The 60,948-nt window shown below is 38.0% G+C and overlaps 2 protein-coding genes and 4 pseudogenes across 2 annotated transcripts; all 6 read right to left on the minus strand.

Moving 5' to 3' along the window:
• Positions 1-6,741: 6,741 nt before the first annotated feature.
• LOC122434098 (olfactory receptor-like protein OLF2) lies at positions 6,742-7,680 on the minus strand. The gene has a single exon (XM_043457262.1). It carries the CDS (start codon positions 7,678-7,680, stop codon positions 6,742-6,744), a length of 939 nt encoding a protein of 312 aa, XP_043313197.1.
• A 14,655-nt stretch (positions 7,681-22,335) lies between these two features.
• LOC122434221 lies at positions 22,336-24,973 on the minus strand (annotated as a pseudogene).
• Positions 24,974-28,353: 3,380 nt separating this feature from the next.
• LOC122434154 (olfactory receptor-like protein OLF2) lies at positions 28,354-29,287 on the minus strand. Its single transcript, XM_043457358.1, is given in 2 exon segments — positions 28,354-28,891; positions 28,893-29,287. Coding segments are annotated over 2 exon segments (933 nt in total).
• Positions 29,288-36,196: 6,909 nt separating this feature from the next.
• LOC122433816 lies at positions 36,197-37,099 on the minus strand (annotated as a pseudogene).
• A 13,747-nt stretch (positions 37,100-50,846) lies between these two features.
• On the minus strand, positions 50,847-51,833 carry LOC122433817 (annotated as a pseudogene).
• A 7,760-nt stretch (positions 51,834-59,593) lies between these two features.
• On the minus strand, positions 59,594-60,560 carry LOC122433818 (annotated as a pseudogene).
• Positions 60,561-60,948: the final 388 nt, after the last annotated feature.

Consider the following 60,948-nt stretch of genomic DNA (forward strand, 5'->3'; position numbering starts at 1 on the left):
TTCAGCATCAGTCCTTCAATGAATATTCAGGGTTGATTTCCTTTAGGATTGACTGGTTTGGTCTCTTTGCTGTCCAAGGGACCCTCAAGAGTTTTCTTTAGCACCACAATTTGAAAGCATCAGTTCTTTAACACTCAGCCTTCTTTATGGTCCAGCTCTCACATCTGTACATGAGTACTGGAAAAACCATAACTTTGACTATGGATTTTTGTCAGCAAAGTAATCATTTTACTTTTTAATATGCTGTCTAGGTTTGTCATAGCTTTCCTTGCAAGGAGCAAGCATCTTTTAATTTTAATAATCTTTCTAGACATCAGGATATCTAGGTAAGAGCCTGAAAATCTTTTTTTTTTTTTTCACAAGTAATCTAGATGATTTTGATGCAGGTGGCCCAGGACACCCTTTGAGATCTTTCAGAGACTATAAGAAGAGCCTAGTATGAAGCCAGAGAAATGCTTAGAACTCTAAGCAGTAGGAAGGACTGTGGATCAAATCCCCAAAATTGTTAGGAAATGCAAAAATAAGATTATAGCATAATCAGAGCTAGGGACTCCGGTCCAAGAGCAAGGGGCTGGCATGGATCAGATCATTATTTTTTAAACATTATTTTTTCTTCTCCCTTAAAGTCAGCTCTCTTATCTGCCTGAGTCTTTTCACTTGTGTATTGATAGTTGTTGATATCAATGCATTACCATAAGATAGGACAAACACTATAATATAAAAATCAGTTCAGCTTTAATTGATTTAATTTAATTCATCCATTCTTTAAAAATAAATGATATATAATTGTGCAATATTTTTTTTCAATTATTTTTATTAGTTGGAGGCTAATTACTTCACAACATTGCAGTGGGTTTTGTCATACATTGACATGAATCAGCCATGGAGTTACATGTATTCCCCATCCCGATCCCCCCTCCCACCTCCCTTCCCCCCACCCGATTCCCCTGGGTCCTCCCAGTGCACCTGGCCCGAGCACCTGTCTCATGCATCCCACCTGGGCCGGTGGTCTGTTTCACCATAGATAATATACCTGCTGTTCTCTCGAAAAATCCCACCCTCGCCTTCTCCCACAGAGTCCAAAAGTCTGTTCTGTACCTCTGTGTCTCTTTTTCTGTTTTGCATATAGGGTTATCATTACCATCTTTCTAAATTCCATATATATGTGTTAGTATGCAAGTAAGCCAGAAAGATAAAGATAATTGTGCAATATTTAATTCTGATTCCTAAGCATAGTCCAGTAATGGTGAGCTTTGTTTTAAGGATTGCTGTTGTTGTTTAGTTGCAAAGTTTTGTCCTACTCTTTTGTGACCCCGTGGATTGTAGCCCACCAGGCTTCTCTGTCTTCGCAGTTTCCCAAGCAAGAATACTACATTGGGTTGCCATTTCCTTCTCCAGGGGATCTTCCTGACCCAGAGATCAAACCTAGGTCTTCTGCATTGTCAGGCAGATTCTTTAACACTATCATGTGTCAAACATTAAGTTTTTGTTTCTGCTATTGTTTCTGTTAGATATATTTTCAGAATTTAAAACCTGTACTACCCTAAGTATGTTTATCCTCAAAACATCAGTTTCTATGTGTAAAATAAGTGAGCTTCCCTAGTGGCTCAGAGAAGAAAAGTCTGCCTGAAATACAGGAGACCTAGGTTCGATCTCTAGGTTGGGAAGATCCCCTGGAGAAGGAAATAGCAGTATTCTTGCCTGGCCAAACCCATGGACCAAGGAGTCTGGCAGATTATAGTCCATGGGGTCTCAAAGAGTCAGACATAACTGAGCTGTGAGTTTAAAAAAAAAAAAAAAAGTAAGATAAGCACTTAAACTCCCATCAAGTTCTAATAGCCTAGGATTAATGTAAGAACACTTACCAGATTATTATCTATTTCATTCACCTTCTTTCTACACTTTTGTCAGTATCAGTTCACTTTTCACTGGAAAAATCAATTTTAGCACTTAAGTATTTAAAAGGAAAAATTGATCCATTGTCTAATTTTTACAACACATTTGGGCAGGTCTTCTGTGTTCATAGAAGAAATCTGTGCCTTCCTTGGAAAGACTGAAGTTCCTTAGGGTAATGCAAAACCTTTTATATGTTTCTTTGAAGCTTTTGAGATTAGCTTTGTAATCTCAGATCTCAGGATCACACACTCTGATATCCAAATCCCAATGAGAAAACTTACCTGAGCAATTAGAGTTCTACTGAAGAGTTGAGTAAACACAAAGGAAATGATATAGCGTGTTTTTCTATATCTTAAGAATATCTCACACAAAAATATATTATGACTTTCAAAATTATTATACATAAAACTGGAGGAAGATACTATCTCATTTAACCTGTTCAAAGCAATTTATCAGTTAATAGAAGTTCTATGTGACAGACAGTGGGACGAACTGAAATGAAGCCAAATGTACCTATACAGGCATTGAGAATTAGAAGGTTTTTAAGTAAACATTGTCAACTAGAAAATAACATAGTCACAACCTGAAGGTAGACTTTTTGATATTAGCTTTCTAATCTCAGATCTCAGGATCACACACTCTGATATCCAAATCCCAATGGGAACACTTACCTGAGCAATTAGAGTTTTACTGAGGAGTCAGGTAAACACAAAAGAAATGATGTAATGTGTTTTTCTATTTCTTAAGAACATCTCAAGCAAAAATATATTATGACTTTCAAAATGGTAGATTAATATACATAAAATTGATGGGAATGTTAAGGACTTGATGGGAATGTTAAGGACTCTAAGACTAGGAGGCACCATCTCAGTAGTCATGAGAAAACCGCTTCAAGGTGGCAGGAGGGAGAGTCAGGCTTTATACAAGTTTGCAACAAAGGGGACAGGGAATCTGAACATCAGAGATTATTGTGAGGTAGAGAAAATCAGATATCAAGTTAAGGAGTTTATCGTTCTTCTGCATACAGAAAGATGCAAGCCTCTGGGCTCACTGAATTCATTCCTTCCATATACACTTCAGCTCAGTCCAGTTCAGTAGCTCAGTCCATGGACTGCAGCACGCCAGGCTTCCCTGCCCATCACCAACTCCCAGAGCTTGCTATCTGGGGCCAAATTCTGTCTCCTGATTGTTTGCATCCTTAATTCCTCATTCACCTTAAGGAGTGGCCGATGTGGCAGATGGCTGCTGCTTGCATTCCCTGAGCTCCTTAGTGAACACCTGTGGGGGTGGCAGCGTCAGCTGGCTCTCGGTTTTGGGAGCCCTCAGTCACATTTGGAGGCCAGAAATCACAGATGGCTGTGACATTTCTTGTTTATCAATACAACAGCAGGCATTTCATTTCACCACATGTAGGTAGAAAGTCAATGATGAATGACATTGACTCCAATATGTGTTATCTGTGCATCACGTTCAAGTGGAATTTTGGCTGTCCAAGGCCAGGATTGACCGAGAATTTTAACTCAATAAAAACACTTCCTCTAGGTAGGCATGCTAGCTGGTACTCTGGGTACAAAACAGAGAAAGGGAGGATTAATTGAATCCATATGAAGAATTTGGCAAGCAGAGAAGAGTGAATGAGAGACAATACAGGAAAAAAATAAATAAATAAGAAATTGCGTGGAGATTGAAAAATTCATGGATTGATATAGAAGGATTTAAATGTGATTTAGAGCAACGATGCCTGTGTGTGTGTGGGGTGGGGGTGGCTCCTTGATGGTTTAATGGTAAAGAATCCGATTGCCAATATAGGAGCCACAGGAGACAAGGGTTCGATTCTTGGGTTGGGAAGATCCTCTGGAGGAGGAAATGGCAACCCACTCCGGTATCCAATGGACAGAGAAGCCTGGTGGGCTGTAGTCCATAGGATCACAAAGAATCAGACACAACTGAGTGAGCACACACATAGAGCAAAATGAAGCACAATAAAATTACAAGGGAATGAGAAATTCACATAAATTCCTACAATTTGCAGGTAAGAGAGTGGCCAGATTATTTATGTAAAGCCACTTAAAGAAATACAGAAGAACCTTTTTGTGTTTGCTTTTCAGACGAGTTGGAGGAGCAGTCAGTGTGCCCCCATTACTCCAGATGGGGTAGAGGGGAGCCTTGTACAGTGGACGGTGCCCTGTCTATAAAACCAAACCTCAGCTCACCCATGGCAGTGGAAACTACACTACAGAGTGGGTTCTGTCCACACAGATCAGTGGTGACATAGGCTTGGCAAATGCGGGCTTCCAGTGGGGAAGAAGGAAACGACAGCCTGAGGGTGATGAGAACCAAATGCTTTGTCTTAAACAGCAGAAAATGGTGTTAGGAATGCAAGTGTGTGCTTAATTAATTGTTTTTCTCCTGCACTGGCAGGTAGAGATTCTTTACCTCCTTAGTCACACCAGTATACATATATATACGTATATATATGGGCTTAGCAGGAAACACTGGTTTAATCCCTGTGTCAGAAAGATCTCCTGAAGAAGGAAATGGCAGCCCATTCCAGTATCCTTGCCTGGGAAATCCCATGGACAAAAACACATGGCTATAGTCCATAGGGCCACGAAAGAGTCACACACGATTTAGTGATTACATAACAGCAAACATATACAAAAAAAGTGATATGAATCACTTTGCTGTATACCTGAAACTAATAGAGCATTATAGCTATATTTCAATAAAAATAAAAAGATTTCCAAGAACCTAAAATTGTGTTTTATTTTTACAGCTGGATTAATTGCTAACTGGATACCAGGAAAACAGAACATTACAATTGTGTTCAGAATATTATTCCAATTTATTTATTTCATGGTGATATAGAGAGACTGTATAAATCATGACACATGAATGTTAATATACCTACGACTTCATTCTCCCCTGCCTGCATCTACCCCCCACCACAAGGGACATACATTTTAACAACTCTTCCTTTACAATTTAAATTACATCAACAGAACATTCAGTTTCTTTCTTTCTTTCTTTCTTTTATTATTTTTTATTTATATATATATTCATATATATATTTACATTTATTTATTTATTATTTATTATTTTTATTTTATTTAACTAGCGTAATGCTATGAACCCACTGGGGAGATAAAGTTGTCCACTGAAAAAAGGCACAAACTAAAAGTTGAGAGTTAAATTTTATTTGGCAGATATTCTGAGGGCTTCAAGCCTGGGACACAGCATCACAGTGCTAAGAAACCGTTCTGCAGAGGCAAATTCTGAAGAAGCAAGGGGGAGCCAGGAGAGATAGAAGATTTTGCAACAAAAGATCAGATAAGCAGAACACCAAAATATTATTGTTAATAAAAGAAAACCAGATAAACTAAAGAATTTAGCACTTTTTCTGTTTATGGGAAGGTGCAACAGTTTGGACTCACTGACATTATTCCTTTGACATGCACCTTAGATATCTTGAGAGTCCCTTGGACTGCAAGGAGATCCAACCAGTCCATTCTAAAGGAAATCAGTCCTGAATATTCATTGGAAGGACTGATGTTGAAGCTGAAACTCCCATACTTTGGCCACCTGATGCGAAGGACTCACTCATTGGAAAAGACTATGATGCTGGGAAAGATTGAAGGCAGGAGGAGACGGGGACAACAGAGGATGACATGGTTAGATGGCATCATCGACTCAATGGACATGAGTTTCAGTAAGCTCCAGGAGTTGGTGATGGACAGGGAGGCCTGGCATGCTGCAGTCGGTCAAAAAGAGTTGGACACGACTGAGCGACTGAACTGAACTGAACTGAACTGAACTGATCTTAGCTATCTGGGATCAGCCTATCTTGAGAAAGCCTATTCTGTGCTTTCTCATCCTGAGTGTCCTCAGGGCTCACTGACCAGGCAGCTGTGTTATGACAGCTTCATGATTGCAACCTCCTTTGTTTACTGATGTGGCAGGAAGTAGTTTTCATTAACAAAGTCCTCTCCAGTGACTTCTAGAAAATCAGGGTATGTTTGATGATAATAACTGAAGCAGAATGAAGAGAAACTGAGCAGATTTCTACATCAAATAATTCCTATCCCAGATTCTCATTTTTGATTAAGGCAAAAGAAAACAAATGCAGATGGATTTCACCTAAAGTGAACACACTAGAATGAAATTAAGGAAATGATGATTTTTTTAAAAAATTTACAAAGTTTCAATTTTCTATTAGTTTTTCAGGCTAATTCATTCATCTATTCAATAAATATTTGTGAATTGCATCCCAAGGCTAAGCATTGTAAATGAGTAGGCAACAGTGAATTAGACAGGAAGGACCAAATTTTTATGGAATATTTAGTCAAGGAAGAGAGATTTCTCATTCCATCTTACTTACAAATTATTTGCTTCTAAGTGTTATGATGGAGCTTTGTTAGGGTGATACAAACACATTAAAGGATAAAAATAAACCTAATTTGACCCATTAACACTCCTCTCCAGCTCAGCAAGATGATTAAGCCTATTGTTAAAAATAAATAAATAAATAGGAACCTTTAGGAAGGTAAGTCAAATTAACATGGGTGAGGGGTTGCTCTGTGCATGACACCTCAATGAGACTTCTCCAAGAAAAGAAAAAAGAGGTGTAAAAAAATCCTCTCTGCAAAACAGAAAAGTGATCCTATTACTACTCTTCCTTAGTTTGGAGAGTTTAGTGTAATGACTGTTCCCTAAACTGATTTAGGTGACAATGTAAGTAGTGGAAAATATTCAGAAGCTGTACTAGAAAGACTATGAGAATCTATGTCAAAGTTCCTATGCTTCTTCTCTTAGAATCTTTAAATATTTTCAGATGAAAGTACTGTATCACCCAGAACATAATTTAGTGTTGATTGCTTTTTTTAGGGCACCTTTTACATCCTTATTCCTTAAGCTGTAGATGAGTGGGTTTAACATAGGGATGACAACTGTGTAAAAGACAGAGGCCGTTTTGTCTGTGTCCATGGAGTAACTGGAGCTGGGTCTGAAATACATGAACAGGAGTGTGCCATGAAATATAGCCACAGCGGTTAAGTGGGAGGCACATGTAGAGAAGGCTTTGTGTCTCCCCTCTGTTGAGTTCATCCTAAGGATGGTTGTTATGATGTAACTGTAGGAGAGGAGGACAGTGATAATGCTGGTCCCCACAACACAGCCAATAAAAGTGAACATCACAATCTCATTGATGGATGTATCTGAGGAGGAGAGGGCTAGTAATGGTGGGATGTCACAGAAAAAGTGATTGATGATATTGGATTTGCAGAATGACAACCGAAATGTACAAAAGGTGTGGACTGCCGAATCAACCAAGCCTACGATGTAGGCAATAACCACAAGCTGGGTACAGATTCCCCTGGACATGGCAATTGTATAAAGAAGTGGATTGCAAATGGCTATGTAACGGTCATAAGCCATGACAGCCAACATGAGACATTCCACATCTGCAAAGGCTCCAAAAAAGTACATCTGGATGGCACATACATCATATGGAATCCTTTTTTGCTCAGATAAGAAATCAGCCAGCATCTTGGGAGAGATAGTAGAAGAATAGCAGATGTCACAGAAGGACAGATTGCTCAGGAAATAATACATGGGTGTGTGCAGTCTGGGGTCCACCTTGATCAGCAGGATCATCCCAACATTGGCAACCACAGTCACACCATAAACCAGCAGGAAGAGCAGGAAGAGCCCCTGCTGCACATCTTGCCTACTGGAAAGTCCTAAGAATATGAAGTCAGTAAACACAGTGCAGTTCTCAGCAGTCATCCCTCACACATGAAAATTCCTGGTTATGAAAAAGGAAATGGAAGTGGAGGGTTAATATCATCTTACTGTCTTAATTGCTAAATTGCTATTTGTTTATATATTTCAGTAATTAGAAGAAGAGATAAATAATGCTAAGATGCCTTGAAGTTAAATTGACCCTTTGGGAAATATTTCCAATTTGATATAACTGATAAAATGATAATAATAATGATACAGTTGTAGTGTTTGCAGCACAAATTCATCTAAGCTAAATCAGGCTATTTCCACATCAATCTGTATAGCATTTACGACTATTTTTGCTACTTCAATCTAATATTAAGAACTTTATGTCCTCAGATTGAAGGCAAGATTCTCACAATTAGTTGGTCCAGGTAACCCAAGTCTTTTGACAAGATCTCTGCTTTGCTTTGTTTCAATGGTGTATGGATGTTGTCATATCCTGTAATAGAGAAATATAGTTAATGAGTGATGTAGATAATGAATATATTGCTTTGCAATTTCTTCATCTGCCATGAGCGTGGAGCAGGAAGAGCTGTGGCAAGTTTCTGAGCATAACAAGAACTAATTTCCCCATTAAACTCTCAGGTCTGTTCAACTTTAGTATATGAGAGATAGATAGTTTGTGAAGACCCACTGGAGCGGAAAGGTGATAGCTTTTGGATAAGAGGGTGGAAGGGTGCCTATGTATGAAATGTTAGAGTGGAGAGGCAGGACTGATATTCTCACCTCTGAGAGCTGCTGTTACATAGGGGGGATGATGAAGAACGTCTGGGACCCACTTGTAGAGATGCTGATAGCACAGATGACAGAAAGGCAGTGTGGTTTACTGTGTGGATCCTTCTGCCCTAGCCTATTCTACTTAACATGATGTATTCAACACAAGATCAGTTACATAAGACACATGATACATATACTCATATGTTCACAGTCCCAGAATCCCAGAGACAACCATGCATGAACTGTGTCCCCATCCCAGTCTCTAAAAATTTTGATAGTTTCATTCTTTTAATTGATCCATATTTCTCTTGAATATCTCTGAGGCTAGTCATCCTTGATTTAGGAGTCACTTGTCTTGCGGGGGATTGAATTTTATATCCTCTTGTAATACTTTACCTAAACCAACTGTGTGATACACCATGTCATACCCAACCTCTTACATTCTGTGAGAATGTAAGAAAAGTGGAGTTGAACGTAGGGCTTCTTAGGTGGCTCAGTGACATAGAATCTGCCTGCCAGTGCAGGAGATGCAGAAGACATGAGTGTGACTCCTGGGTCAGGCAGATCCCCTGGAGGAGGAAATGGCAACTCACTCCAGTATTCTTGCCTGGGAAATCCAATGGACAGAGGAACCTGGCAGGCTAGAGTCCATGGGATTGCAAAAGGGTTGGACTATGTGTATGTATCTGTATATCCGAAAAATTGATACTTTCAAATTGTGGTGCTGGAGAAGACTCTTGAGAGTCCCTTGGACTGCAATGAGATCAAACCAGTTAATCCTAAAGGAAATCAACCCTCAATATTTTCTGGAAGGGCTGAAGCTGAAGCTACAATACTTTGGCCACTTGGTGCACAGAACCAACTCGTTGGGAAAAAACCCAACACATTGGAAAAGACCCCGATGCTGGGAAAAATAAGTTAGGAAAGAGGAGAAAGGTCCAGCAGAGGATGAAGTGGTTAGCATCACCAACACAAGTTGGTGCAAATAAATTTGAGCGAACTCAAGAAGAGAATGAAGGGCTGGGAAGCCTGGTGTGGTACAATCCATGGGTTTGCAGAGTCAGATATGACTTATCAAACTAAACAGCAATAATAAATACATTGATTTGAAATAAACAGACTGGGAAAAGTAAGTAAAATAAAATTTTGTGAATATTTCATATTTCCCTTTGTTTATATAACATGCTTTCTTTCAAAAAAAGGCTTAAAAACCTAAAGAAATCTCAAACACATATCAGAGAAATAAGAAAGATATCAGTACCTCTCCCAGAACTCCTGACTTGCTTGTTGCATGCAGTTCTATCTGCTGGAGGATTCAGGATTGTCTCCTGCCTGACCTAGATCATATAACCATCTCTATGTCTGGTCCCTGGGTGGTGAACCCTTGGTCTCTCAGGAATAATTAACAGACATCAAGATGTAGTTTATCATCTGGCAGTTCATACAAGTAAGTTGATTGTAAATGGAATACCAATTAAAGTTAAATGATAACAATCAACAAGCATTCCTTATTTCCAGTCCACAAATCCTGATTCAAGCACTTTATTTCCATTTGATAAATTACAAAACAAATGCACAACCATTCACTCTTACATAATTACACAAACACACAGGCATCCCATTAAATACATCCACAAAGTAAAGATTTTGTAAAAACAGCAAAAATCAGAACATATTTACACTACCTACAGATAACTAGATTTTGTTTTCTACACTACTTGGCTTTTAATTTTTAAGTAAAAATGATGTTACAATGAATTATATAATGAATTATACATATACATATATATAACACCACTTAGTGTATATTCAATCATTAATACCATAAAACCTGTGATGTGAGGCAATTAAATATATATAGTTTATCATCTTTCTGCATTTTCATATTGTGTGGAAAATCCTTAAAGAGACGGGAATACCAGACCGCATTACCTGCCTCAAAGGAAACTGTATGCATGTCAAGAAGCAACAGCTAGAACCAAACGTGGAGCAACAGACTAGTTCAAAATTGGGAAAGGAGTTATGTCAAGGCTATATTTTATCACTCTGCTTATTAAACTTATATACAGAGTACCTCATGTGAAATGCTGGGCTGGATGAAGCATAAGCTGGAATCAAGATTTCTAGTAGAAATATAAACAACCTTAGATATGCAGATGACCCCATCCTTATGGCAGAAAGTGAAGAGGAACTAAAGGGCCTTTTGATGAAGGTGAAAGATCAAAGGGAAAAAGCTGATTTTCAACTTAATATTCAAAACAGTAAGATCATGGCATACAGTCCCATAATTTCATGGCAAATAGATGAGGAAACAATGGAAAAAGTGACAGACTTTATTTTCTTGGGCTCCGAAATCACTGCAGGTGGTGACTGCAGCCATGAAATGAAAAGATGCTTTCTCCTTGGGAGAAAAGATATGACCAACCTAGGCAAAATATTAAAAAGCAGAGACATCACTTTGCTGACAAATGTCAGTATAGACAAAGCTATAGTTTTCCCAATAGTTATATATGGATGTGAGAGTTGGACCATAAAGAAAGCTGAGCATCAAAGAATTGATACTTTTGAACTGTGATGTTGAAGACTCTTGAGAGTCCTTTGGACAGCAAGGAAATCAATCAGTCCTTCCTAAAGGAAATCAGTCCTGAATATTCATTGAAAGGATTGATGCTGAGCCTGAAGCTCCAATATTTTGGCCACCTGATGGGAAGAGATGACTCATTAGAAATGACCCTGATGCTGAGAAAGATTGAAAGCAGGAGGAGAAGGGGATGACAGAGGATGAGATGATTGGATGGCATCACCGATTCAATGGACATGAGTTTGAGCAAACCCCAGGAGATGGTGAAGGACAGGGAAGCCTGGCATGCTGCAGCCCATGGGGTTACAAAGAGTTGGACATGACTTAGCAACTGAACAACAACAACATAGTTTATCAAAATTGGGTATTTTTTTATTTTATTTTTTCATTCATTTATATTTATTTATTTATTTTTCCCAATTATTTTTATTAGTTGGAGGCTAATTACTTTACAATATTGTAGTGGTTTTTGCCATACATTGACATGAATCAGCCATGGATTTACATGTGTTCCCCATCCTGAACCCCCCTCCCACCTCCCTCCCCATCCCATCCCTCTGGGTCATCCCAGTGCACCAGCCCTGAGCACTTGTCTCATGCATCCAAACTGGACTGGCAAATCTGTTTCACACTTAATAATATACATGTTTTGATGCTGTTCTCTCAGATCATCCCACCCTCGCCTTCTCCCATAGAGTCCAAAAGTCTGTTCTATACATCTGTGTCTCTTTTTCTGTCTTGCATAGAAGGTTATCATTACCATCTTTCTAAATTCCATATATATGCGTTAGTATACTGTATTGGTCTTTATCTTTCTGGCTTACTTCACTCTGTATAATGGGCTCCAGTTTCATCCATCTCATTAGAACTGATTCAAATGTATTCTTTTTAATAGTTGAGTAATATTCCATTGTGTATATGTACCACAGCTTTCTTATCCATTCTTCTGAAGATGGGCATCTAGGTTGCTTCCATGTCCTGGCTATTATAAACAGTGCTGTGATGAACATTGGGGTGCACTTGTCTCTTTCAGATCTGGTTTCCTCGGTGTGTATGCCCAGGAGTGGAATTGCTGGGTCATATGGCAGTCCTATTTCCATTTTTTTTTAAGGAATCTCCACACTGTTCTCCATAGTGGCTGTACTAGTTTGCATCCCCACCAGCCGTGTAAGAGGGTTCCCATTTCTTCACACCCTCTCCAGCATTTATTGCTTGTAGACTTTTGGATAGCAGCCACTCAAAGTCAGATATTTTTTAAAACAAATTCTATGTGGGAGCTTCCCTGGGGGTCCAGTAGTTAAGACTCTGCAGTTCCAACACAGAGGGTGAGGGTTCCAATTGGCGCCCTGAGTGTGGGTTAAAATCCCACATACCACATGGCAGGCCAATAAATAAATAAATAAAATTAAAATTATAAAAATAAATAAATTCTATAAATGATGTTTAGGGCAACGAATATTAAAATGACTTAAAACTTGCAATTTTTTCTTTTTCACCTATACTCATTTTATATTATCTAATTTTCACTGCATGTTATTATAGATTTGACATATTACCACATATGTCATGACCTAATAGCCTCATAATGTGAAACAGAAATTGAAGCCCAGAGGGAATAATATCCTGAAATTCTGTAGACATTGTTTCTTTACTTCCATAGAAATATCTCAAAAATAGATTCCTGAATACAGCATAATGAAACAAATTTGTCTTCAATGCATGAGACAGGGTGCTCGGGGCTGGTGCACTGGGATGACCCAGAGGGATGGGATGCGGAGGGAGGTGGGAGGGGGTTCAGAATGGGGAACACATGTACACCCATGGTGGATTCATGTCAGTGTATGGCAAAACCAATACAATGTTGTAAAGAAAATAAATAAATAAAACTGAAAAAAACAAAAAACGACAGAAAACCAAAACAAAAACATAGCCCTGACCAACACCCTGACCACAGAGTTGTGAAACCCTGAGCAGAAAACGCAGTTAAACTGTGCCTGAACTCTCAACCATAGAAACCGTGAGATAATAAATGGGTATTGTTTTATGCTGATAATTATATATATGTATTATATATATACACACACACACACACACACACACACATAACTCCAAGTAGTCTCGCAGATATTATGGGTTTTTTATGTTAAAGTGGCACTTGAAAACTCAGAAAACAATGACATATGGCTCCTAGATTTCTGAGAGGACAGATGGATCATACAAGTCCCATTTCTAAACCAAGGAGGGATCTAGCCATGACCGAGAGCAGAGGAGGGCAACTAGGAAGCGCTGTCACACTGGGAGGGCGTCTGTTTTACTTATATCACATGGACTCGAACATAATCAATGTTGGAGTGAAGAGAAAGTGATGTGGGGGACCACTTCATTGAAGTTTCAGGAAGGAATAAGAAGTAAAGAAAGTGGTGTCCCTTGACATTGTACAACCTGACAGTTTTGAGGAGGTGATTTTTGCATTATCCATCTATTGCAATATTCTATCACACGTGTGAGTCATTACTGTATACTTTTGAGCACAGGTCGCTATTTGTTCTTTAGACACTTATAGTTGATAAATATTCTCCCCAAATGTACTATAATCATGTGTATTCCCTCTACAATTTCAGTCTTAATGCAATTAATTTAATTTCCACAGATGTGTAAATGCAAAATGTGAACAAACAAAAAAAGATGTGCAAGGCATGTACCAGTTTATGCATTCCAGTAATTCAGTAAGTTTCATATTTATTCTGAATCCTCAGTTCAGTTCAGTTCAGTCGCTCAGTCGCGTCTGGCTCTGCGACCCCATGAACCACAGCACGCCAGGCCTCCCTGTCCATCACCAACTCCTAGAGTCCACCCAAACCTCTGTCCATTGAGTCGGTGATGCCATCCAACCATCTCAGCCTCTGTCGTCCCCTTCTCCTCCTGCCCTCAATCAAAAAGACCTCAGGGTCATTTCCAATGAGTCAGTTCTTCGCATGATGTGGCCAAAATATTGAAGTTTCAGCTTCAACATCATCCCTTCCAATGAATACCCAGGACTGATCTCCTTTAGGATAGTCTGGTTGGATCTCCTTGCAGTCCAACAGACTCTCAAGAGTCTTCTCCAACCCCACAGTTCAAAAACATCAATTTTTGGCACTCAGCTTTCTTTATAGTCCAACTCTCACATCCATACATGACCACTGGAAAAACCATAGCCTTGACTAGACAGACCTTTGTTGGCAAAGTAATGTTTCTGCTTTTTAATAAGCTGTCTAGGTTGGTCATAACATTCCTTCCAATGAATAAGTGTCTTTTAATTCATGGCTGCAATCACCATCTGCAGTGATTTTGGAGCCCAGAAAAATAAAGTCAACCACTGTTTCCACTGTTTCCCCATCTATTTGCCATGAAGTGATGGAACTGGATACCATGATCTGAGTTTTCTGAATGTTCTGAATCCTAACTTGGAATAAATACAAAACAAATGATTTTCAGTTATTTCTGTTTATGTCTTCATATTATTTACTGTTATAGTATTCCCCATTGGTGTTTATAAAGCTAGAATATTCTTCAGACAAAATTCAATTAAATTAATAATTTTCATAAAAGAGATTTCTGTTACTATCATTAATGCCCTTCATTAATGTATTTCTCTTCTTTATGTGATGACCTCAATAAGAAAATATCAAATGTACTTCTGTGACAGATATCGGCAAGAAAAATCCCAAAAACCCTCTGTATTTGCTAAAAGTATTTCAGCATGTTTGTACAGGAAAATGATATGTTTGTGGTCATTAAGAATTTATTTCCATTCTCTATTTCTCTGGTGTGTACTTGGAGGGAGGGAAGTCAACCATTGTCACCATAATCTGTTTTCTTTCCAGACATATTTTTCTCAGATGCTTCTCTTTCTCTAAAAATACCACATTCCCTCAGGTTACACTGTTTAGACAGAACTCCATCTTATCTTCATAAACCTGACTGCCCATCTGGGCCATGATGACTAATTCTTCCTAAACCTGTAACATGGATAGCAGTATGCTACTGACAATTGAATAACCTAAATTGCTTCCCCAAAGGTTTAGACATTAATAGAGAATATCTTTTTGAATCATGAGGGCATGGAGAGAGAGACTGGAGGTCGAATATAAAATGCAAGACTTTGAAGACAAAAGATTGAGATAAAAATCTGTATCTAAACAAACTTTCTTGATGCCAATGATGTCCCTAAACATAATACTGCATAGGTATCTATCTACTTAAAATTTTAAAATAAAACTTAGATTTAGTAAATATTCATACGGTTTTCTATAAAGTATGTCAATTCACACCTCCACTATGACTATTGCACTCATAACTCTCTTTTGACCAGTGGAAAATGAGGCCCATGGTATAAGTGATTTGTAGAAGGTGACAGTTACTGTGAGTTGAGTATTCTTACAGACACAATGTTGTTGAAACTGCTTCTCTAGTTCATAGTTTATTTCTAGAGAGGTTTTCAAGCTAAGCTAAATTTGCTGCCTCTGAAGAAGCCACATACTTATCAATGTTAGCTATTACACTTTGATTCAACAAACTCTGCTAACCAACCTTTCACCAGTATGAGCTCATGGCTTCTATCATTCTGTATATGACCTAACTACCATCCCTGGTTATGCTTATTTGTGGTGATACCAATTGCAGAGTAGAAATAAGGAACTGTGAAAAAAGAACTGACCTAAGTTACAATCTCATTATGCATGGTTACTGAAGGAGGCCATGTAATGGGAGTCAGAGATGGTAAATGAAGCCTACAGTTGTTGGGATGATACCTTGATGAGAGGCTGACAAATGACTCAGAGAGGAAATAGGACTGGGCAATATAAAGAAAGTATTAAACTCAAAGTTGAGGTTGAGTAGTCAGGGAGATGGTGAACTAGCAAGAGAGAAGAAAGACTTCAGTAGTGAAAATGTATGCTGTGTTATAAATTACATGAGAGTTGCATTTATTGCCGTGGAAACTATCTTTAACAGTAGTTTTTTCAGAGGAGGTGATAAGTTAGAAGGTTGGAATCAACATAAACACACTACTATGTTTAAAATAGATAATCAAAAAGGTCTTACTCTATAGCATAGGGAACTCAATACTCTGTAATAACCTATATGGGATAATAATCTGAAAAAGAATAGATACATGGACTTGTATTACAAATCACTTTGCTGTACGACTGAAACTAAGACAAAATTGTTAATCAACTCTAACCCAAAATAAAATAGAAATTAAAAGGTAGAATTCTTGCCCTAAAACTTATTGGCTCTTGGGTGGTGGTTGGTGAAATGTTGTGAAGTAATTAGCCTCCAACTAATAAAAAAAAAAAAAAAGAAAGAAAGAAAGAAAGAAAGCCTTACCAAGTACAAAAAAAAAAAAAAGGTAGAATTCTGTCAATTACAGATCATTGTGAAGGTAAGGTGTGGGCAATGCTTGCTTCCGGTGGGGAAGAATGGAATGGTAGCCTGAAGGTGATGAGAATCAAGTGTCTTGTCCTAAATATGGAACAGGAAATGTCCTAAGTGCACGAGTTCATCACAAAAGATAGGTATTGTTTCCTTTACAGTTAAATGTGCCATTTCAACTATGGCCCTTGGGACAGGGCCAGGGAATTACATAAGAAAAGTACTCTGGGATTAATTAGCCAAATTACCTCTCGGCAAGGTGCAAGCAGGGAATTGCATCATTAGGGTTGTTTCAGGCATTTGGACTGATTTGGGAATGGTGTGTCCAATATAGATAGATCACTGTGAAGTAATCTCTGCTCATCTCAGACAATGAATGAATACAGGGTCTGGAAAAACCAGTCCTAAGGGCAAAGAACTCCAAACATAATGTGATGATGGGATGTGTAGTGAGATCTGAAACATTGGATGACCTGCCTCTGAAGTGGATAAAGATGGATCCTGAAGATGCCCCTCATGACCTGGTGTTGTGAATGATACCATCTCTTTTCAGGGCTCGTCCCTGAGGGATTTATTAACCTTTATATGATTGTGCAACCTTATGTAAAACAGATAGTGAGTGGCAGCCTGCCATACAGCACAGGGAGCTCAACGTGGTACCTGCAGTGGCCTAGAGGGGCACAGTGCCAGAGCGGAGGGTGAGAGGGAGGGGCATATGCACACACATAGGTGATTTGTTTAATGCACAGCAGAGCTAACACAACATTGTAAAGCAACTGTACCCCACTTAAAAAAAAAATCCAGGTTGAATCCTCACCTCTCTCACATCTTAATCATTATGTTAAAACAAAAATTAGCATAAAAATGCAAAAAATCCTGGTTCCCTTATCATATGTAAAGGCATTAATACAGTGTCATTAGATAAAAAGCTAAAGGAACAAAGCAAAGTCTATCTTTTTTTCCTTAAACATACAGTGTGTAGATGGTAAAGAATCCATCTGAAATGAAGAAGACTAGGGTTCAGTCCCTGGTTAGAAAGATCTCCTGAAGAAGGAAATCCAGTATTTTATCCTGGAGAATTACATCGACAGAAGAATCTCGTGGGCTATAGCCCATGGGCTCAGCAAAAGTCAGACACTACTGAGTGACTAAGCACAACTTTAACCTTATATGTAAATAATGCCCAGAGAATCCAATTTTACATAACACAAATTATTGTTAACAGGCACGACTATCTTTAATAGGTTTTTAACAAAGTACATTGAGTGTGGAAAGGATTTGGGCAATAATCAAGATGCACTGATATATAAAATATACTGAGAAAAAAATCCATTAATTGAGATTATAAAAGAAAATATGTGGGTCACAGAGAAAGCAAGGGAATTTACAAAAAACATCTGTTTCTGCTTCACTGGCTGTGCTACAGTCTTTGACTGTGTGGATCACAAAAATCTGTGGAAAAATCTTAGAAGTGATGGTGTTTTGCCAAAAGTTTTCACTTCTGTCTCAGGTTCAAAGGATTTGTTAACAAAGCAAGCCACTTGTTATATACAAATAAATAATGCAGATATTTATTAGAGAATTATCTAGCTTACTTTCAAGACACTAACATTAAAAGAAAAGAGAAATAGAACGAGCAGAGACTACATCACCAAACTGGGTTTTGACCAACATCCAGACTTACACAGGGCTGGGAAGTCCCATGTCACAGCACATCTGGAGTCCCAATTGGGAAAAGTTCCCAGGCAGCACCTCCGCTCTGCTCTGTGGGTGAGAATTCAAAGACTGTCCTTCTGGTTTTGATTTATAATCCCAGGACAGACTCCCAGATACATTCATCAATCTGGGACCAAAATGCAAGCCTGATTTCAAGAAAATGCTGTTGACTTTGCCATGGAAAATTTGGAATGTGGTGAAGCCTGGGGCTTGGTTGGCCAGGCCCCCTCCAGGGGCTCAACTGTCTCAGAATTCCTCTCCCATCTTATCTATGATGCTGCAAGTCTTGCACTCACAGCAGCCAATCCCAGTCACTCCCAGTCAGGGCAGTGCCCAGGTAAGTTAGAAGCAAGGTCACAGGCCTGCTCTGCTTTGTCTCTGAAGCCTAAACCAGACTATTTATTTACTTTCTTTAACAGATGGGAGTACCAGATCACTTGACCTGTCTCCTGAGAAAACTGCCTGTGAGTCAAGAAGCAACAGTTAGAACTGGACATAGAACAAATGACTGGTTCAAAATTGGGAAAGGGGTGTGACAAGGCTGTATATTGTCATCCTGTTTATTTAACTTATATGCAGAGTACACCATAAGAAATGCTGGGCTGGATGAATCACAAGCTGGAATCAAAATTGCCAGGAGAAATATCAACAACCTTAGATGTACAGATGATACCACTCTGATGGCAGAAAGTGACGAGGAACTAAAGAGCTTCTTAATGAAGATGAAAGAGGAGAGTGAAAAGCTGGCTTACAACTCAACATTCAAAACACTAAGATCATGGTATCTGGTCCCAACGTTTCATGGCAAATTTTGTTGTTCACTCACTAAGTCATGTCTAACTCTTTGCAACCCCATAGGCTGCAGCATACCAGGCTTCCCTGTCCTTCATCATCTCCCAGAGTTTTCTCAAACTCATGTCTATTGAGTCAGCAATGCCATCCAGCCATCTCATTCTCTGTTGTACCCTTTTCCTCCTGCCTTCAGTCATTCCGAAATTCAAGATCTTTTCCAAACATTTGACTCTTTGGATCAGGTAACCAACATATTGGAGCTTCAGCTTCAGCATCGGTCTTTCAAATGAATATTCAGGGTTGATTTCTTTTAGGATTGACTGGTTTGATCTCCTTGCTGTTCAAGGAACTCTCAAGAGTCTTCTCCAGCACCACAGTTCAAAACCATCGATTCTTTGGACTCAGCCTTCTTTATGGTACAATTCTTACCTCTGTACATGACGACTGGAAAAGCCATATTTTGACTACACAGACCTTTGTAGAAAAAGTGATGTCGCTGCTTTTTAATACTCTAAGATTGTCATAGCTTTTATTCCAAGGGGCAACCATCTTTTAATTTCATGACAGCAGTCACCATCCACAGTGGTTTTGGGACCCAATAAAATAAAGTCTGTCAGTTTCCATTTTTTCCCCATCTATTTGCCATGAAGTGATGGGACCAGATGCCAATGATTTTAGTTTTTGAATGTTGAGTTTTCAGCTATTTGTTTGACTCTCTTCTTTCACCTTCATCAAGAGGCTCTTTAGCTCCTTGTCACTTTCTGCCATTAGGGGGATATTATCTACATCTTCGAGGTTATTGATATTTCTGCCAGCAATTTTGATTTCAGCTTATGATTTATCCAGCCCATCATTTAACATGATGTACACTGCATATAAGTTAAATAAGTGGGGTGACAATATACAGCCTTGACATACTCCTTGCCCAATTTTGAACCAATCCATTTTTCTATGTCTGGCTCTAACTGTTGCTGCTTGACCTGCATACAAACTTCTTAGGAGGCAGGTAAGGTGATCTGCTATTTCCATCTCTTTAAGAATTTTCCACAGTTTGTTGTGATCCACACAGTCAAAGGCTTTAGTGTAGTCATTTAAGCAGATGTTTTTTGTTTGTTTGTTTTTTTCTGAAATTCTCTTGTTTTTCCTGTGATGAAACAGATGTTGGGAATTTAATTTCTGGTTCCTCTGCATTTTCTAAATGCAGCTTGTACATCTGGACACTCTGTTCATGTACTGTTGAGACCTAGGTGAAACATTTTTAACATCACCTTGCTAGCATGTGAAATGAGTGCAGTTGTGTGGCAATTTGAACATTATTTGGATTGCCCTTCCTTGGGATTGGAATATAAACTGACCTTCATGACAAATAGAAGGGGATAAAGTGGAAGCAATGGCAGATTTTATTTTCCAGGGCTCCGAAATCACTGGGGACAGTGACTGCAGCCATGAAATCAAGAGATGCTTTTTCTTTGGAAGGAAAGTGATGACAAACCTGGACAGAATATTAAAAAACAGATATATCACTTTGTTGACAGAGACCTGTGTAGCCAAAGCTCTGGATTTTCCAGTTGTCATGTATGGATGTAAGAGTTGGACCATAAAGGAGGCTGAGTGATGAAGAATTGATGCTTTTGAACTGTGGTGCTGGAGAAGACTCTTGAAAGTTCCTTGGATAGCAAGGGGATCAAAATAGTCAATACTAAAGGAAATCAACTCTGAATATTCATTGGAAGGACTGATGCTGAAGCTGAAGCTCCAAAACTTTGCCAACTTGACACAAAGAACTGACTCATTGTAAAAAAAATGAAACAAAAACATTGGTGCTGGGAAAGACTGTAAGCAGGGGGAGAAGAGGACGACAGAGGATGAGATGGTTAGACAGTGTCATTCACTAAACGGACATGGATTTGAGCAAACTCTGAGAGATAGTAGAGGACAGAGGAGCCTGGCGTGCTATAGTTCTTGGGGTTCCAAAGAGTCAGACACAACTTAGCCACTGAACAACATGTCGCTCAGTGTTCCAGTACATGTCACAGATACACAGAGAGCCAATATCAATCATCACAAACATAATACAATTCTAAGCATTACCTTGTGTTTGTTTCTTATTTTCCCGTATACCAATACTTAAGATGATAACTTTCTCTTTCATTTAAAAGATAGCATTTTTTTTTTAATATTAACTGAGATAATGGCTCACTGGTAAAGAATCAGCCTAATAATGCAAATGATGAAGGTTTAATCCCTCGGTCAGGAATATGCCCTGGATTAGGAAATGGCAACCCACTCTGATACTCTTGCTTGGGAAATCCCATGGACAGAGGAGCCTGGTAGTCTATAATAAAGTCAGACATGACTTTGTGACTAAAAGCAATGACAGCAAAAGGCTAATGCTAGGAATACCTCAAGAGGTGGAGTTGTCTTTTCCAGTGACCTTTAAAGAAGACCCAGGTTCTTCATCCCCCAACTTCCAATCATGAATTTCTGTACCTCTGTGAAGAATACAGCATCTGTTCTCTGCAATATTGGCAAGAGAGAACAGGCACAGGATGATAACCAGTCTCTGGAGTGCAATAGTGATCTAGTACATATGATTCTAGGGTTACTTAGTGATATAATTGGGGCAGAATTATAAGGAATAGGCTATTCAAGAAGTTCTGTCAATCCCTGTGATCCCTGTATCTGTTACTCATTCAACTGTGTCTGGAGGCATGAAATAGAGACATATTTTTTTTACAGTGAAGACACGTGAGTGCTAAGTCACTTCAGTTGTGTCTGACTCTTAATGACCCCATGGACTAAAGCCCACCAGACTTGACTGTCCATCGGATTCTCCAGGCAAGAATGCTAGAGTGGGTTGCTATGTCCTCCTCCAGGGAATCTTCTCCACTAAGGGATCAAGCCCACATCTCTTATTTCTCCTGCACTGGCAGGTAGGTTCTTTACCATCTAGAAGGCAAAGTAAATATACTAGAATAAAGTGAAATAAAGGGAGGGGTTCTTGCTAGTGTATTTGGTAAATTTACAAGGACTCCTTTGCTTAACAATGCAAGGAGTCCTCATTCATTTATTCAATAAGTGTTTTTGAATGGCTTTCTGAAGCCCAGCAAAATAAATATCAAAGTAGATAACGGGTGGACAAGAAAGGAAAGGAACTTGCATCTATCGAGGTTTGAATTACAACACATGGTTTTGTGTTTATTTTTATTTATTTCTGAATTTATTTGTATATGAAAGTATTTATTCACTGCCTCTGCAATTTTACACACTATGATGACACAGTTATAGAGGGCTACAAGTACATAAAAAGTGTGCAAAAAAAAAAACTATTTGAATCACTAATATTCCCTTATTGCTGAGCAATTTTACTAAACCTATTGTTTAAGTAATGTACTGGAATCATAGGATGGGAAGTTGAATTGACATAGGTGGAGGGATAGCTTGGTGAATGTTATCTCACAGGAGGCTTACCCAAGGAAGGAGGTATAAAAAAGACCCTCTCTGCAAAATGGCATATTGCTCCCCTTTTCTTAGTCTGGAGACAAATTAAGATCACCAATGACTACTTTCAACACTCAATTTAGGCACAAAGGTAAGTAATGGGTAATATCCAGAAGACTGTAATGATGAGACTACAAGAATCTATCAGTACCTGAACTTCAGCTCTCAGAATCTTTACATATGTAGTTTTGGTTGAAAACACTGTATCACTCAGAACACAATTTAGTACTGATTGCTTTTTTTATGGAAACTTTTACATGCTTATTCCTTAAGCTGTAGATGAGTGGGTTTAACATGGGGATGACAACTGTGTAGAAGACAGAGGCTATTTTGTCTGTGGCCATGGAGTAACTTGAGCTGGGTCTGAAATACATGAACAGGAGTGTGCCATGAAATATAGCCACAGTGGTTAAATGGGGGACACACATAGAGAAGGCTTTGTGTCTCCCCTCGGCTGAGTTCATCCTAAGGATGGTTGCTATGATGTAGCTCTAGGAGAAGAGGACGGTGATAATGCTGGTCCCCACAACACAGCTACTGGATATGAAGAGCATTATCTCATGGATGGATGTATCTGAGGACGAGATGGGCTAGCAAGGCTGGGATGTCACAGATAAAGTGATTGATGACATTAGAACTGCAAAATGATAATTGAAATGTACAACAGGTGTGGATTGCTGAATTTACCAAACCTTCCAGGTAGATAACAGATATTAGCTGGGTACAGAGTCTTCTGGACATGGAGACTGTATAAAGAAGTGGATTGCAAGAATATACAATGGAAAAAAGACAACCTCTTTAACAAGCGGTGCTGGGAAAACTGGTCAACCACTTGTAAAAGAATGAAACTAGAACACTTTCTAACACCATACACAAAAATAAACTCAAAATGGATTAAAGATCTAAATGTAAGACCAGAAACTATAAAACTCCTAGAGGAGAACATAGGCAAAACACTCTCTGACATAAATCACAGCAAGATCCTCTATGACCCACCTCCCAGAATATTGGAAATAAAAGCAAAAATAAACAAATGGGACCTAATGAAACTTAAAAGCTTTTGCACAACAAAGGAAACTATAAGTAAGGTGAAAAGACAGCCCTCAGATTGGGAGAAAATAATAGCAAATGAAGCAACAAAGGATTAATCTCAAAAATATACAAGCAACTCCTGCAGCTCAATTCCAGAAAAATAAATGACCCAATCAAAAAATGGGCCAAAGAACTAAACAGACATTTCTCCAAAGACATACAGATGGCTAACAAACACATGAAAAGATGCTCAACATCACTCATTATCAGAGAAATGCAAATCAAAACCACAATGAGGTACCATTACACACCAGTCAGGATGGCTGCTATCCAAAAGTCTACAAGCAATAAATGCTGGAGAGGGTGTGGAGAAAAGGGAACCCTCTTACACTGTTGGTGGGAATGCAAACTAGTACAGCCACTATGGAAAACAGTGTGGAGATTTCTTAAAAAACTGGAATTAGAACTGCCATATGACCCAGCAATCCCACTTCTGGGCATACACACTGAGGAAACCAGATCTGAAAGAGACACGTGCACCCCAATGTTCATCACAGCACTGTTTATAATAGCCAGGACATGGAAGCAACCTAGATGCCCATCAGCAGATGAATGGATAAGGAAGCTGTGGTACATATACACCATGGAATATTACTCAGCCATTAAAAAGAATTCATTTGAATCAGTTCTAATGAGATGGATGAAACTGGAGCCCATCATACAGAGTGAAGTAAGCCAGAAAGATAAAGACCAATACAGTATACTAATGCATATATGTGGAATTTAGAAAGATGGTAACAATAACTCTACATGCAAAACAGAAAAAGAGACACAGATGTACAGAACAGAATTTTGGACTCTGTGGGAGAAGGCGAGGGTGGGATGTTTCCAGAGAAAGCATCAAAACATGTATATTATCTAGGGTGAAACATATCACCAGCCCAGGCTGGATGCATGAGACAAGTGTTCGGGCCTGGTGCACTGGGAAGACCCAGAGGAATCAGGTGGAGAGGGAGGTGGGAGGGGAGATCGGGATGGGGAATACATGTAAATCCATGGCTGATTCATGTCAATGTATGGCAAAAACCACTACAATATTGTAAAGTAATTAGCCTCCAACTAATAAAAATAAAGGAAAAAAAAAAAAAGAAGTGGATTGCAAATGGCTATATAACGATCATAAGCCATGACAGCCAACATGAGACATTCCACATCTGCAAAGGTCCCCCAGAAATACATCTGTATAGCACACAAGTCAAATGGAATCCTTTTATGCTCAGATAGGAAATCAGCCAGCATCTTGGGAGAGACAGCAGAGGAGTAACAAACATCACAGAAGGAAAGATTGCTCAGGAAATGATACATGGGTGTATTCAGTCTTGGGTTCACCTTGATCAGCAGGCTCATCCTTACATTGGCAACCACAGTTATGCCGTAGACCGGCAGGAAGAGCAGGAAAAGCCTCTGTTGCACGTGCCTTCTGCCTGAACGTCCTAGGAATGTGAAGTCAGTAGCCACACTGCAGTTCTCAGCAGTCATCATTCAGATCTGTTGGGAAATTCCTGGTTGTGAAAGAAGAATTGGAAATGGAGGGTAAATATATCAATTTACTATCTTTATAGTTAAACCCCTGGTCCTTTTTAAGATTTCAGTAATCAGGAAAAGAAACAGACCTTCCTAGGACTACATGAGGCCAACAGACTCAGAAATATTCTCCAATTTTATATAAATAAAAAAAAATGTTGACAACAATACATTTGCAGAGCACTGTATAGTTTTGCCGGAGAAGGCAATGGCAACCCACTTCAATACTCTTGCCTGGAAAATCCAATGGACAGAGGAGCCTGGTAGGCTGCAGTCCATAAGGTCGCTAAGAGTCGGACACGACTGAGTGACTTCACTTTCACTTTCCACTTTCATGCGCTGGAGAAGTAAATGGCAACCCACTCCAGTGTTCTTGCTTGGAGAATCCCAGGGTCGGGGGAGCCTGGTGGGCTGCCGTCTTTGGGGTCGCACAGAGTCAGACACGACTGAAGTGACTTAGCAGCAGCAGTATATTTTTGCAGCACCCTTTCATTCGAACTAAATCAGACTGTTTCCAATCCAACTTGTGTAGTATTTATGTCCATGTTTGTGGCTTTCCTGATGTCTGAGATGGTAAGGAATTTGCCTGCAATGCAGGAGACCTGGGTTTGATCCCTGGGTCGGGAGGATACCCTGGAGAAGGGAATGGCTATCCACTCCAGTATTCTTGCCTGGAGAATTCCATGAACAGAGGATCCTGGTGGGCCCTACAGTCCATGGGGTCGCAGAGTCAGACATGACTGAGTGACTAACACTTTGCTATTTTGTCTAATACTAACGAAAGGATGTGTTCTGAGTCAAGCAAGGGTCTGACAATTGGGTGGTTCACATAACTTGTCTTTTGACAAGATTGCTGGGTTTTTTGGTTTGTTTTGTTTCTCAATGATGTAGAAATGTTGTTATACCCTGTGTTAGAGAAGAATGGTAAGTAAGAAGCACAGGTGATGAATATATTGCTTTCTTATTCCCCCTCTGGAGAGGGCAGAACTATAGCCAGTTTCTGAATATAAAAAGTCCTCACTTCCCCATTAACCTCTCAAGTCCATCAAACCTCAGCATAGGAGGGATAGATGATTCATGATTCAGGACCCGCTGGGATAGAGAGGATGGTGATTTTTGGATAAGAGGGTGGAAGGGTCTCTATGAACTAAATGATGAAATGCACATAGAATAACATGCCAGTGTGGACCATTCTCCTGTTTGGAAGTTGCAGTTATACTGGGAAGATGATGAGCATTTGAGATCCAGTTGCAGAGATGCTGGTAGCAAGGGTCATAGAGGCAAGAAAGAAGGTTTGGTTTGCTGCGTGAGTCTTTTCTGCCCTAACCTAGTCCTTCCACACTTTGTATTCTGCCATAATGGTTTCATAAGACACATAACATAAATATTCTCATGATCACACTTCTGTAACCTCAGAGACATTCACATCTGAGCTGAGGCCCCACTCCAATTCCCTAAAAATTTTAATATTGTTTGATTATTTTATTTGAGCCAGATTTCTCTTCAGTATCTCTGAGTTCTGCCTTTCTTTGGTTTAAGAATTACTTGTCTTTGGAAGGACAATGGAATCCTATGTCCTACTGCTATATTTTACCCAAACCAATTATGTGATATATAATGTCATCAGTTAGTCAATTCAGTCACTCAGTTGGGTCTGACTCTTTGTGACCTCATGGACTGCAGCATGCCAGGCTTCCCTGTCCATCACCAGCTCCCAGAGTTTGCTCAAACTCATGTCCATTGAGTCGAAGATGTCATCTAACCATCTCATCCTCTGTCATTCCCTTCTCCTCCACTTATCCTCTTATGTTCTAAGGGAATTTAAAAAACAGGAGTTGAATGTGGATGAGGGATAGAGAAGAGCATTGGAACAGTGGTCTAGTGATCACTGTGCAGGTTTTCAACCCTAGGACTTAACCTGTATATCTGCTTAGAAAGACATAATTAAGCAAAAATAATTTCCTTTAAAACTTAAAGCATTTATAGAAATATAATATGTATGTTATACATAATGCATAATATAACAGATACATTTTTAAAATAGTAAAAACATCTGACCATTTCCTAATGCATGTTTGCTCCTTTTATATTCCCTATTTATATGTATTTAAAATAAACAAGTTGTACAACTAACTAAAATAAAAGTGTGTGTATTATTTCATATGTTCCTTTGTTTATATATAATACCTTCTTTCAAAAAAGCATTAAAAAATAAGGAAATCTCAAATATAAATCAAAGAAACAACAAAGATATCAGTACTGTCCCAGAACTCCTGACTTGTTTGTTGCATGCAGTTCTGTCTGCAGGAACATTCAGCATTGCCTCTTGCCTGACCCAGATTATATAATTATCTCTGAGTCTGGTCCCTGGGTGGTGGACACTTGGTCTCTCAGGAATAAGTAACAGATATGATGTAATCTATCATCTGATATTCATACAAGTAAGCTGATTGCAAATGAATATAGACCTTTAGAATAGTTTGCCATTGGTCCCCCTCTACCTTAATGCCCAATATTACACTTATTCAGAACAGTGAATGCCTCTCATCTGCAAGCATTCCTAATTCCCAGTTCACCAATCCTTATGTGGCCACTTTGTTTTCATTCAATACATTAGAAAACAAATGCATACCTATTCACCCTCACACATGTACACAGACACACAAACACACTCTCCATTAAACATACTCATGAAACAAAGATTTTGTAAAAAGCAGCAAAAACCTCAACTTATTTATATTCCATAGGGATAACTAGATGTTTTCTATATAATTTGACTTTTAGTTTTTAAATACAAATGATGTTAGGATTATGTGTGTGTACAGGGAAGCCTGACGTGCTTAAATTCATGGGGTCACAAAGAGTTGGACACCTTGACTAAACAACAGCAAGGCTTTTTATATTATGTCATAATTACAGTCTCTTAGAAATAATTTGAATAATTATTTAATTGACATTGGTCACTTCCATTATATGGCAAGATTCATTAGTAAATAAGCAGATGGGTTCACCATGAAATAAAGCCCACATAGAGGGCAACAGCAACTTAGAAAACACTAACTTTCAGGAAATTTAAAAAACAAAATTAACACATATAAATACTGAAGAAACACAAATTTGACAAATGAAGAGTCAGAAAACTTTCCACAAATAAGGAGTATTAAACAGAAGTTTAAGATATAAAATGAAACCTGTGGCATTTAGGAAATTATACATATTGCTAGGAATGGAAGATAGTATAAATACAAACAGAATCATACAACATTAGTCACACCAATTTTGATTTTCATAAATTATTGTGTAATATTGGGAGGAAAATGTATACAAACAAATTTTCAGTGGAACCATTTTTTATTTTTACATTTCATCAGAGCCTCTTTCACATCTTTGTTCCATAGGCTGTAAATCAGAGGATTTAACATGGGAATCACAAGGGTATAAAACAAGGAGGTCATTTTATCTTCGTCTAGAGAGTAGGAAGTACTTGGCCTGAAATACATGAAGATCAGAGTTCCCTGGAAAATTGCCACAGCAGTTAGGTGGGAGGTGCAGGTGGAGAAAGCCTTGAACCTCCCTTCAGCAGAGCGAATCTTTATCACTGCTAGGATGATGTAACAGTAAGACACAAAAAGACCTGAAAGTGTAATCAGTTCAATGAAGCCAAAAATGATAAATATCACTAATTCAATGACCTGTGTATCTGAGCTAGATAGCAAGAGGAGAGGAGGAACATCACAGAAGAAATGGTTAATTTCATTTGACCCACAGAAACATAAGTGGAAAGTTAATATTGTAATTGTCAAAGCATCCGTAATTCCCACCATGTAAACCCCAGCCATCAGCAGCGAGCACAACTTGCCAGACATCTTGACTATAAAGCAAGGGGTTGCTAATAGCCATGTACCGATCATAGGCCATGACTGCCAACAGTAGACACTCAGAATCTGCAAAGGTACAGAAGATCAGGAATTGCAGAGCACAGCCATAGAAGGAGATTGATTTGTTCTTGATGAGGAAGCCTACCAGCATCCTGGGTCCAATGGCTGTGGAATAGCAGAGGTCACTGAAGGAGAGGTGGCTGAGGAAAAAGTACATGGGTGTGTGCAGCTGGGGGTCTGTTCTAACTAAAACGATCATCCCAAGATTTGCAATGAGAATAATGATATAAACAACCAGAAACGTGGTAAATAGAGTCACTTTGATTACCCGGCTACTACTAATTCCCAAGAGAAGGAATTCTGTCAAGGAAGTGCAATTTTCCCCATCCATTCTTCTTTATTCTTCTTGTAAAAATGCTCCAGAAATGACTGAGACAATGACAGATTAATGTTTTCACTCTTTTTGAGACAAAATATTATCTGTAAATCAGATATAATTCATTCCAGTACATTTTATTCTGAGAAAATAGCCCATACACATTTCCTCAGTATTTGATTTTAAAAGGTTAAGTGTGGGATAGGAGTTTTGAGAAAGTCTGACTCTAAATTTGGATGTCATCTATGATGTATGTGACTAGTTGGAACCTTCACTGCTTTATCTCAGCAATCAGTTCTTTACTGAAAGCTCATTGCATGTCAAACATAATATGAAAGTAACACTTTAATTAAAGACAAGGTTGGAGTATTCAACCTTATATTTTAAAGATACTTATCCAACTAAGAATACAAGTGATTACACTTCTTGAGTACGTAAGAATCATGATGTGTTTATTTGTCCATTTTCTTGTTCAATCGCTAAGACATGTGTGGCTCTTTCAACTCAATGTTGAAGCTTACCAGGCTCCTCTGTCCATGGGATTTACCAGGCAAGGACACTGGAGTGGGTTGCCATTCCCTTCTCCAGGGCATCTTCCCGAATCAGGGATAGAATCCCCATCTCCTGAACTGCAGGTGGATTCCTTACCACTGACCCACCTGGGGAGCCCAGTTTGCTTATTATTAAATAATAATAATTGTTTATTTGTTATTTATTAACAAATTATTTGTTGTTTATTAAATAATGACAGAATGAAATTCTGCTCTACTTTTTAATGTAGATGTTGAGCATTAGATATATTTTAGCAAAATTTTCTCTAGAAATATTCTACTGCTTTGCCACATTGTTATTACTTACGTGCAGGTGAAGTCTGATGCCAAAGGACATGTCTCTTGACCAGATAAAGAAAAATTCTAGAAACAAGCAGAAACAAGAAACTTTAGCTAATGCATTTTCATCCCTTTAGATTTTAACCTGGCTTGTTCATTAAAAATAGATGGGACAAAAGTAACAAACATATATTTGATATAAGCTTCTATTTGTGTGTATGTTTATATGTATGTGCATGTGTGTGCTTGTGTGTGCATGCACTCTGTTGATACACGAGAATTGGAGTATGAATGATCAACTGATTTTGCTTCAGATGAGTAAATATGGTGTGTGTTTTTTATGGATTAAATTTGCACAAATTATTAATAGCATTAGTATTGTAATAAGTCATTATGCACAGCAGCAAAGAATTTGCCTGCAATGCAGGAGACACGGGTTCAATTTGGGGCTCAGAAAGATCCCCTGGAGAAGGAACTAGCAACTCACTCTAGTATTCTTGCCGGGAAAATCCCATGGACAGAGGAGCCTGTTGGGCTACAGTCCTTGCAGTCGAAAAGAGTCAGACATGACTGAGTAATTGAGCACACACAGCACAAACAACATGACACTTTTTGCTGTTAAAATATTCCAAAGAAATCTTAAATCTTGGTTATACCTTTTCACAGTGCTTTAAAAAAATCCAACTTTCACCCTTAATTTTGTTTAAAATATACATATGTAAAATTGTTTGCTAATCAAAATAAATCTGATTTGTCCTGCTTTAATAAGAAATACAGTGGGGGACAGATATACACCCATGGTTGATTCATGTCAGTGTATGGCAAAACCACCACAGTATTGTAAAGTAATTTAAAAAAATAGAAATATGTTTTTTCCATTAGATTACAGATTATTAATCAAAGGAAATAAGTAAATAAAGTGTTCATTTACAAGTCTCTAAATATTTGCTTTCTTAGTTTTTGAAATTAAGGTTCTTATTCTTCATTCTTCAAATTTGGCAACTCAGAAACTTACCTGCGATGAGCAAGTTCTCCTGTGCTTGCCTCTGGAAGGTGAACAATATAGACAGATCACACTTAAGTTTTACTTAGTGACAGTTGGGAGTTAAATCTCTGAGGCATTTGCCCTCACTCTTCTGTGTTATGCAATCCTGTGATTAATTAGATTTCTAGTTTTGTATTTTCCCCCATGAATGCCGTAACAACTTTAGAAAAGGCCGAACTTTAATTATTCACACTTGAAGCAAATTGATCATATGAGATTTTTTTTTAACTTGTTAATGTGATGTATCACACTAATTTGCATCCTTATGATGCTTGCTTTGAAATTTTGTCAGATAGTTGCTTATCACCACTTAGGTTAGTTATTCTTCTGAGGTTTTATTTTGTTCATTTGTTTGGAATTTATTTCTCTGCTTCCTCACTTTACATGGAGTGAAATGAAGTGAAAGTCACTCAATCATGTCTGACTCTTTGCGACCCGATGGATATACAGCCATGGGATTCTCCAGGCCAGAATACTGGAGTGGATAGCCATTCCATTCTCCAGAGGATCTTCCCAACCCAGGGATTGAACCCAGGTCTCCCACATTGCAGGTGGATTCTTTACCAGCTCAGCCACCAGGGAAGCCCAAGAATACTGGAGTGGATAGCCTATCCCTTCTCCAGGGGATCTTTCCGACCCAGGAATTGAACCGGGGTCTCCTAAATTGCAGGCAGCTTCTTTATCCGCTGAGCTATTTATATGTATTAGGTAAGTCAGTTATGTTTCCTATCTCTCCACCACATAGGGTTCCCTGTATGTGAGCTGCATGAGCCTTTCTGTTGTGATGGGGCCAGCTACTGCAGGCGCAGTCCTAGGCGAATTGCCCTCTGGCCAGTTTGGCTAAAAGGTTCTGTCTGATACAGTGGCTGCTGGCCCACTGTTGGGCGGGCTTAGGTCCTGAGGTGACTGGCTACAGGCGTGGAGGGGCTAGGACTGTTCCAGGCCTGCTAGTGGACAGGACTGGGGTCCCTGTGGCTGGTCAGGGGCTTGGAGAGGCTGGAGCTCATTTCAGCCCATTGCTGGGAGAGCTCTGGTCCCTGGGCATCCAGCTGCAGCACCTGGGGCTCCTGGTCTGATGGCAAGTATCTAGCGGATGAGCAAGCCCTTCTCACTAACAGACCAGAGTGAGGACTGGGCAATGCTGGCTGCCATGAGTGTCCTAGCACCCAAATGAGTCTCAGAAGTGGCTGCTGCCAGCATCTGTGTTACCAAAGGAGTTCCACTTGGTTCCTGCTTCTACAAGAGGCTCTCCAAGACCAGCAAATGGATTTGATCTGGGCACCCTTAAAATTAAGGCCTTTACACTCAGACTCAGAGTGCATGAGATTATGCATGGACCCTTTAAGAGCTGAGTCTGTTTCCTGCAGCCATCCAGCTCTCTCATGGGCAAACCTTTCCAGCTTTCAAAGCCAGACCTTCCGGGCTTGTATTCCAGTGGAGGAGTCCTGGGCTAGGGAGTCCAGTGGGAGCTCAGACCCTTCACTCCCCTGGGGAGAGACTCTGCAATTGTCTTTATCCTTCCATTTGTGAGTTGCCCACCTGGGGGTGTGGGTTTTGACCATACCATGTCTCTATCCCTCCTACCCAATTCACAGTAGTCCTTCTTTTTATCCTTAGGTGTGGAAATCTTTTCTTCTAGTCTTCAGGTGTTATCATAAATAGTTTTTCTGTAAATAACTATCAACAGTGCTTGATATTTATATCATCATATAATTTTCTATGACATATGTCAATCCACACCTCTACTAATATTCTATCATTGTGAATCCTCTGGTTATTAAACATCAATACCAGTGATGTCTTTCATTTTAATATTAGCTACTATGTATTTTTTTTTCCTCATGACTAATACACTTGATTACCCATTTTTTAAAAATGCAGGATGAAATAATTGTTTAATGGGTCCAGCTTGATGGCATTAGGACTCCTGAAACACATGCTAACTATCTTATGATTGCCACTTTATCCAAGGTCTAACTGGCCTAGGGATATCACATATTCTATTGTTATGCATATGCTTAAAAAGAAAAAAGCACACACACCAATAGAATTGGCTATTGCCTTGAGAGATTCATACCAATGTAGTTACAGAATGTGGTAGCAGGAGTAGACAAGAAAGATTATTCAGACTAAGCCCATCTTTTAGCAGAGCAGACATTATGTCCCAAAGAGAAAAAGTGATTTGCTGGAGGTCACATTGCTGGTGAGCTGAAATACAAATTCAGACCCAATTCCATTATTGTTTCTTCAGTTCATAGAATGCTGAAGAAGAAGACTTCAAACTAGGTTAAATTTGCTGCCTCTTAAGACAAGCTACACACTTATTGATGTAGTGAGTATTAATACACACAGCAGAATCATCATACGTACACAGGCACAGATATGTTTTCATACTTTATACTTTCATACACACTATATTTTCATACTTTAAAAGTTTCATCCAAATATTCTTTAGAAAATTACATTATACTTGATCTGACAGAACACTGAGTGTTTACTGCTTGATAATTTTCTTAAAATTAAACACAAACAGAACCAGCAAATCCTATTAAAACAGTCTTTAAAGAAAAGAGTTTAAAAAAAAGGTAAAGAGGTTAAGGGATGTCTCTTTATCTTAAACACATATGAAAGATAGTCATTGAATCTAATTTTATGCAACAAAAAAAGATTTAATTTTTATAGACATGAATATGTTTAATATGTTTTTATTCATAAATTGAGTGTGGAAGGAGTTGAACTGTAATTAATTTCCTGATATGTGAAATATTCTATGAACAGCAAATATATTATCTGTAATATAAAATAAAATATTTTAGAGTAATGTATACTTTTGTGTTAAAACTCAATTCAATCAGTAATTGAAAGCAAATAACCTGCTGATAATTATGTTTTAATGTGTTGTTTTATGAAATAAGCCAGAAAGATAAACACCAATACAGTATACTAACGCATATATATGGAATTTATTTTTATTTTTTTCCATTTATTTTTATTAGTTGGAGGCTAATTACTTTACAATATTGTAGTGGTTTTTGCCATACATTGACATGAATCAGCCATGGATTTACATGTGTTTCCCATCCCGATCCCCCCTCCCGCCTCCCTCTCCATCCCATCCCTCTGGGTCTTCCCAGTGCACCAGCCCTGAGCACTTGTCTCATGCATCCAACCTGGGCTGGTGATCTGTTTCACCCTTAATAGTATACATGTTTCGGTGTTATTCTCTCAGAACATCCCACCCTCACCTTCTCCCACAGAGTCCAAAAGTCTGTTCTATACATCTGTGTCTCTTTTTCTATTTTGCATATAGGGTTATCATTACCATCTTTTTACATTCCATGTATATTCATTAGTATACTGTATTGGTCTTTATCTTTCTGGCTTACTTCACTCTGTATGATGGGCTCCAGTTTCATCCATCTCATTAGAACTGATTCCAGTTAATTCTTTTTAATGACTGAGTAATATTCCATGGTGTATATGTACCACAACTTTCTTATCCATTCATCTGCTGATGGGCATCTAGGTTGCTTCCATGTCCTGGCTATTATAAATGATAACCCTATATTCTTATGTTATTTTAAAGTGCATGATGTTCAGCACTTTTTATGCCTAATGAGATATATAGAATTAGAAAAGAAGTTAAATTGAAAACCTTGTATAACTCATCATCTCATCCTCCTGGAATCAGAGAAGAGTGACTCCATGTTCATTTTTGATGATGTAAAGTAAAATGGGTGGTCATGACAACCTGACATAATGTTATGTTTTTCATAAATGGATTGACTGTTAATTTATTACTGTGAGAACAACAGAAGTACTTAATTTAGTGTTACAAAGTGAGGATTACTTAATATCCATCTACTTGGCAATCACCACTACTTAAATTGTTAAGAATACAGTTCCTGTTTATTTCACAAATACACAGAGAGAGAATATAAGTACTTACAAATGGGATGCTAATGCAAATACTACTACTACTTTTTTCCCCATTGAACACAAATTTGTTAATAACCATTTCTTTACAACTGCAACTGTATTAACCAGGTTTTTATTCCCTAATTTTAAGAAGAATAATGCTATGAGCACATGAAAAGAGGTGGAGTCTTCTTTTCTAGTGAGCTTTAGAGAAGGTCCTGGTACATTGCCCCCAACTCCCACTCATGTAATTACTATAGAATTGTTCCCACTGATGTAATCAGGGCAGTATTATGGAGAATAGAAGATTGAGAAATTCTCTATATACGATGATCCCTGCCTCTGATACATATTTAACCTATGCCAAAAGATAGAAGCATAAGTGAATTTTGCCTAGAATAGATATTCTGTAATAAACTATTAAAAATAGAATTTTTTAAAATGTATGACAAAACCCACTGAAAAAATAAATAAATAAATAAAAAATAAATGTCAAAAATTGGCAAAGCTCATTTTTGCATCAATTTTTCAAGGGACACTTGTTTACTTATTCACTAAATATTTCTGAATGGCATCATGAAACCAAGCATTTTAAGTAGCAAAGTAGAAGCTTTGTGAACAAGACAGGCTAGGGTCTTGTACTTATGAAACGTTGAGTTAAGGTTTTTCTTTTATTTATTTACCTATTTTTATTACTTAAGTACTACTAAGTGTCATGATGGGATATGTGTAGGGTATTACTATTACACAGGAAAGGCAAAAACAAACCTTTTTACCCACTAACTCTCACTTTTGAGGGAGAAAGTTTATTAATCCCATTGTTTTAAAAAATATTGGAATATTTGGACCATCAGTTGAATTGGTGTGGGAAGAAGGATTCTTCTGCCCATGATATCTCTCTCAAGCATACACATGAACAGAGAAGAGATATATCTTTTCTAAAAAATAGCAAAGTGAACCCATTACTATTCTTCCTTAGTTTAGAGATACAATGAAGATAAATAATTTCTGACCCCTACATTCAATTTATGCATAAAGATAAGAGATGGAAAGTATCTAGAAGTTGTATTGGTGAGATTACCAGACTTAGTCAAAGTACCTGAACATAAGCTATCAGAATCTTTAAATAAATCATTTTGGGTAAAAACGTAATTTAGTGCCAATTGCTCTTTTCAGTGCAGTTTTCACATCCTGTTTCTTAAACTGTAGATCAGTGAATTTAACACTGGGATTAAAACTGTGTGGAAGACATGGGACATTTTGTCTGTGTCCATAAAGTAATGAGCTGGATCTGAGATATATGAGCAGGAGTGTGCCAAACAATGTAGCCACAGTGGCTAGCTGGGAGGCACATGTAGAGAAGGCTTTGCATCTCCCCTTGGCTGAGTTCATTCTAAGGATGGTTGTTATGATGTGGCTGTAGGAGAGGAAGACAATGATGATACTGCAACCCGGAACACAGCTGCTATAAGGGAACATCACAATCTCATTGATGGTTGTATCTGAGGAAAAGAGGGCTAATATGGGTAGGAAGTTACAGAAAAAGTGATTGATGACACTGGAATTGCAGAATGACAGCTGAATTGTGCAATAGGTAAAAACTGCTGGATAGATCAAAGCTTCTAAGTACACAAAAACTACAAGCTGAGTACAGAATCTCCTGGACATGACAACTGTATAAAGAAGTGGATTACAAATGGGTACATAAAGCTCATAAGCCATGATAGTCAACATGAGACATTCCACATCTGCAAAGGTCCCAAAACAATACATCTGAATGGCACATAAATTAAATAAAATCTTCTTTAGCTCAGATGAGAAATCAGCCAGCATACTGGGAGAGACAGTGGAGGAGTAGTGAGCGTCACAGAAGAACACATTGCTCAGGAACTAATACACGGGTGTGTGGGGCCTGGGGTCCACCTTGAGCAGCAGGACCATCCCTACACTGACAATCACAGTTACGCTGTGAACCAGCAGGAGAAGAATGAGGAGCGCCTGCTGCACATCCCGTCTGCCAGGAAGTCCTGGCATTACCAACTCAGGAAGCAGCGCAGCTCTCAGCCGTCATCACTCACGTCTGGGAATCCCTGGTTATGAAAGAGGAGATGGAAGAGGAAGATAACATCATCTTACTACCTCAGTATTTCAGTTGCTGATCCTTTCTGTATTTCAGTGATTAAGAAAAGAGATAATGCTAGGACTATGTGATGCAAACTGACTCCCTGTAAATTTATTTAATTTAGTATAACAACAATAATAATAATGATATCACTTCCATTTGCATAGCACTGGGCTGTTTGTTTCATTGAGTTAAACAAGGTTGTGGTCTGTGTGATCATACTGGCTAGTTTTCTGTGATTATGGTTTTAGTATGTCTGCCCTCTGATGCCCTCTTGCAACACCTACTGTCTTACTTGGGTTTCTCTTACCTTGGACGTGGGGTATCTCTTCACAACTGCTCCAGCAAAGTGAAGCCACTGCTCCTTACCTTGGATGAGTGGTATCTCCTCACAACCGCCCCTCCTGACCTTGAACATCAGGAGGGGTGGCCTATAAGCCCTCCTGCACCCATGCAGCCACCGCACTTGGACGTGGGGTTGCTCCTCTGGGCCGCAGCCCCTGACCTCAGGCATGGGGTAGCTCATCTCGGCATCTGCCCCTGACCTCAGGGGTTGGGTAGCTCCTCTCAGCCACCGCCACTGGTCTCAGGCATGCGGTAGCTCCTCTCGGCCGCTGCCCCGACCTCGGAGGTGAGGTAGCTCCTCTCAGCCCAGACCACAGTCTTGTCTAACTCAATGAAACTAAGCCATGTCATGTGGGGCCACCATAGACGGACAGGTCATGGTGGAGCGGTCTGACAGAATGTGGTCCACTGGAGAAGGGAATGGCAAACCACTTCATTATTCTTGCCTTGAGAACCCCATGAACAGGATGTAAAGGCAAAATGATAGGATACTGAAAGAGGAACTCCCCAGGTCAGTAGGTGCCCATTATGCTACTGGAGATTAGTGGAGAAATAACTCCAGAAAGAATGAAGGGATAGAGAAAAAAAAAAAAAAAAAACAATTCCCAGTTGTGAATGGGACTGGTGATAGAAGCAAGGTCCGATGCTGTAAAGAGCAATACTGCATAGGAACCTGGAATGTTAGGTCCATGAATCAAGGCAAATTGGAAGTGGTCAAACAGGAGATGGCAAGAGTGAATGTTGACATTCTAGGAATCAGCAAACTAAAATGGACTGGAATGGGTGAATTTGACTCAGATGACCATTATATGTACTACTGTGGGCAGGAATCCCTTAGAAGAAATGGAGTAGCCATCATGGCCAACAAAAGAGTCTGAAATGCGGTATTGGATGCAATCTCAAAAACAACAGAATGATCTCTGTTCATTTTCAAGGCAAACCATTCAATGTCACGGTTATCCAAGCCTATGCACCAATGAGTAATGCTGAAGAAGCTGAAGTTGAATGGTTCTATGAAGACCTACAAGAGCTTTTAGAACTAACACCCAAAAAAGATGTCCTTTTCATTATAGGGGACTGGAATGCAAAAGTAGGAAGTCAAGAAACACCTGGAGTAACAGGAAAATTTGGCCTTGGAGTTTGAAATGAAGCAGGACAAAGGCTAATAGAATTTTGCCAAGAGAACGCACTGGTCATAGAAAACACCGTCTTCCAACAACACAAGAGAAGACTCTGCACATGGCCATCACCAGATGGTCAACATGGAAATCAGATTGATTATATTCTTTGCAGCCAAAGATGGAGACACTCTATACAGTCAGCAAAAACAAGACTGGGAGCTGACAGTGACTCAGATCATGAACTCCTTATTGCAAAATTCAGACTTAAATTGAAGAAAGTAGGGAAAACTACTAGTCCATTCAGGTATGACCTAAATCAAATCCCTTATGACTATACAGTGGAAGTGAGAAATATATTTAAGGGACTAGATCTGATAGACAGAGTGCCTGATGAACTATAGACGGAGGTTCGTGACATTGTACAGGAGACAGGGATCAAGACCATCCCCTGGTCTTGGAAAGAAATGCAAAAAGGCAGAATGGTTGTCTGAGGAGGCCTTACAAATAGCTGTGAAAAGAAGAGAAGTGAAAAGCAAAGGAGAAAGGGAAAGATATTCCCATTTGAATGCACAGTTCCAAAAAAGAGCAAGGAGAGATAAGAAAGCCTTCCTCAGTGATCAGTGCAAAGAAATAGAGGAAAACAACAGAATGGGAAAGACTAGAGATCTATTCAAGAATATTAGAGATACCAAGGGAACATTTCATGCAAAGATAGGTTCGATAAAGGACAGAAATGGTATGGACCTAACAGAAGCAGAAGATATTAAGAAGAGGTGGCAAGAATACACAGAAGAACAGTACAAAAAAGATCTTCATGACCCAGATAATCATGATGGTGTGATCACTCACCTAGAGCCAGACATCCTGGAATGTGAATTCAAGTGGGTCTTAGAAAGTATCACTATGAATAAAGCTAGTGGAGGTGATGGAATTCCTGTTGAGCTATTTCAAATCCTAAAAGATGATGCTGTGAAAGTGCTACACTCAATATGCCAGCAAATTTGGAAAACTCAGCAGTGGCCACAGGACTGGAAAAGGTCAGTTTTCATTCCAACCTCAAAGAAAGGCAATGGTAAAGATTGCTCAAACTACTGCACAATTGCACTCATCTCACACGCTAGTAAAGTAATGCTCAAAATTCTCCAAGCCAGGCTTCAGCAATACATGAACTGTGAACTTCCAGATGTTCAAGCTGGCTTTAGAAAAGGCAGAGGAACCAGAGATCAAATTGCCAGCATCCTCTGGATCATGAAAAAAGCAAAAGAGTTCCAGAAAAACATCGATTTCTGCTCTATTGACTACACCAAAGCCTTTGACTGTGTGGGTCACAATAAACTGTGTGAAATTCTGAAAGAGATGGGAATACCAGACCACCTGACCTGCCTCTTGAAAAACCTGTATGCAGTTCAGGAAGCAACAGTTAGAACTGGACATGGAACAACAGATTGGTTCCCAATAGGAAAAGGAGTATATCAAGGCTGTATATTGTCACCCTGCTTATTCATCTTCTATGCAGAGTACATCATGAGAAACACTGAGCTGGAAGAAGCACAAGTTGGAATCAAGATTGCTGGGAGAAGTATCAATAACCTCAGATATGCAGATGACACCACCCTTATGGCAGAAAGTGAAGAGGAACTAAAAAGCCTCTTGATGAAAGTGAAAGAGGAGAGTGAAAAAGTTCACTTAAAGCTCACCATTCAGAAAACCAAGATCATGGCATCTTGTCCCATTACCTGATGGGGAATAAATGGGGAGACAGTGGAAACAGTGTCAGACCTTATTGTTTTGGGCTCCAAAATCACTGCAGATGGTGATTGCAGCCATGAAATTAAAAGACACTTACTCCTTGGAAGGAAAGTTGTGACCAATCTAGATAGAATATTAAAAATCAGAGACATTACTTTGCCAACAAAGATCTGTCTAGTCAAGGTTATGGTTTTTCCAGTGGTCATGTATGGATGTGAGAGTTGGACTGTGAAGCAAGCTGAGCACCAACGAATTGATGCTTTTGAACTGCGGTGTTGGTGAAGACTCTTGAGAGTCCCTTGGACTGCAAGAAGATCCAACCAGTCCATCCTAAAGAAGATCAGTCCTGGCTGTTCATTGCAAGGACTGATGTTGAATCTGAAACTCCAAAACTTTGGCCACCTGATGCGAAGAGTTGACTCATTGGAAAAAATCCTGATGCTGGGAGGGATTATGGGCAGGATGAGAAGGGGACGACAGAGGATGAGATAGCTGGATGGCATCACCGACTCGATGGACATGAGTTTGAGTAAACTCTGGGAGTTGATGGACAGGGAGGCCCGGCCTGCTGCGGATTATGGGGTTGCAAAGAGTCGGACATGACTGAGCCACTGAACTGAACTGTACTATTTGTGGCATTTTGTCATCTAAATTATTGACACATCAACCTTATTAGTATGTATGCCAATTTTTGCTACTTTTACTCATATTAAGAAACTGGTGTCCTCAGATCTGAGACAGTAATTCTTAAATTAATTGGTCCAGATAACCTACATATTCTGACAAGATAGTGGCTCTTTTCAATATTGCAGAAATATTGTTTTATCCTGAAATAGAGATACATAGCTAATGAGTGGTATAAATAATGGATGTGTCCCTTTGCTATTTCCTCATCATGAACAATTATGGAATAGGCAGACCTATTCAATTTTCCTGGATATACCATGCTCCTGTATCCTGTAAGTCTTTTATTTTCTCCCCACCCAGTATACATTCTTACTGTTGTTGTTTAGCCACTAAGTTATTTCTGACTCTTTTGTGATCCCATGGACTGTAAGCCACCAGGATCCCTGTCCATGGGATTTTCCAGGGAAGAATACTGGAGTGGGCTGCCATTTCCTTCTCAGGGCATCTTCCCTATCCAGGCATTGAAACCCGGTCTCCTGCATTGGCAGGCAGATCCTTCACCACTGAACCACCAGAGAAGTCCAATATCCAGTAACAAGTATCGTTAATTGGAGCAGGGAGGGAACTGAAGAGGGTGGAACTGTCTCCATAAGTTATATGCTGGAGAGCGCAGGTAGAAATATTCCAGGGCTGACCCCACTCCCCTAAAACTGAGCTGTTGCTCAGGGGACATTATGAAGAATGTTTGGAACTTAACATAGAGCTCCTGGTAAGACAGGTGACATTGAGGCAAGAAAGGCAGTATGGTTTCCTGCATGTATCATTCTGCCATAATTAACTAGAATGTATGTGATCTACTCACCAATAGATCAGATATGTAAGATGTTTGGTAAAATTACTCCTATGTCTTCAGTTCCACATATGCAAAAAGATTCACATATTAGTGATGCCTCCATCCCAATCCCCCAGACACTGTAATATTGGTTTACTGTTTTCTTTGATCCTTATTCTACCTCTCTGGTTTAAAGGAGTTGATGTTTCCTGAATTTCCTGCCCCAGTCTTACATTCTACACAATAGGTTATGTTATATACAATGTCACAAATATTCTCCTCTGTTCTTTTAGAATATTCAAAGAGTGGAGTTGCGTGTGTATGCAATGTTGATATATAAAAACTGGGGTGTGGTCTGACTTTTATTCTTTCTAGACTTAAGTATTATGGTGAATTTCCCAGGTGGTGCAGAGGTAAAAAATCTTGGGTGGGGAAGATCCTTTGGAGAAGAAAACGGCAACCCACTCCAGGATTTTTGCCAGGAAAAGTGCATGGACAGAGGAGTCTGGTGGGCTACAACCCATGGGGTAGCAAAGAGTTGGACATGACTTAGAGACTAAATAACAATAAAGAATTATGGCATTTGGATATCATAAATATTGTGTTATGGACTTGGATTTATACATATTGGTAGTTGTAATAATGTTATCTCTACTATTATTTAAAAAAGACAAGAGCAAATTGACCTGTACAATGACATTATGTGCAACAGTGAAAAATGGCTTGCATATCAACCTTGATTAAAATAAAAAAGCTAAAATATTTAATGTTCTTCTACAAATTATAAATTAGCTTGTCAAATTCACACAGGTTTAACAAGTAAGTATCTTTGTTTAGCTATTGCATTTTAGTGTTTATATAATTGAGCAAGCAAGTATAAAATGACTCATTTGAAACTGTTCAGTACTTCTTCACTTTGCTACAAAAGTAAGTCTCTCTGCCACTTTCCATATTCTTTAAATTTATCCATTTAGAAACCTACCTGCAATGAACAAGTCTTCCATCTTTTCACTCTGGTACATGTAACATAGGCAGATAGCTTTTTATTTCAGTCTGGCGACTATTGGGACTTAAGTCTCTAAAGCTTCAACTTTTATATTTTTATGTTATAAGAACATGGTAAATTAGATTTCTAGTTCTGTATTTTCCCCTATGGATGCACAGCAGCTTTAGCAAGGGTTGAGCTTTTAATACTTCTTTCTTTTCACAAAATTTATCACTCTCTGAAATTTATCAGAATTTATTTTAATACTATGCTTTATGGATACCAAAATCTACATTCTCCTCCCATGAAAAGAGATGCCTAATGAAATTAAAATAGATTTTTCCACTAACAATTTTCATGTCTTTCTCATTGCTGATCCAGTTTCTTCCATTTTTAAAGATTGCCTTCATTTCTTATTTATAGATATGACAATCTTACATGTTGCTTTATTCATTAGTCAGGGTCTGAGACCTTTTCCTCAAGGACATGTCAGTCACCCTTATTTCATTTTTTTTTTTTTGATTGTGTGGCTTCAGAATAATTTTCCTTTCTTCTAAGTTATGACTAGCCTAATAGTTAAATGAACACAAGTCAGGGTAATAGGAGAAAAACAAATTACTTTTCTACATATGGATGTCCCATAAAAAATATTGAGATTCAAAGTGACCAAAGCAGAAAGCTTTTATTCATTTTAGGCAAGAAAGCAGTAATTTGTGAGGAATTGACAAGACAAAGGTGTTTAGGCTTAGGACAGTAATTAGTAAGCATCTGGTCCCACCACTTCATGACAAATAGATGGGGAAAAAATGGAAACAGTGGCAGAGTTTATTTTCTTGGGCTCCAAAATCAGTGTAGACAGTGACTAAAGCATGAAATTAAAATATGCTTGCTTCTTGGAAGAAAAGCTATGACAAACCTAGAAAGTGAAAGAAAAGTGAAGTCGCTCAGTCATGTCTGACTCTGTGCAACCCTATGGACTGTAGCCAACCATGCTCCTCTGTCCATGGGATTTTCCAGACAAAATTACTGGAGTGGGTTGCCATTTCCTTCTCTGGGGGATCTTCCTGACCCAGGGATCAAACCCAGGTCTCCCACATAATAGACAGTTATTCTAGACAGTGTGTTTAAAAAGCAGAGACTTCACTTTGTCGACAAAGATCTGTACATTCAAAGCTGTAGTTTTTCCAAAAGCCACGTATGGATGTGACAGTTGGACTATAAAGATTGAGTACCAAATTGATGCTTTAGAAATGTGGTGCTGAAGAAGATTCTTGAGAGACCCTTGGACAGCAAAGAGATTAAACCAGTCAATCCTAAAGGAAATCAACCTTGAATATTCACTGGAAGGACTTATGTCAAAGCTGAAGCTCCAATACTTTGGCCACCTGTTGTGAAGAGCCAACTCACTATTTAAAAAAAAAAAAAAAAAAACTGATTCTGGGAAAGACTGAGGGCAGGAGAAAGGGGTGACAGAGGATGAGATGGTTGGATGGCATCACCAACTCTATGGACATGAGTTTGAACAAACTCCATGAGATGGTGAAGGACAGGGATGTCTGGTGTGCTTCAGTCCATGGGGTCGCAAGAAATTGGACAGGACTGAGAGAATGAACAACAGCAACAAGCAGTCAATAAAGAAGTAACAAGGTTTGGCCATGCAGACTTCTTGACCCATAAACTCCCTGTTTCTACCCTCTGGTACAGGGAGGGGAACTTTCAAATGAGAGATTTATTTCCTGCTCTCAGGGCTACAAAGGAGAATCAGAGTGTCCTGTTTCCACTGCTCTTTCTTAAGTAACTTTAATTCAAAGTATTAATATACCAAGCAGCATATTTTGGGGTGATATAGTCTGCTCTCCTTCAGCGGCATAATATCTATCACACATAGTTCACTCTTTATTTAATTTCCTATTCTATTTGTATACAGATAGATCTCATTTTATCATGCTTCATTTTGTTGTTTTTTCAGTTAGTTGTATTTTTTTTTCTTTTTTTTAATTATTTTTCTTTTTTAAAAAAAAATTGTCATACATTGATATGATCAGCCATAGATTTACACTTATTCCCCATCCCGATCCCCCCTCCCACCTCCCTCTCCACCCGATTCCTCTGGGTCTTCCCAGTGCACCAGGCCGGAGCACTTGTCTCATGCATCCCACCTGGGCTGGTGATCTGTTTCACCATAGATAGTATACATGCTGTTCTTTTGAAACATCCCACCCTCACCTTCTCCCACAGAGTTCAAAAGTCTGTTCTGTATTTCTGTGTCTCTTTTTCTGTTTTGCATATAGGGTTATCGTTACCATCTTTCTAAATTCCATATATATGTGTTAGTATGCTGTAATGTTCTTTATCTTTCTGGCTTACTTCACTCTGTATAAGGGGCTCCAGTTTCATCCATCTCATTAGGACTGGTTCAAATGAATTCCTTTTGACGGCTGAGTAAAATTCCATGGTGTATATGTACCACAGCTTCCTTATCCATTCATCTGCTGATGGGGCATCTAGGTTGCTTCCATGTCCTGGCTATTATAAACAGTGCTGCGATGAACATTGGGGTGCATGTGTCTCTTTCAGATCTGGTTTCCTCAGTGTGTATGCCCAGAAGTGGTATTGCTGGGTCATATGGCAGTTCTATTTCAAGATTTGTGGTCAATCTGTATCAACCAAGTCTGTCAGCACAGGTTTTCCAACAGAATTTATTCACTTCATGTCTCCATGTCACATGTTAATAATTCTCACAGTTTTTGAACTGTCTCATCATTAATCTATTTGTTCTGTTGATCTGTGATCAGTGATTTTTGACATTACTTTTACAGCTCATTGAAAACTCAGATGATGATTAGCATTTCTTCTTTTTTTTAGTGATCAAATACTTTTAAATTATGGGATTTGCATTTTTTAGACATAATGCAACTGAACATTTAATAGACTGTGATATTATGTGAATGTAACTTTAACATACACTGGGAAACCAAGCATTTCTTTTGACTCTCTTTACTGTGATACTCACTTTATTGTGGTAGGCTGGAACTCAACCCACAGTATCACCAAGGTCTGTTTGTAGGTAAGAATTATACATTCTTACAATGCATAAGAAGATGTCTATAAGTAATTGTTCCATGAATGTGTGTTTTTAAATAGTTTCCTGTTGTTATGCTGGTGAATGTTCTTTATCTCTGGTGATATAAGGCTGGTAGATGTTCAACAACAATTAAAAATAAACAGCATTTGAAGGTTTTTTTCTACTAATACAGTTCATATGAACAAAGATAATATTTTATTAAAAACATGTGTTGGGATACTTCTGTGGGAAAAAAAAAAAAAGCTAATATCCATTTGTTTCTGAAATAGCCTTTGTGTGTTACTCATAGGAAGAGAGAGAGAATGATGGTTACCAGGAGATGGGAGTGGGGGATTGAGAATATGCTGGTTAAATTGTACACAATTGTAGGAGAAATTAATTCTTCATTTTATGTACAGCATTGGGATTAAAGCTACAATACTGTATTATATATAGTAAAGTGTCTAGGATACTAGATCATAATTATCCCTCAACAAAAATGAACAATAATTATATGACTGATGCAGGTTTTAGCTAAAGGTATAATGGTAATCCTGTTCTAATACATAGATTACTAAATAAATACTGTACTACACAATTTCATGAAGCAAAGGAAATAACTAAAATATTGTCCCTGAAGTTGTGCAGCATAGCAGCCTTAGAGGATATGCTCTTTATTTTTCATGTTCAGCATGATAATATATGAATCATTTCAGGATGCTGACAAGCATATATTCTTATGTATTCATTAAATTCTTCTCCTGAATGTAACATAAAATAAAGTCTTCTTACTGTGAGTTTTGCTTATCACAATTAATTTATTTCTTTACCACAAAAAAGGCAAATGCAAAATTTTTGTGTATGGAAAGTAATTTATGAAGATAAATATAAGCCAGTATATGTTTACAAATACTCCAGGGGACTGTCTCCTCTGAAACCTCACTGAGAACTAGATAGAGACCTAGGTTTATTTTAGGGTCTTATAAACCTAGAACCCACTGTAGACTAAAAATCATTAAAATAAAATTATTGATATGTGATAAAGAGTGCCTGAATAATATATTAATTGTTGCCTTATTGTAATTATTAGAGTTATGATGTCTATTTAAATATACTTAACTTACACTACAGGAGATATTGCTGAGGCCAAGCACAAGCAAAGTACTTATAATAATTTGCTACATGTTAAACTGAAGGTGTTTGTGTCACTCAAGAGCTTTACTACCATTATCTAGTTACATATTTGAAGGTTGGAGTTTGTCCTTGCTTACTTCATTATGATTCCTTTGCAAAATCACTTTTCCCGTCAGGCACTTCTCTATTTCCCAGGATATAAAATCTCTTAGGATTTCACTCTGTTGAGATAGGACTTAAATTTAGCTTCCTAAACATGGCCGTCTCTGCAGACCATTTAGTATAACTTCCTGCCATTATGAGGGAATGAGCTGTTGTGTCTACATTATTATTAAAAATTGGATAATTAGCTTAACAAACGGTTTTACATTTAATTGAAGTTGACTTTCTTACATTACAAAAGAAAATCACAGTTAAAATTTAATACATCAGAAGCAAGCAATTGAGAAAGAAATATGAGTCCCCTGTGCCACTATACCTCTATTTGTAATACTCTATAGGAACAGTTTATTTATTAATACAAACACTTGCCTTTAGAAAATAATTGTGTGCCACTGAGTCATGGCCAATGAGTGTAAGTTCAGTATACCAAGGAGGGTACCAAGAGGGGTACCAAGGAGTACAAGATTCATTAAGTCTCTTTGTTTCTGGGAAAAGTATTAGAAGTACACATGGGCTTAAAAGGGGGTTAAATAAGACATTTTTGCATTACTAAATAATCTATGAAGATTGTAGTATTTATTTCACAAAAAATATACTGCACTGTTATGTATATCAAGAATTTCTAGGGATACAAATTTATAATAATAATTCTGAAGTTTCTGGTAATGGTAAACAGACTTTACTTTTGGAAAATGTTTTTGATGTGCAATGAATGAATCAGTTCAGTCAGTCGTGTCCGATTCTTTGCAACCCCATGGACTGCAGCATGCCAGGATTCCCTGTCCATCACCAATTCCAGGAGCTTGCTCAAATTCATGCTATATAGAGAACACTTAAATAATAACTATACAGATAAACATTTTTCCAAAAGGTTACCTGTTGACCTAGGTAAGTATAGACCAAGAAGTAACAATTTCCAGAATTAACAAAGCCTTTTATAAACTCCCTCCTAAATGGCTGATCTCTTACCTCCAAAGAGTAGATACTTTCTTGACTTTTACTGCGACAGATCAGTTTTGTATTTTTTTTTAAACCAGACATAACTGGATCTCTATAGCATGCAGTATTTTGTTCAATTACATGCAATCCATCCATGCTGTTGCATGCAGTTTCAGTACATTCACTGTCATTGAAATATCTTAATTTTTTGTGCATATGCATCATTTATTTATGTTAATGTTGATGAACAATCATATTTGCCACCAATTGGTAGTGAGTATACTATGAAAGGCATATGAATTAAATATATAGAAAGTGAAGAAAATGGTTAGAATTGGAATTAAATCATGCAAGACAAAGTATTTTGATGCTAGCTTTCCCTTTCTATGGAAAATCAAACCAGAAATCTCTTACAAGTCCTTAGCTCAAGCCCCTATTTGAATCACAGATTCTGTGGGGTGTTCACATTAAGTGACTATTTATCCTCCACATTCTGTTTAGGGTCAAGGATCTCACACATTGTACAAGTCAATCAATTTAAGACATCCTTTATTGAGATTAAAATTCTTCATTTAACATGCAACATTTTATTTTCTTCAGTTCACTCATTAGCCTTAGATTTGCTTATAAGGGCTAAATGCAGATGAAATTTGATTTTAGACACATTAGCATTTTGTGGTTTTTTTTTTTTTTTTCCTTTTTTAAGAGAGTAATGTGCTAACTGTAGAATATTTATACTTCTGAGATTGACACCCATCTTTGTGTCAGGCTTCATTCTGAATCAATCTCACTTCTGCCATGCTGCTGTTCAATATAGTATCTAGAAGGTAGAAAAACAGTCCAAGAGAAGGAAATGGCAACCCACTCCAGTATTCTTGCCTGGAAAATCCCATGGACTGAGGAGCCTGGTAGGCTACAGTCCATGGGGTCACGAAGAGTCAGACACAACTGAACGACTTCACTTTCACTTTTCACTTTCATGCATTGAAGGAAATGGCAACCCACTCCAGAATTCTTGCCTGGAGAATCCCAGGGACAGAGGAGCCTGGTGGGCTGCCATCTATGGGGTCGCACAGAGTCAGACATGAGGGAAGAGACTTAGCAGCAGCAGCAGATAAACATTTCAAAAGGTAATAACATTAAAAAAGGATTGAGAAAATATTATAAATACAAGAAACACCCCCTCATTTTTCTATACATCGACACATCCCCCTACCTGTCTCAGAATCCTAGAAAAGCTTTTACCCTGGAGTGTACTACCTATTCTCCTACTTGGGCTTTAATCTAAAATGTTTTCACTCAAAGGTGTCTTACAAAGGCACTTGGATAGACTTAGGTACCAAATTATTTTTGGCTTGTTTTATTGTAGCAAACACTCAAGAATGCACTTGATTCTTATAGGGTCCTTCAAAGGAATGCTTATGTCTCTGTCTACTAAATAGGCCACTTTCAGCAATTCAATCACCAGCAAACTAGAGTAGAGATATGTGAAGTTTTCAAATATCTTCTAGCCAGAGGAGAGTTTTTTGGTTTAATTATTTTAAAAAAATCATCTGTATGTCTTTAACTTTCCATTACTTTTAGTATTCACAAAGTTTATGTACTTAGATATAAGATGTGTGTATGTGTGTGTGAGTTTGTGCTCAGTCATGTCTGACTCTTTGTGACCCCCTAGGCTGTAGCCTGCCAGTTCCTTTGTCCATGGAATTATCCAGGTAGGAATGCTGGAGTGAGCTCCCTTTCCCTTCTCGAGGGGATCTTCCCGACTCAGGGATCAAACCTGCACTTCCTGCATCTCCTGCATTGGCAGGTATATTCTTCACCACCATACCATCTGGGAAGCAGATATAACATACAAAACGTGTGTTTAAGGCACATGCATTTAAAGCTATCAATAATTTTTTTTGCTTTATTATGAATAAATTTTCAATAAAATTAACTTCTTTCTTTTTCCTTTTCTCTCTTTCTCATTCTTTCATTTACCCACTTGCTATATACCTCCTGGGTAACAGTCCTTAAAATCAGAATGTTCATAACCCCACATTGAAGGAAATAATTTAGAAAACAGATACAACAATGATCTGAAGCACAGGCTGGTGTGTGAATCAAGCTCAGAGCTTGCAGGAGAGACATAAACTTCCTGGAGGAGGTGACTGGGTTGTAAATTGCAGCCCTCCAACCTGGACACACAGTTTCCTTAAATGACACGGTCTTGTCCACCTCATGGTCACCCTAACTGTCCAACCATCTTCACAAAACGCTTTCTCTGCTGACTTGCATCTCTCAGTTACTTCCTACTTATCTCTTAGATACCAAACTAGTTGTGTTCGTTTTCAGGGAGCAATTTTTAAATTTCTTCACTATATTTGAACAATGTGCTTTAGGTTTATGTTGTCCACTGTTTGCATTATTGTGCAAATATAGTTAATTATAAATACTGTGAATAATTATCTAATTAACACCTATCACTTCCATTAGAAAAGATTAATTCGTGTAAAAACTGCTAGATTTACCATTAAATTCAGAGGAAGCAAAAACTTGGCAAACTAACAGTTCAGAACTTTTCCACAAATAGGGAGCCTTAAATATAAGTTCAAGACATAAAATGGAAGTGTGGAGTATATAGGAAACAACACATTTTGGAATGACTTGAATATACTTATTGATCAAACCAGAGGAATCAAAACAATTTTGACTTAAATCATAGTGTAAGAGTAGGAGAAAAACATATACCTACAGCTTTACAATGGAGACACTTTCCATTTTTAGGCTTCTTCAGAGCCTCTTTCACATGCTTGTTTCTTAAGCTATAAATCAGGGTGTTTAACATGGGAATCACAAGGGTATAAAACAAGGAGGTCATTTTGTCTTCGTCTAGAGAGTAGGATGAACTTGGCCGGGAATACATGAAGAGTAGAGTTCCCTGGAAAATTGCCACAGCAGTTAGGTGGGAGGTGTAGGTGGAGAAAGCCTTGAACCTCCCTTCAGCAGAGTGGATCTTTATCGCTGCTAGGATGGTGTAACAGTAAGACACAAAAAGATCTGAAAGCATAATCAGTTCAATGAAGCCCAAAATGATAAATATCACTAACTCATTGGCCTGTGCATGTGAGCAAAATAGCGAAAGTAGAGGAGGGACATCACAGAATAAATGATTAATCTCTTTTGACTCACAGAAACACAGGCAGAATATTAATATTGCATTAATTAAAGCATCCACAATGCTGGTCATGTAAATCTCAACCATGAGCAGGGAGCACATCCTGCTGGACATACTGACCACATAGAGCAAGGGGTTGCTGATGGCCTTGTACCAGTCATAGGCCATCACTGCCAGCAGGAGACACTCAGAATCTACAAAGGTTCAGAAGATCAATGATTGCAGAGCACAGCCATAAAAGGGGATTGATTTGCTCTTGGCAAGGAAGTCTATCAACATCTTGGGTCCAGTTGCTGTGGATTAGCAGAGGTCACTGAAGGAGAGGTGACGGAGGAAAAAGCTTCACATTGACATGTGAAGCTGGGAGTCCATTTTTATTAAAATGATCATCCCAAGATTTGCAGCAAGAATAATGAGATAAACAACCAGAAACATGGTAAACATCACTTTGATTCTAGGGTCGCTATTAATTCCTAAGAGAATGAATTCATTCAAGGAAGAGCAATTTTCTCCATCCATTCTTTATTCTTCTAGAATGCTCCAGAAATCATAAGAAAAAAAAAAAGAGTGAGATCAAAGGTTTAACTCTTCTTGATATTTGGAAAAATATAATCTGTAAATAAGAAAAGATTTATTACAGTGTATTATATTTTTTATATCCTTTATCCTCATAATGTAGCTTAGAGATGTCTCATTTTATGCTGCTGACAAAAGTTGAAGTGTCTAGGATAGGATTTTGACAGCTTGATCCTCAATTTGGATGTCATCTGTGAGGTATTGGAATTGTGTGAAACTTCACTGCTTTATCTCAGCAATCAATTATGAGATTAGAGATCACTGCAGGTTAATATGATATGAAAGCAACACCCAAATTAAAGAGACAAAACTGGAATATACAACCTTGTATGTATAAAATAAATATCCAATTGAGCATAAAAGTGGTTATACTTCTTGAGTTATTTAAGAATCATATACCAGAAACCAACACAACTTTGTAAAGCAATTATCTTCCAATGAAAAATAAAACTTAAAAAGGAATCATAATTTGCTTAAGATTGTGTATTAAACTCACACAATGAGCGTATCTTGGAATTTAAAATGAACAATATGATATTACTATTCTCGGTCTAAATTAGTGTTCATATTTTTGAAACATTAGGTATTTCATAAGTTTTTATCTAGATATATTCCACATTATTGTTACTTGCATGCAGGAGTGGTGAGGGGTCAAAAGATCTGTCTCTTGATCAGCCAAACAAATTCTAACAAGTGGGATCAACACAGCCTTTTAGATTTTAGCCTCATTTATTCCAGGTGGCTGCTAAGGTAGGAGGTGCCTGAGACAGGGGTTCCATACCTGGGTTGCGAAGATCCCCTATAGGAGGGAATGACCACCGGAACCAATCCAGTGTTCTTGCTTGAGAATCCCATGGACAGAGGAGCCTGGCGGGCTACAGTCCACAGGGTCACAAAGAGTTGGACACAACTTGAAGCAACTTAGCATGAACACACATCCATTAAAAATAGAGATGGAAAAAGGAGCAATAAACATATCTTTGATATATTGCCTTCTATTTATGTGTACATGTGTGTGTATGTACTTTTGTTTCCCTGTTAATATATGAAAACTGGAATATGAATGATAGTTTCATTTTGCTTTAAACAAGTAAATATATTATGTGGTTTATACCAGGCTGAATTTATACAAATTTGTATTTTTATTGGGATATATCAGTGGTGACTGGGGAAATATTGAAAAAAGTCTTAAGTATACATATATCATTTCACGGTGATTAAAAATATGAAGATTATCTTATTAATTTTGATTATTAACTAAATTAATGTAACTTTTACTTATCTACTATCAAAATGAATCATTTTTCCCTTGCTGTAAAAGAAACATCATTTTTTGCTAAGAGATTTCAGACTATGACTAAAGAAAATAGATATCTATCTACAAGTTTCTAAATAATTTATTCCTTATTTTTTCAAATATAAAGTATCTTATTTTTCACTCTTATATTTGGTTACTTAGAAACCTACCTGTGATCAGTAAGTCTTTTGGTGCTTGCTCCTGGTAACTGAACAACATATGCAAATCACATTTAATTTTTCATAGTGACATTTGGGAGTAAGTCTCTAAAGCGTTTACCCTCATGCTTTTGTATTATGCAAACATATGGTTAATTAAATGTCTAGTTCTGTATTTTCCCCTGTGATTGATGCAACCACTTCAGCAATGGCCAAACTTTAGTTCTTTGAACTTGCTTCAAATTGATCAATATTAGAAAGGTAAAATTATTTTAATATTATGATTCATTGTTACTCTAAGTCGACACCATCTTCCACTCAAATTAGACATCTAATGAAAGTGAAACAAACTTTCTATTTAATTATTTTATGTTATCACTCATCCTGTTAAATTCTTAAGTTAATACATTAATTAAAATAATTATTTTACTTATTATTGTTTATTCTTAATCATTTTTTATTTTGTGTGTTTATTTCAGTGTCAAACCAAAAACTAATTTACAAGGCTGATGTCAAGTTTACCTCCTGTATTTTGTTTAGAATTTTTATGGTTTCCATTCTTATGTTCAAGTCTTTAACTCATTTTAAGTTGACTTTTGTGTATGGAATAAGGAGTACAGGTGGCACTTGTGGTAAAGAACCTGCTTGCCAATTTCGGAGACATAAGAGATCCCTGGTTGGATCACCAGGTAGGGAAGTTCCCCTGGAGAAAGAAATGACAGCCCCCTCCAGTATTGTTGCCTGGAGAATGCCATGGATGGAGGAGCCTGTCAGGTTACAGCCCATGGTGTTGTATGACCGAGCAACGCAACACAATTTCATTATTTCGCCTGCAGCTATCTAGTCATCCCAGCACCATTTATTAAAGAACACATTTGAATCAGTTCTAATGAGATGGATGAAACTGGAGCCCATTACACAGAGTGAAGTAAGCCAGAAAGATAAACACCAATACAGTATACTAACACATATATATGGAATTTTAAAGATGGTAAGGATAACCCTATATGCAGGACAGAAAAAGAGACACAGATGTATAGAACAGACTTTTGGACTCTGTGGGAGGAGGCGAGGGTGGGATGATCTGAGAGAATAGCATTGAAACATGTATATTATCTAGGGTGAAACAGATCGCCAGCCCAGGTTGGATACATGAGACAAGTGCTCAGGGCTGGTGCACTGTGAAGACCCAGAGGAATGGGATGGGGAGGGAGGTGGGGGGGGGGATCAGGATGGGGAACACATGTAAATCCATGGCTGATTCATGTCAATGTATGGCAAAAACCACCACAATATTGTAAAGTAATTAGCCTTCAACTAATAAAAATAAATGAAAAAAATAAAAATAAAAAAGACTATCTTCCCCATTGTATATTATTGGATCCACAATTGTACATTTACTAACCATGTATAAGGTGGCTTATTTGTTCCATTGATCTATGTGTCTGTTTTATTCCAATACCATACTCTTTTGATTACTATGTCTTCATAATATAGTTTGAAATCAGGAAATGTGATGCCTCCAGGTTTGATTTGCTTTCTCAGGATTGCTTGGCTATTAAGCATCCTTTTGGGTTCCATGTCTCTAGAGGGTTTTTTTTTTTTTTTCCTTGTAAAATATTGAATATGTTATGCTCTAAGAATTTAACAATTTCTTCTAAGTCATTTGATTTTTTTGGGGGGGAGGGGATGTATATTGTTCATAGTAGCTTCTTATGATCCTTTGTTTTTGTGTAGTATCAAGGGTCATATCCCTAAAGCCATTTATAGTATTAGTTATTTGAGACTTCTCCCTTATTCTTGGTAAATTTAGCTATTTTCCCCCTCCATTTTGTTAATAACAGAAGAACTGTAAAAAAAAGATCTTCATGATCCAGTTAATTATTAATTATAATTCACCTAGAGCCAGACATCCTGGAATGTGAAGTCAAGTGGGCCTTAGAAAGCATCACTACAAACAAAGCTAGTGGAGATGATGGAATTCCAGTTGAGTTATTTCAAATGCTAAAAGATGATGCTGTGAAAGTGTTGCACTCAATATGCCAGCAAATTTGGAAAACTCAGCAGTGGCCAAAAGACTGGAAAAGACTGCTCAAACTACCGCACAATTGCACTCATCTCACACACTAGTAAAGTAATGCTCAAAATTCTCCAAGCCAGGCTTCAGCAATACGTGAACCGTGAACTTCCAGATGTTCAAGCTGGATTTAGAAAAGGCAGAGGAACCAGAGATCAAATTGCCAAAATCCAATGTATCATTAAAGAAGCAAAAGAGTTCCAGAAAAAAACTCTATTTCTGCTTTATTGACTATGCCAAAGCCTTTGACTGTGTGGATCACAATAAACTATGGAAAATTCTGAAAGAGATGGGAATACCAGACCACCTGACGTGCCTCCTGAGAAATCTGTATGCAGGTCAGGAAGGAACAATTAGAACTGGACATGGAACAACAGACTAGTTCCAAATAGGAAAAGGAGTACGTCAAGGCTGTATATTGTCACCCTAATTATTTAACTTATATGCAGAGTACATCATGAGAAATGCTGGGCTGGATGAAGCACAAGCTGGAATCAAGATTGCCAGGAGAAATATCAATAACCTCAGATATGCAGATGACACTACCCTTATGGCAGAATGTAAAGAACTAAAGAGCCTCTTGATGAAAGGGAAAGAAGAAAGTGAAAAATTTGGCTTAAAGATCAACATTCAGAAAACTAAGATTATGGCATCTGGTCCCATGACTTCATGGGAAATAGATGGGGAAACAGTGGAAACAGTGGCTGACTTTACTTTTCTGGGCTCCAAAATCACTGCAGATAGTGATTGAAGCCATGAAATTAAAAGAGGCTTACTCCTTGGAAGGAAAGTTATGATCAACCTAGATAGCATGTTAAAAAGCAGAGACATTACTTTGCCAACAAAGATCTGTCTAGTCAAGGGTATGGTTTTTCCAGTAATCATGTATGAATGTGAGAGTTGGACTATAAAGAAAGCTGAGCACAGAAGAATTGATGCTTTTGAACTGTGGTGTTGAAGACTCTTGAGAGTCCCTTGGACTGCAAGGAGATCCACCCAGTCCATCCTAAAGGAGATCAGTCCTGGCTGTTCATTGGAAGGACTGATGCTGAAGCTGAAACTCCAATACTTTGGCCACCTGATGTGAAGAGCTGACTCATTTGAAAATACCCTGATGCTGGGAAAGATTGAGGACAGGAGAAGGGAACAACAGAGGATGAGATGGTTGGATGGCATCACTAACTGGATGGACATGGGTTTGGGTGGACTCCAGGAGTTGGTGATGGACAGGGAGGCCTGGTGTGCTGCCACTCATGGGGTCACAAAGAGTCATACATGACTGAGCAACTGAACTGAACTGAAGTGAAAAGTACAGCTTTCGTGGTGATTGCCTTTTTCTATTTCATATGTTTTAACTCTGATCTTTCTTATTTCTTTTCTGTTACTAACTTTGGACAGCATGTTTTGCTTTCCTAATTCCTTGGGGGTATAAAAGTAGCTCTAGCTTTTTTTTTTTTTTTTCCATTAATGTAAGAATTTTTTCAACACAAATTTTCCTCTTAAAACTGTGTTTGTTGTAGCTTGTTATTGTCCTCTAATTTTTGGCATGACATTTTTCTATTTCCATTTGTCTCAATATATTTTTTAAATTTATTTTTTATTTCTTCTCTGAACTTCTGGTTGTTCAGGGATATGTTTAATCTCCATACATTTGCAAATTTTTAAACTTATTTCTCTAATTGAATTCTAGTTGTATACTGTTGTGGCTGGAATAATGTTTGATATGGTTTCAATTTTCTGTGACATTCTTGAATGAAAGTCTTATTGTCTGTCAGAGTAAGATGATCTGGAGACGTGTTGCCCCTTAAAGTGTTAGTCACTCAGTCATGTCAGACTCTTTGTGACCTCATGGACTGTAACCCAGAAGGATCCTCTGTCCACAGAATTCTCCAGGCAAGAATACTGAAGTGCGTAGTCATTCTCTTCTCCAGGGGATCTTCCTGATCCAGGGATTGAACCCAAGTCTCCCATATTTCAGGCAGATTCTCTACAATATCCCTAGAATAGTCATAAAAGCTGAGATACATTTTTGTGTACAAATTCCTTCCAGGGAGATACTGGTAAATTGGGATAAGAGGCCCACAGACGATTGAATAAGTCTATTTTAATTTTATAATCCCACTTATAGGGGTTAAAATATTCTTGCCTTTATTTCACATCTACTAGATCTCATAATAACAGCCAGTATGTAGATCAAATATATCTTTAGATGCTCTGATACAGGGCAGTCAAAAGGAGAAAGATTACCTAACCAGATTACACATGTATATTCTCTAAATTAGCAACAGTCCACCAACACTCCATTTTTCTTGGACAATATATCTCAAAAAATTTTTTCTACCATGTTTCTGCTCATAAATAACCGTTCTAAAATACTGTGTGTAAATTGAAGAAACACAGTACAGGTAGAAACCCCTGCAGTATTTTAATTCTGTGGAAAAGGTCAGTTTCTCACAAATGCCCCCTGTGGAAGCCAGAGAATCTGCTTGGGCTTTAATTTCATTCGGAAACGTTTTTGCACAAAGACACTTTACAACGATAGCTAGAAAATCTAAGAAACAGTGGTGTTTAACTGTAATAAATAATTAAAAGTGTAAACAGTGTAAACAATAAAACTGTAAAACAATAAAAACAGTGTAACAACTGTAATAAATAAGTACATGAATTTTACATGCTTCTCCAAAAAATCTGTGCTGTTTAGACATGCTGATTCAGTGCTTTAGCATCAGATTCTACAGCAGAAACCAACAAAATATATACATATTAAGAATGTAAACAGATGAATGCTCTTTGCTTCTAGTGTGATATGTATTTTCTTTTCATAGATCAGCACCCTAGTATTCCAACTATTTTATATTCTTTCTTAATATATATATATATACATATATATATTAAGTTTGAATATATGCTGCCCATATATTCAAGCCACATACAATATCTTCAGTTAATTTTGATTTTGTTAATTATTGATGTCTAATAAACACTCACAAATGTTATCTAGTCTTTATTCCTTCCTTTTTCTTTACTTCTTCCTCTCTCTCTCTTTCTTTCTCCATTTGTGTCCCAAACATTAGTTAAGTTCTTTGGATAATACAGATGGAATGCAGAATCCCTGGGCAAAGATTGCTCACAATCTCATACTGTAGGCCATGATTTCACAAGCAAGATGATATTAAATAGAATGACTAAAGAAAATGGTTGTCTGTGAACTATGAAAAGGAACATTTAATCAGAGACTAGAAGGGGAGGAGTTGATAACTAATTATTAAAGAAAACTATGTAATTTACCAAGGCACTTTAAACTGCTTTCAATTTTGGATTTCTTAATTCTAAAAAGGTTTGTGTATGTGTGTGTCTGTGTATTGAGTCGCATCTGACTCTTTGTGACCCCAGGGACCACAGTCTACCAGGCTCCTCTGTACCTGAAATTTTCCAAACAAGAATACTGGAGCAAGCTGCCATTTCCTACTCCAGCACATCTACCTGACCCAAGGTCTGAATCCGAGCCTCCTGCATCTCTTGCATTGGCAGGCAGATTCTTTACCACTGAGCCACTGGCAATCCCCTAAAAAGGTATACAGCTGCTCTACTCATGACCTCTGCAAGTATCAAATCATCTTCCTAGAATCTTTTCCTTTTCCAAATTATTTTTGAATCTGACAATTAATATCTCCATTCAAGAAAACCTTTCTTCTGCACACTGTGTTTTGACATTTGTTCCTAGATTTTTCACCCTAAGTTTTTACTTTTTTTTTTAATTAATGAAAATCTTAAACTTTACTATGAATTGTATGTGTGGTTAGTTAATAAATGTTTCTTTATTCATCTAGATTATAAGGTCTGTTTCTATACAAACTAATGGATTTTTTAAGAAACGTAAAGCACTTAGAGGCAGGCAAAGAAACAGTAAATAGTTGATAAATATTAACATACTTGAAATAATAATGCTTGAATGAATGGATACACCCAAAAAATATGACAGAATTTGAAGAGCCAGGAAGTTTTGCACAGAAAGAATTTCAGAGATAAGGTCAAGACATATAATGAAGCATGGCAAGTTTTGAAAACTGCAACAATTTCCTATGGCTGAACTTTAGTATAGATATTCATTTATTAAATAATTTGATAAAATTATATTTCTCACATATAATACCATATAATTTTGCAAAAATAATAACTACTATATGTGTCTGCATATGTGTGATATAAATATTTGAAACCATCTTTTATTTTTTAGTTTTTCTAGGGCATTTTTCACATCCTTGTTCCGTAGGCTATATAAATCAGAGGACTTAACATGGGAATCATAAGGGTGTAAAACAATGATGTCATTTTGTCTTGCTCTAAAGAGTAGATTGAACTTGGTCTGAAGTACATAAAAAGAAGAGTTCCCTGGAAAATTGCCACAGCAGTTACGTGGGAGGCGCAGGTGGAGAAAGCTTTGAACCGCCCCTCAGCAGAATGAATCTTTGAGACTGCTAGGATGATGTAACAGTAAGATACAAGAACTCCTGAAATCGAGCTCAATTCAATAACTCCAAAAACAATAAAAACTGTCAATTCATTGACCTGTGTATCAGAGCAGGAAAGAAGGTAGAGTGGAGGTAAGTCACAGAAGAAGTGATTAATCTCATTTGACGCACAGAAACATAAGCAGAATGCTAATGTCGTGTGTATCAGAGCATCTGTCATCCCCACCAGGTAAACCCCAGCCATGAGCAGGGAGCACGCCCTGCTGGACATGCTGACCGCATAGAGCAAGGGGCTGCTGACGGCCTTGTACCTGTCATAGGCCATCACTGCCAGGAGGAGACACTCAGAATCTGCAAAGGTACAGGCAATCAAGAATTGTAGGGCACAGCCATAGAAGGGGATTGGTTTGTTCTTGGCTAAAAGGTCAACCAGCATCTTGGGTCTGATTGCTGTCGAATAGCAGAGGTCACAGAAGGAGAGGTGGCTGAGGAAAAGATACATTGGGGATACAGCTGGGGATCCATTCTAATCAAAATTATCATTCCAAGATTTCCCAGAAGATTAATAAGATAAACAAGTAGTAACATGGCAAATAAGGTCACTTTCCCTCCCAAATTACTGGTAATCCCCAAGAAAATGAATTCAGTCACAGAGGAGCAATTTTCTTTTTCCATTCTTTAATTTTTCTCATCTAAATTTTTGACAAGTGATCAGGAAAACTATAGATGAACGTATGGACATCTGCAAAATATCTGTAAAGAAGAACACAGTCTCTTTGTGTAAATGTCATTTTATACTCAGAAAATTACCCAATCATGTAATTACTTTTTGAAGGAACATTGTTACCTACCTGGAAAAATAAAAACAAACAAAGAAACAAAAAAACAGTAATACACATTGAAAAAGTTTTATCTAAGTCTGAATGTCATCATGATGTATATAAAATTTTATGAGTTTTTCATTTTCCTAGATTTTTGCTTTCTTATCTATGGACATATAATTGGATGAATGTTTCATTCTATGTTCAAAATACCATAGAAGAGACACCAATGTTTGACAGAC

Source organism: Cervus canadensis, chromosome 33 (assembly GCF_019320065.1).
Source record: "Cervus canadensis isolate Bull #8, Minnesota chromosome 33, ASM1932006v1, whole genome shotgun sequence".
NCBI lineage: Eukaryota > Metazoa > Chordata > Mammalia > Artiodactyla > Cervidae > Cervus > Cervus canadensis.

Coding starts and splice junctions, on each gene's coding strand:
- LOC122434098 (XM_043457262.1), bottom strand. CDS start 7,680: ATGACTGCTGAGAACTGCACTGTGTTTACTGACTTCATATTCTTAGGA.